This window comes from Xenopus laevis, chromosome 2L, assembly GCF_017654675.1.
Source record: "Xenopus laevis strain J_2021 chromosome 2L, Xenopus_laevis_v10.1, whole genome shotgun sequence".
Lineage (NCBI taxonomy): Eukaryota > Metazoa > Chordata > Amphibia > Anura > Pipidae > Xenopus > Xenopus laevis.
In genome coordinates, this window is record NC_054373.1 from 90,076,652 (window position 1) to 90,148,740 (window position 72,089).

Sequence of the window (72,089 nt, forward strand, 5' to 3'; positions counted from 1 at the left end):
ACAGGTGACCAGGGAATGTGCATTTTTTGTTTATTGTATGTTTGTGAGTGACTATCCTGGCCAGATCAGCTAAGCATCCATTGTATTTTTATTTGGCCTTGGAGTGCTCACACATATTCCCCTTTTTCATATACAGTACTAAATACTGTCACAAGCACAAGGATCAACAACAGACACTTTCTTCAGTTTAAGGCAGTTTATTTACATACAGAGGTGACCATTTCTGCAAATAAAACAAATCCAAAAAATAAATTATGTTCACTGGGTGGTACTTTAACACATTTGATGAGTTCCCTCAATAAACTGGGCCCCTTGTGGACTACCAGCAAAACATAAAATTTGTGGGTCACCCCTGTACTCATGATACTTCCTTTTGGCAGATTGCTCAGCCTCCTGGCTTTACACATTCTCACTGGTCACATCTCCCTCTGTTCTTTACAGCGACAGGTGGCACCCTCAGTCCCTATGGAAGTTCCTAACACAGACAGTTAACCTTCGTGCTCTGTGCCCTGTTCAATGGGACCCTCCTAACACTTAACTATGATTAAATACCATTCCACGGGACAGCCTTCCTGTTGAAGGTAAACATGTGAATGGATTTTCTAGCTTGCCTGTTCCTTTCAGAATAATATAGCTTCTAGGGCCAGATAGCAATATTCTTTAAGAAACCATTATGGAGACATTAAAGGGAAAACTTAACTTTTTATACATTTCTTTGGTTACTTAAGCACTATATATATATATATATATATATATATATATATATATATATATATATATATATATATATATATATATATATAACACGATGGATCAGCACACACTGTAATTTTGCGAAGCAATAGTGTTTATTTCATACAAAACACATTTTAATCCGACGTTTCGGTCCCACCTGGGGACCTTTTTCAAGGAAAAGGTCCCCAGGTGGGACCGAAACGTCGGATTAAAATGTGTTTTGTATGAAATAAACACTATTGCTTCGCAAAATTACAGTGTGTGCTGATCCATCGTGTTATATACATGCCTACCTTTGATCGTGCACTACTGGAAACATCGGTTTGAGTGCTGGTACTGTGGGACTCCATATATATATATATATATATATATATATATATATATATATATATATATATATATATATATATATATATATATATATATATATATAGATATAGATATATATATATATCTATCCTGCCTTACTGCCAGTTGATCCAGAGGAAGGCAAAAACAACCCCATCCGAAGTCTCTCCAATTTGCCTCAGAGGGGGAATAAATTTATTCCTGACTCCAAAATTGCAATCGGAGGACCAGTCCCTAGATTAACTTGTACTATGAGCTATCTTCAATAGCCCTGTATTCACTCACTTGCTAAACACCATCCAACCCCTTCTTATACCTATCTAATCAGCATGTTCCACTGATTCAGGGAGACAATTCCACATCTTCACAGCTCTCACTGTAAAAAAAACCCCTTCCCAATATTTAGGCGGAACCGCTTTTCTTCTTGGTGACCTCGTGTCAGCTGGAAATACCTACTGGTAAATAAAGTATTAGAGAGATTATTATATGATCCTCTTATATATTTATACATAGTTATCATATCACCCCTTAAGCGTCTCTTCTCCAGCATGAACATCCCCAATTTGTCCAGTCTTTCCTCATAGCTAAGATTTTCCCTTTACCAGCTTAGTTGCCCTTCTCTGTCCCCTCTCTAATACAATAATGTCCTGTTTGAGTGATGGAGACCAAAACTGTAGGGCATATTCTAGATGGGGCCTTACCAGTGCTCTATACAGTGGGACCCCCTCCTCCCGTGACTCTCTGCCCCATTTAATACAACTCAAGACCTTATTTGCCCTTGATGCTGCTGACTGGCATTGCTTGCTACAGAAAAGTTTATTATCTACAAGGACTCCAAGGTCCTTTTCCATAATGGATTTGCCTAGTGCAGTCCCATTAAGGGTATATGTGGCTTGGATATTTTTACATCCCAGGTGCATGACTTTACATTTATCAACATTGAATCTCATTTGCCACTTAGCTGCCCAGATTACCAGTTTGTCAAGATCATGTTGCAAGTGCCACATCCTGGATGGAATTAATTGGGCTGGATAATTTTGTGTCATCTGCAAACACTGATATATTACTTACAACACCCTCCCCTAAGTCATTAATGAACAAGTTAAATAAAAGTGGACCCAATACTGAGCCCTGGGGGACCCCACTAAGAACCTTACTCCAAGTAGAGAATGTCCCATTAACAACCACCCTCTGTACCCGATCCTGTAGCCAGTTTCCTATCCACGTGCAAACGACTTCATTAAGCCCAACAGACCTCAGTTTAGAAAGCAGTCGTTTGTGGGGCACAGTATCAAACGCTTTGGCAAAATCCAAATCACATCTACTGCCCCCCCACTGTCCAGTATCTTACTTACCACATCATAAAAAGCAATCAGATTTGTCTGACATGACCTGTCCTCCATAAAGCCATGCAGATTGCTGCTCATAATGACAGTCACTAGGACATGAATGTGATCCCTTAACAAGCCATCAAATAATTTGCCCACCACAGATGTCAAGCTTACTGGCCTATAATTGCCAGGCTGAGATCGTAATCCCTTTTTAAATATTGGAATAACATCAGCTTTTCTCCAATCCATAGGCACCATACCAGATGACTCTGAGAATATCAGAAAGCTCCCTTAGAACCTGGGGGGGGTGTGTCTTTGTGAAATTTATTTTTATTACATTGTATAAGTCATTGTATCATGTGTATTTCCTGTGTGCTAAAATAAAGTAGTATAATGGTAAAAAAAACATCCATAAGAAATTTTTTAAGAGTGAAACAGATTTTTAATAAATATAACGTGTGTACATATATACACAAATATATATTTATGTATATTTATATATATACTGTATATATATATATATATATATACAGTATATATACAGAAATTTGTAATATGCAATATCACATATAATCATATTCATGATTATGCAATAACTATTCATTTTAAATACAAAAAAGACTATTTATGATTACATTTTTTCACAGTTTTCAACAGGATGAAATGGTACCAGATAGTAACATTTTTATATGGGCAGAATAACTCATTTGCAATAGGAGTGCAATGAATATGGCTTAACTTCCTTTTAGCTACAAAACATACCAACCGAAAATGACATTTTTAAAGGAGAACTAACCCATAAACAATATGGAAAAAAAACTACATTTTCTATAGTGAACTTATTGCAGGAGGCTAAAGTTTCAGCTTGTCAATAGCAGCAATGATCCAGGACTTCAAACTTGTCACAGGGGGTCACCATCTTGGAAAGTGTCTGTGACACTCACATGCTCAGTGGGCTCTGATTGGCTGTTGAGAAGCTAAGCTTAGGGGTCATCACTAATTATCCAGCAGCAGAAAATGAGGTTCCCCTGCAATATAAGCTGATGCTACAGGTTTGCTGATTATTCAATTCTGATGCTAACTGCACTGGTTTCTGTGCTGCCATGTAGTAATTATCTGTATTAATTACTAATCAGCCTTATATTGTGACATTTCTATTCTATGTGTACTGTATATTGTGAGTGGCTCCCTAAGCTCAGTAAGTGACAGCAGCACAGAGCATGTGCAGTGAATCAGCAGAAAAGAAGATGGGGAGCTACTGGGGCATCTTTGGAGACACAGATCTTTACTGCTAAAGGGCTGTGGTTGCCTTGGGCTGGTACAGAAGCACAAAACATAATGTACAACATTTCTGCCTACTTCTTTAGTTAGGCTTAGTTATCCTTTAACGAGAGTGCTTTGTCAAATATTGCTGCAACAATATCTATGACAGCAAAGCCCATTCCATGTGTTGCAGTGTTGAACATCTCTGATTCTGCCTTAATTTCTTCTTTGATAGAAGAGAGTTGTTTCCTGTATAATACAAATACAGATTCAAACAGATGCAGAATGAGGATTAACACATCACATATTATATTATATTTTATTAAATTAAATCGGGATGAAAAAATGAAAAGTACACAATGATGGTAGTGTACAATGGCAAAAACATGGTTAAAGTGATGACACAAAAAACTCTTCAAAATATTAATGTACATTTAGGGGGTTGTTTATTAAAGTTTGAACAGTAAAATATTGTAATATTTGAGTTCTTTTTCACTAAAATATTTAGAGGAAAAAAAACTTTTTTGAATTTATCAAGCTTTATTATACCATGATGCTGCAAAAAGACAGAATTTCAAAATCTTGCATGTTAGACCTGCCGAGGGCCTGTATAAGTAGATGAGAGAGGTACCTTCCCCAAAATGAAGTTATCGGGGTGTTCAACAGGAAAACAACATTATTAATAATAAAAATTTGACATAGGAATAGAATACTCCAAACAAGTTACTGTAACATATCTGACGGAAAATGGAGAGCCTCAATCCAGGGAGGGAAGCCCTGTGTCCCTCAAGCGACTGAAGAGAAAGAGAAATCTCCTTTTCTCCCGGTCTGGCTTGATGCACCTTTCTGGCGAAGCGAGTGTCAGAGGCCGTAAAGGTATCGAAATGGTAAAATTTTGCAAAAGAATTAAACCGAAGTCCACGTGGCTGCCTTACACAGCTGTTCGGCTGATGCCTGATTTCTGAACGCCCAGGACGTACTCATCCCTCCGGTAGAATGGGCTGTGTAGGCTCATTGAATAGCTTGCTTGATCCAACGGGAGATAGTAGGTTTAGAAGCCCGAGAACCCTTTTGAGGTTCGGAAGGCAGAATGAACAGAGCATTGGTCTTGCAAATGTCCTTATCTCTGTGGATATAGAATTTCAACACTCTGACGGGATCCAGAGCATGTAGGGCCACCTCCTTGGGATTTGACGGCAAAGGACAGAAGGTAGGATTTGTTATTTCTTGATTCAAATGAAAATCCAAGACCACCTTAGGAAGGAAGGAGGGAATGGTTCTGAGAACCACTCTGTCGTGATTAAAAACTAGGAAGGGTGGCTTGCAGGATAATGCATTTAGCTCTGAAACCTGTCTTGCTGAGGCAATTGCTAGAAGGAATACTGTCTTCCAAGTAAGCCATTGAAGGAGCACTGACCCCAGTGGTTCGAAAGGTGGATGTTGAAGTGCCCCAAACACTAGCGTGAGGTCCCAGATAGGAGTTGGTGGGCGTATTGGGGGGGCTATATGTGCAACCCCTTGCATGAAAGTCTTTACATCAGGTAACAAGGCTAGGTGCTTCTGAAAGAGAACTGAAAGAGCGGAGGTCTGGGACTTCAGAGAACCTAGAGACATACCCATGGATAATCCCTCATGGAGAAACTCGAGTATGTTGGGAACCAAAAATGTCCTGAAGGTCTTCATATTACGGGTGCACCATTGACGGTAGGTAGCCCAGACTCGATGATAAGTCTTGGCGGAGACTGGCTTTCTCGCTGCACACATATGGGCAAATTTACAAAATTCGAGTGAAGAATTCGAATGGTTAAAATTCGAATTTCGAATGCAACTTTTTGAAAATTCGACCATCGAATTTGAAAACTCGACCATCGAATAGTGATCGTTCGATCGATTCGAACGATTCGAGTAATTCGAACGTTCGAATTTAAAATCATTCGACCATTCGATAGTCGAAGTACTTCCCCTTTAAAAATCGTTCGACCATTTAATTCGCCAGATAAAACCTACCGAATTGCATTGTAAGCCTATGGGGACCTTCCATAGTCTTTTGGGAAAAGTTTTTTGATCGAACGGTTTTCATTTGATCGAATTCCCAAAATCGCTCGATTCGAACGATTTTGGCGTTTGATCGAATGAAAATCGTTCGATCGATCGATTTCCATTCGATCGTTCCATCGATCGAATAGCGCTAAAATAGTTCGAATTCGCTAGTCGAATTCGAACGAGCGCTATTCCCCCCTCGACGGTCGAATTTCGAGTGTTTAGACCACTCGAAATTCGACCCTTAGTAAATCTGCCCCTTTAAGTTAATTAAATTTTCCTTCTTTTAATAACTATCACAAAATTAAATATTGTTATGAGGGAGTCCTTTTATAAAGTAATTTGATTCAAGTGTATGTCTTATACGGATAGCGCAACAGCAAATGCTCTATAAGCTACAAGTATATTATTAGGGGCCGATTTACTAAATTCGGGTGAATGAAGTGAAGGGAAAAAAATTTCACTGGTCGAATGATTGATTTTTTTTTTTGGGCACTTCGACCATTGAATGGGTTAATATTCGATCAAATCAAATGATTCGAATGGAAAAATCATTCGACAGTCGAAGTACTGTCATTTTAAAAAATCATTCGACTGCCTTGTTCGCCAGATTAAACCTACCGAATTGCTATAAAAGCCTATGGAAATGTCCCATAGGCTTTTTTTAAAAGTTTTTGGTCGAATGAAAAATCATTCGATTCGAATGGTCGAACGATTTTAGCGTTGATCTAATGATTTTTCATTCGATCGATCGAATGGGGGTATTCCGCCTATTCCCTGGTCGAATTTCGAGGAATATTTCCCCTTGAAATTCGACCCTTAGTAAATCTGCCCCTTAATGTCACTTTATTGCTCACCTTTCTATTTAGGCCCTCTCCAGTGCATTTTCTTGTCTCTTATTTGAATCCGTGCATGGTTGCTAGGGTAATTTTGACCCTAGCAACCAGATTTCTGAAACTGCAAACTGGAGAGCTGCTACCACACATCAGGGTACTTAGCACATTGGCCATTCCCAATGTTAGCTAAATACAGTTGCTTATTAAAAGAATGTCTAACCACTTGATGGCACTGTTCAGAAAATGCAAGATGTTCATAGTAATTTCCTCTTGTAACTAATTGGTGGTGCCAGTAAATGATTACCGTAGCAATTTATATTCTTACCAAAAGGCCTGGACTGGCAATCTGTGGGTTCTGGCAAATGCCAGAGGGACTGCTGTATGGTTCAATAGAAAGGTACCATATAGTGGGCTGGTAGGGGGCTGTTTGGGCTGGTGGGGGCTGTTTGGGCCTCTGTGTACTTGGAATGGCAGGGCCTATTTTGACTCCCAGTCCAGGCCTGCTTACCAACACTACTATAATCATGATTTATCCTTCATATGTATATTTATTAGTCCAGGGTTTTGCTCATGTGCAGAAGGAGCAAAGTTTACTTAAATGTTAACCAGTGTATTATTAAAGTCACTCCTGTTTAAGAGCAGGGGAATTTTCCAGATGTTCTGCAAAAAGGGCTCTTTTTTGAGATAACATTAACAGTATAGTGTTGTAACCTATTAGGGCTATTCCACACGGGGAGATTCTTCTGCGTTTTGGGTCGCGGTTACAACACTATACTGTTAATGTTATCTCAAAAAAGAGCCCTTTTTGCAGAACATCTGGAAAATTCCCCTGCTCTTAAACAGGAGTGCCTCGTGAGGCTTTTTCAGGCGACTGTTGAAAAGCGCGTCGCCTCGTGTGGTTAGCACAGGCGTTTTTACGTAGGCGCCCATACAAACTATCGCCGGTGACCGTCGCGGCTACTGTCGCTGCGTTTTCACGCCGCGACCCGAAACGCCGAAGAATCTCCCCGTGTGGAATAGCCCTTAATATAAAAATCACATTAAAATGCATACCACTTTTCAAATATTATATAAGCCTATTAAAAGTTACCTTCCAGTAAACTTGATAAATGTACTTTTATATAGTATAAAAAAATTGTAAGTGGTAGGTGTTACTGGGCCCAAGAGCAAATTGAATTTAGGGTCTAAAACATGTGTAAGTTGATCTATTCTACCAATACATATTCAGTGAAATGCCTATGAAATGAATGGAAAATATTAAATTGTGCATAACATTAGTGCATAACATTAGTAAATAAATCAATATAAACTCACAAAGCCTTGTCTTTTTTGAAGCCTTCCTAGTGGCATATTTTCTTTTCACTGGTGCCATGCTTCACCAACTTAACAAACAACAAAGATGAAATAAGTCATCAGTTCTCTTTTAATTAGGAAGAATATACATCATGTTATTTAAAGAAATATTTAGAGGTCATATTGTAAAAGCAAATACAATTGCAGTGATTATGACCACTCTGACAACAGTCCATATACTATAACACCATCCTGAGAGGCAGCCAGCACATGGCAAAATATGCAACATAGCTGAATGTGTTTAACTACAGGAATAAAGATAATAATCAGCATAAAAATTATAATATTTCTTTTTTTGGCCTACCTTATAGGGTTTTTAGAATTCTGAGAAACTTTCTCAGCAGGATCCCTCCTTGTTCTCTTTTATCAAATTATCTAATCATCAAAGAGGAAGCTCTCATCTGATCACACAGCACATCATTAGAGGGAGGAGCTAATGATATCACACAATTTTTGGCAACTTAACTGAAGCAACAGTAGAAGGGACTGACCAATCATTCTATGGAGGTTTGGCCAACATGGATACTAGGTTTTATCTGCCTACCAGGCAGAAAATAAAGATCATCCTGGGAGGCAGAGAGTACATTAATATTTTAGCATAAATAAACACAATATAATCACTTGTACAGCACATTTATTGCACACATATACAAACAGTATAGTTGGGAAGTAGATATGTTTTGAGCTAGAAAGACAATTTGCAGCTCTCTGCCCTCAGAGCCTCCATGTTACATTAAGATGTCGGTTCAACTCACTACTCACTAATCACAAATCCGTGCACCCACATTACCACCTGTTCTGTGCAGTCTCCTACATAAAACTTCTCAGTGAAATTCTGCTTCTCAGCAGGAATCTTCTCTCTTTTTAAATCACTTTCCCTCCAGACTTCAGCAGCCATGATACAGGAGGAGCAGATCACACAGCACAGCACCAAAGGGAGGAGCAGATGACATCACACACTCCATATGTGGCAGCTTCATTGAAAGTAATGCTAGAGTGTACTGACCAATCAGCTGGGGGAGGTGTGTTTAGCCTAGGAGGAGGGTGTGGCTGAGTTGTTATCTGCCTGGGAGATAGGGCTGACTTGAAGGCACTCTTCGTTCCCTATTTTACTCCTCTGCCAAAATGGCATGCACCCTAGTTTGGCGTGCATCCTATTGATTTGCCTTAACTCTGCTGCAGTAACTAATTGGCTCTTTGGGAGCTCTGGAGCTACCCCTGGTTAGGATGTGGTGATAGCTGCAGGGTTTCCTGATTTGGAACAGAACTCAGGATGGACTGAGCAGCACCACAAAAACAAAACAAACAATTAGGTCAACACTCACATTTTTCTTTTGCTTTATTTAATGTACTGTTTTATTTCTTGCCCAAGTACTAATCAAACTGCGTTAGTAATATTTAATTTTGGTGATTTTGTTGCATTTTTAGTTTTGCATTGCTTTTGATTCTTGATTGTTCCTATTGGAGCTAGAGTTTTGACCACCAAGGCTATGGAGTCTGAGTCAAAAGATTTATGTACCAACTCCTCGGTTTTTTAAAGGAACAGTAACACCAAAAACTGAAAGGGTATCAAAGTACTGGCATGTTTGCTTCAGAAAGACTATTATAGTTTATATAAAGAAGCTGCTGTGTAGCTCTTTAAGCTGAAAAAAAGGAGAAAAGGCACAGGTTACATAGCACATAACATATACGTTCTGTCCAATACAATGGTGTTCTACATTATTTATGTAACCTGTGCAAATGCACAGCTTTTACCAGTGCATGCTAACAGTATATGATATGTTAATTACTTTAAAATGCTTTCTTTTTTGTGTTACTGTTCCTTTAATGAAATTAAATCAAATGTGAAAAACTGGCCGTACAAAATTTTGGGTAGCCTTGTAATTTTTCTAATTTGAATGCATGTAACTGCTCCATACTGATTATTGACAACACCAAATTGGTTGGATTAGCTCGTTAAGTCTTGAACTTCATAGACAGGTGTGTAATCATGAGAAAGGGTATTTAAGGTGGCCAATTGCAAGTTGTGCTTCTGTTTGACTCTCCTCTGAAGAGTGACAGCATGGGATCCTCAAAGCAACTCTCAAAAGATCTGAAAACAAAGATTGTTCAGCTACAAAAAGCTATCTCAGAGGTTTAAACTGTAAGGAATGGAATCAGGAAATGGAAGGCCATTGGCACAGTTGCTGTAAAACCCAGGTCTGGCAGGCTAGGAAAATACAGGAGCGCCATATGTGGAGGATTGTGCGAATGGCTTCAGACAACCCAAAGATCACCTCCAAAGACCTGCAAGAAAAGATGGTGTATCTGTACATCGTTCTACAATTTGCACAAAGAACATCTGTATGGCAGGGTGATGAGAAAGAAGCCCTTTCTGCACTCACGCCACAAACAGAGTCACTTGTTGTATGCAAAAGCTCATTTAGACAAGCCACAGTCATTTTGGAACAATTTGCTTTGGACTGATGAGACAAAAATTTAGTTATTTGGTCACAACAAAAAGTGCTTTGCATGGCGGAAGAAGAACACCGCATTCCAAGAAAAACACCTGCTACCTACTGTCAAATTTGGTGGAGGTTCCATCATGCTGTGGGACTGTGTGACTAGTTCAGGGACTCGGGCCCTTGATAAAGTTGAGGGTCGGGTGAATTCAACCCAATAATCAACAAATTCTTCAGGATAATGTTCAAGCATCAGTCACAAATTTGAAGTTACGCAGGGGTTGGATACTCCAACAAGAAAATTACCCTAAACACACTTAGAAATCTACAAAGGCATTTGTGCAGAGGGAGAAGTATAATATTCTGGAATGGCCGTCACAGTCCTCCGACTTGGATATCATTGAAAATCTATGGGATGATTTAAAACAGGCTGTCCATGCTCAGCAGCCATCAAATTTAACTGAACTGGAGAGATTTTGTATGGTCAAAAATACCACAATCCAGAATCCAGACACTCATCAAAGGCTATTGGAGGTGTCTAGAGACTGTTACATTTGCAAAAGGAGGCTCAATTAAGTATTGATGTAATATCTCTGTTGGGGTGCCCAAATTATTGCACCTGTCTTATTTTGTTATGATGCATATTGCATATTTTCTGTTAATCCAATAAACTTTATGTCACTGCTGAAATACTACTGTTTCCATAAGGCATGTTATATATTAAAAGCACAACCAATGATAAACAAAACTCCAAAGAAATAGTCATATGACTGTATATTAATTGAACCTGGCATATAGCTGTATAATAGCTGTTAAATACAATCCAAAATTAACTAAAGTATTGTACTTAGAAACAGAATTGCTTCTGCCATATCCTCCTTCTAAGAAGCTCTTAAATCTGATTTGATTATTTTCAGTGCTTGTTTTTAAACTTATTAGCAGTCTGAACATTTTTGGCGACTGACTCCAGACACCCAGAATTGCTTCCTCTGTTGACCACTGATCTCGCTACTGGGTTCTTTGTTTTAATTACTTTGAATGGTGTTATTGGATTTAAAGATATTTTATTGCATTCTGAATTGTTTTTGATCACTTGCTTTTATAGAAAAATGTTATCCACATGACACATTGTTTGGAGATATTTACCCATTTTGAACTCAAATGTATGCGTAGTTTCCCGTGCAGTGCTTTGAAAATTGAGTATTGTACTGCTATGGGTTCATGTAATTTTATTACACTTCCCTACAGCATTGTTTTGGGTTTATTTCTTCCCTAGAGGTCATATTTCATCTGGGGATTCCCTACACAAAGATCTTTCTAATACTGAAAAGTCCATAAAGGACTGTAGGAAATTAAAGCCAAGAGAACAAGTGTCGTTCCTGTATTGGTTGTTGAATGCTGAGTGGGGCATGTATACTGCTCACACACAGATTGTATTTCACTGGTTTTGAAGAACAGAGTAAATCTTTAAGATTCTGCAATTTTATAGGAAGTAAATGAAAAAAATTCAAAGGGACAATTATCTAATTCAAAGAAATGTTATTTTTTTTTCACCAGGAGACTGTGATATTATTACAGCCCTGCTACATACAAATATAATACAACAGCATTTTACAACAAATTGCCAGAGACTCTGCAGGAGGTGTGACAGTGGGTCAGAACCAATCATGAGCAGTGTCTTGGCAACCTTGACAACATTGTAACAAAAGTACTCAAACTAACAGAATGTCAAAGCAATGCAACCCTGCAGTTGAACTATAAACTACTGGTAGTATAGTCTCTTTGTAGGCAGAAGAATATAAGGGCATGCACGCTCCAGAAGTGTTCACCACTTTTCAACTGGCCAAACAATATGTAAGCAACAGTCTGTGTTTGGGCGCTGCAGACTTCCTTCCCCAAGGTAAACTTGTGTCAGTATGCAAGGGTACTTAAGGGTATATTTCAATGTTAAACACTAAAACACTGGTAAAAGTTATTTTTGTCTAGTCCTCATCTAAACCTTCAATTCAATTTTCTGATTCCATACATATAATTGAATTTATCTTTGTATGCTGTTGCAACACTTCACAAATGTATTAAAAGGGATTTTTCCAATTTGGAATGTCACTGGAAGGTGCTTCTTATAATCCTAAAGTGCTCCTCAAGGTAGCCTGGTATTAAGTCCAGAGCAATTTTACCATATTAAAGAATGGTATTGGTTGGGGCAGCCCTTGAAAAAGTTGCAAGTTGTAGTTATTCCACTGGTCCACTGGCTGGGACCCAAATGGGCTCACCATTCAAAAATGATCCACATCTAAACGTACCTTCTGGAACTGACCTATGTTAACCACCATTTCAGATGAGTAAAGGTGGCCATAGACGTAACAATTACGATCTTTCTTGGAAAAGGTCTTTCCAAGAAAGACCGTTCGTAGAGCTGCATTGTCAGATATACAGGTAGAAACAATATATTCTTTTATTTTTATATATATATATATATATATATATATATATATATATATATATATATATATATATATATATATATATATATATATATATATATATACTACCTGAATCTGACGATTCAGCCGATATTTGGGTTCCTTCAAAGGCACCCAATCAAAATTTTCCACCCAGCCGATTGACGAGCTGACCGATAGCCAAGTCTTCTGCAGATATCTGTCTACTCTTTTCCCACCATACAGGCACCGAATATCGTACGAAAAATGTTTTCGTACAATATTATCTGTGCGTCTATGGCCACCATAAGAAAGTCTTTTGGATATTACACAGCTACACAGTGGTGTGAAGTAGCTACTTGACATAGGTTAAAGCATAAGTATGTTTAAGATAAAATAATGGCATTCAGCAGTATTTCACTGATCACTTTCAGCCTATATTCAGATAATATTATTATTATAATTATGGCACTGGCTGAGACCCAAATAGGCTCACTATGAGTGGCTAACATTACCCTGGAAAAAAGAAATGTTATCTTTTGAAGATTGTCCTGTGTCAACCACCAATCCAGATAAGTAAGCATGTCTGCCACCAGGTGACATTCCAGAAAACCTCAACATAAAAAGATCTGATTAATTTCACATTCATATAGAAACACCTGCCATAAACCCCAGCACGGTCAAATACTGGTAAACCTGAACTACTAGGCTAGAACAAACCTCAAACTCAACACATTAGCTTCTGAATTTAATCTTCCAAGATGGATGTCCATTCAAACAGTTATGGAAATGGAATGTCCTTTCCTTGTCCTTTGGTTAAACATTTCTGAAAAAAGGAGTACATGGTTTTGTGGGTGCGTGTGCCACAGTGATGGTTCAAGAAATGCATTTTAGGGGTAATTATCTTCTATAATAATACACCATTGCATTGTGGGAAAACGTGTCACTTTCTTCTTCTTCTAAAGTTTCCTGACAGGGCAACTTCAGAAAAAAAGAAGCATCAAGTTTGTTTTCCCACTGGAGATTTACAATTAGCTGGAAGGCATTTCATGGAGATTAGTCACCCGCAGTAGCGAAGATTTGTTGCTTGGCGACTAATCTCCCCGCGTGCCACCATCCCAAAACATAGATTTAAACATTTACCCAAACATATTCCCTGAATTGTTCAGCTAATAAAATAAATACTGTAATAGATTAGGTATATACAGCGACTTTACAAATATATCACAAATAACTTCTTTTGTTTGATTAACAAGACTCAGGGGCATATTTATCAAGGGTCGAATTTCGAATTTGAAAAACTTCGAAATTCGAATTCACAACTGAAATTAAGTCAAAGTTTTTTTTTGTCCGAAAAGGTAAATTTTCGATCGAATAGGTCCTTATTTGGCTGAATTTGAAACGTACGAATCGAAGTAATAGCGAATTCGATTGAATTCGAATCAAAGTTTTTCTCAAAAAAAAGTCCACCAATTGACTCTAAATAGATTCGGGGAGGTCCCCCATAGGCTAAAACAGCAATTCGGCAGGTTTGTGACGGCGGATGGTAGAAGTCGAATTTTTAAAGAGACAGTACATGATAAAATTCGATATTTGAAGTTTTTTCAAATTTAGATTGAATTTGGACCATTCCCTAGTCGAAGTACACAAAAAATAGCTTGAAGTTCGAATTTGAAAATTCATCTCAATATTTTTGATAAATCTGCCCCTCAATATTTGCTTTCATTTCTTTTGTGGAGTGTAGATATATACGTCACTGACTCCTCAAGATTAACCTAAACCTGTGATTAAGATATTATGTAAGCACAAAGGGTTTTATGACGTTTATGTCTTTATAAGACAGATCTGTGCGTGAGACCCTCAATTTAACGTTCAATAAACATGGAATAAGCAAAATAAAACGAAAAAGGTGACTTTCGTTTGCACAAAACTTCTTTCTTGTTTGGGTGAAATTGTGAGAAAGTCTCTGACAGCAGCAGGTACTGCTCGCAACCAAGTATAGAAGGAGGCGGTGCAAACAGAGGAAACCAGATTAGGAGCTGTCCTACCGCGATTTACGATAACTCGTCACGCCCACAAGGAGGATACGTAATGCGTCTGCGCGTTTACGTGTAGTCGTGACGTGAGAGTCTCGCGTGAGGGGACGTGTGGCATTGGGATTGCCTGATAGACTAGGAACCTGCTAGGCGGCTGCAGTTTACAGCTTTTCGGTATGTATAAGTAGCGCTCCGCGACTTCGGGCTGTGTTGGGAAAGACGATACGGTTGAGCAGTAAACACGTGGATTAGCGTCCCCCCTTGCTGTCGGTGAGCTGATGACTTCGGAAGGGTGGGCGGGAGCTAAGCATGCATGTTCTTTTACCCTACCCAGCTTTCAGTACTACTCGTTGAAGTCCGAGTAAAGCCTTAAGTAGGGGGAAAAAAAACAAGATTTCACCGAGAGAGCGTGTGCTTGTGTCACTGATTGGATGGCTTCCTCCTGTATAAATGTGACGTGAGAGGTGGATTAGAAAATGTCTGCTGGGCCTAATCCAGACATGTGTGTGAGCATTTTCTATGTGTTCAGGTAGTTCTCACAAGTGACGGTCGGCTCTCTATATAAACCTTTTTAATAGCATTAATAGACACTTTTATTCCATTTAATATAAGGTTATATGTTCTATTTCCCTTCTAACTATCCTAAACACCTCATGTGTGGAAGTATGATGATTCCTTGCCCCAATACCAACTTAAATCAATTACTTTATTTGGCTGTTGGCATACACTTAGACTCTCAGGGACAATTTGAGCCTACCCATCATAATGAGCTTTAGGCAGGCTTGGAATGTTGCAGAAACCTGGATTTGTTCCTTGTGTCTCATGAAGGTATTTGTTAAGAATGTTGCTGGTGTACCATGTGTATTCCAGAACTACAAACTGCAAAGTCAGCATGCCATCTACTGCTCTACGATCATGATAGAAACCAAAACACAGAGTCTTCAGAAACCATATCCGCTTATTGATATAAAGTTTATGATCTAGGTTATAAGTCAGACTTCAGGGTGACTGTGTACCTTCTTGTGTTCATCAGTATATGTATGTATGAGTATATATATCTATATATATATATCTATATCTATATCTATATATATATATATATATATATATATATATATATATATATATATATATATATCTCGAACAACCAATTTATTGCTTCATTACATTTATGACTGTAATGAAACCATACATTTCCAGTAAACTACCAGTATGAGACAGAAATAAGACATAGTCTGTCATTCACAAGCAGATCCATTTTAGCTGGTCAGAAAGAACTGTTTGTGTTGGCAACCAGTAGTCACTGTTTAATATAGTTTGATGAAGGTCTGATGCTGACTAATTAGTTGGAAGCATGTGTTGAGACTTGTACGGGAGGTTCCAATCCTGTTATTATGAATTGGGCAATGTCAATAAGTGATCTTCGGCCATTATATAAATTAGAAAATTGCAAAATTTGAATTAAGCAATTTATTGGGTATATAACAAACTACTTATTTGAGGTTTAGGGAGATGTTATAAAAAATGGCTTGGTCCCAAGGTAACATGAAGCAAATGTTCCATATCTTTGGGGTAGCATAATATGACTTGTTGGATACTGATAATTATGATATCCGACCACTATATAAATATGCTTTTGGTGAGTTGATTTTGTGTTGTTTATGTGGAGGCATAAGGAGGTGTTCTGTTGCCTTTTGGCTAATAACCTTTCTTGACTTCTACTTCGACATGGAAGATTGACTGTTTAGATGTGTGTGTCAATAAGTAGAGCAAGTGTTTATTTCAGCACATTTGTGGGTTTTACAAGAAAGCTGTCTGCCAGGTGTTTGTTTTTCCTTTGTCTGCATGTTTTCTCCAACACTTGAAAAGCCTAAAATATCTCATGAAACTGATCCTTGTGTGTTGTTTGTATGTAGTAGGAACCTTGGATTGGAAGCTTTACTAGGCAGTGAGTGATGTAGATGTTCACAACTTGAATGAAATGTAATAGTTCTGCCGCATACCTTTAATTAACTTGAACTGCAACGGTGGTGCTGGTCCTCCGTTGACCTGGCCGGGTCCCTTTGCAGCAATCGTTTGGTAACAGATCCGCACATGGCATAATAAAAGGGGCCAACACCCCGACAGCATAATCTCGTATGTGTGGATCTAATACCAAACAACTGCTGATGTAGATGTTCAACACTCTCAAGTGCTCATAAAATGTTTTGGCACTATACAAATATAGATTTAGAAATAACTGTGTAGGCATGGGTAATGTCATCACTGGGTGAATGTTTCATCTGCCCTTTTGTAATGATTTCTATCTCTGGATATTTAATGAAAAGCATTAAATAACGCAGTATAGTATTTGGGAATGTTGGTCTATATAGTTTGCATGCTATATGGAGCAGAATCTGTTGTGTGCATGGCACAGTTTTGGCTATGAGTGTTATTACAGTATTGAAATAGCTGTCCATGAATGATACTTGTTGGGAACTCTTGGTGCTTAATGTTCTCAACTGCCTGTTTTTTTAAATTCTTTGGTAAGGTAGTTCTTTTAATGTATATTTTTGTACAAGATCTAGTAGCTTTCTTGTTTAGATGTAGTTTTTAATCATACCAGACCTAGAAGCTGTTTTGGTAATGGCCATTTATTCTCAATATACAGTAGCCTTTTCGTGTGAACCAGTATGGATTACAAAACGTTCTCCTGTTAAATTTAGATGTGAAGCATGTGTTTTCTGGCTAATTATAGCTAGCTACAGTATATTCATTACAAGGTAAGAATAGCTTTAAATTATATTAAGTTGTGGCTGGGCGTACTTATACTGCAGTTAGTACAACAGTAGTTCTGTGATCTTCCACCCTCCGGACACATTTGCCCCCTCCCATTCTCTGTAGGCTGGGTCTGCCTGACTCTCAGTGACTCAGATTGTACCTGAGAACATTGTGACCTTCTATACTGGAAGTGACAAAAGCACCGTCATTAGTTTCTTGCTTTTCAGTATTTGATCAATAGCCTCGAGATGACTTTGATCACCATGTATTACTCATCCTCCCACTCTATCTTAACAAAGAAAAAATATGGACATTTATTTTTTTGTGACTCGCGTGTTATTTCCTTTCTTTTCTGTATACAGTAGACATGCTCATTTGGCTTTCTATGTACCTTATAAAATGATTTAGAATTCTATATATTCCTGTGTATATGAAATGATGGTCTTGCATTACTACCTGCTCCCTGGGGAATCTCTGTGATGACACATCTCATAAATAAAATGTATGTGTTTTGTGTTGGTACACAGCTGTCTGTAATGCTTCTATTGAATCCTGCTGGTAGGACTGTTAAAACCAAAGTGATCTTAGCTACAGATTTTTATTCATTTTTTTTTTTTAAATCAGTTTTGTGACATTGTAACACAATGTTAGGATGTCTCTTCTAAAACTGGACTCTTCTGCAATATATGATCTGAGTATTGGCAGACTTGCTACAGTTGCCTAATGACAGGAAACCAGGTGCAGCTTCCTTTCAATGCAGGGGACATTTACCATAAAGTAGTAAAATGTCTCTGACTCTTACCATGTTATAACGACTTTTTGCATTGATATTGTAGTTTCCTTTTTATATTTCTAAATGTGTTCTGGGAAGTGCAAGTGACCCGATAGTTCTGGACTTTGTGCCTAGTGTTAGAACTCAACCTTGCTTGACCCCTTGCCATATCACATGTAACTTGGTAGATTGAACGGAGCCTAAATGGGGGTTTACACAATGCACAGGAAAGGCTTTTTGTTTATCTGTGCAAATTTGTGTTATTTTAACACATTTAGGAAATGCATTTTCCGTTTTAGAACCCAGTAACTTCTGTGTGGTAATTTGCGGAAGTGATATTATGGATGTTCTTAAAATGAATACGCCATGCTTTCCTGCACAGATCAGGTTTTAAACCAGTGTTTCTTAACCTTAGGTCACCAAATGCTTCTGGACTTCATTTCCCATCATGCTTTGAACCTTGATATGTTGGAATACGTTGCTAGTAATAGTCTAACAAGACATAAGTTCGAAAATATGAAACACTGAAAATTGTTGTCAGTGCTTTTATTTTTTGCATCTTGTATGGATTTACAATCTCTTTATGCTAACAGCGCTTTGCATACACTTTTTGCCAATTACCTTTGCTGGTACAGCAGCAGTATTTGGCATTTATTTGCTTTTGATGTACCCTGAAAAAATTCAGTTGGATTGGATAATTTTTATCTACAGCAGTGATCCCAAACCAGTGGCTCATGAGCAACATGTTTCTTCCAGCTGTGTCAAACGGGTGCTTATTTTTGAATTCCTGGCTTGGAGGCAAGTTTTTGTTGTAACACCCTGTGTTCTGCCAAACAGAGCCTCCAGTAGGCTGACGTAGGGGCTTCCAAATGGCCAGTCACTTTTTATGCTCTCGTTCTTCTGCAATTTAGGTTGGCCTGTCGAATCATATTTCATATTCCCTCTGCTCCCGAGGCTTTTATCCTCCCCATTGGATTTTATAAAGTTTTCAAAAACTTAGAAAGGCAGGCAAGTCTAGTGCTTTCAGTGAATTGATTGTGTGATGCCCTTAATGCTACTGATAAGTTATTTTTACAACTAGATGGTCAAATCCATGACAGTTTGCTCTAGGATATGTTTTTGTGTGGTAGGAATGACAAGCATTAAACTTTTTTTTACATTAAAAAAAAAAACTTTAAAGGAGAAGGAAAGCTATGGAGACTTTTATTGCTAATAGATTAGCTGCAATAGTGCAAGCTAGAATGCTATATTTATTCTGTAGAATGTTTTACCATACCTAAAAAAGCTCAAGAAGCTCTCTGTTTGTTTAGGATAGCAGCTGCAGTATTAGCTTGGTGTGACATCACTTCCTGCCCGAGTCTCTCCCTGCTCACTTATAGCTCTGGGCTCAGATTACAGCAGAGAAGCGGGGGGGCAGCAAACTGAGCATGCTCACGCCCTGGGTAGGTTGGTTTATGCTGAAGGCAGGAAGGACTCAGAGCAGCACTACTTTGAGGGTTTACTGGTATATTTAGGTGGACATTTCTGACAAGGCTTACTTAGTTTTAACCTCTCCTTCTCCTTTAAAGGACAGTTAAAGTCTAACATTAAATACATCTTCTTTAAGAGGCATACCTTTTCTACTATTAGTCTTTGCTTCAAGTTTGGGGTATGTTCAAGCATTCGTGAGATCTGTATCGTTGCTCCAGAAAAAAAATGCAGAGTAAGAAAAGAAAAACTTAGCAATCCTGTTCACCATGGAGCATTCTGTTAAATGATTTGGTAATTCATGAAATACTTTCCTTGTACGTGAGGTTAATGTACTGTGGAATATGTTGGCCTTATATGAATAAAGGATAATAACGACGTGTTCCTAGAGGAAGACATGGCTTGCTCTATTTTGCTCCCATTTGATGAAATATGACATAGAACTTGCACTCTCCATTCAGCTGATGCCACTAATGTATAAGTATACCACCTGCAGCAGCCATTTAGGGAAAAAAGTGTTGGTGAAATGCCTCATGCACATTTAAAGCTGGCCATAGATGCAAAGATCCGATCGAGGTTCGAGGATTCAAACTCGGATCTTTGCATCTATGGCCAGCTTAAGGGCTCATGAGCTGGAGATTCCAGTCTGAGCCAGTTTATAACACATACAACAAATTGGACCAAAGTTATGGAATGGTACATTTTTTTTCTGACTGTATGGGGGTTCATAAAAAAGTAATTTCTTCTCCAGTGAAAAGCCAACAATTTTCCAGTCTACTCTTGACATCATGCATGTAGTGTAACTATGTGTGTCTAGAAGTGGTATCTGCATACTTATAGATTGTAGCTGTTTTAGCCTAAAATATTTGTTGACTCCAATATCCATTTGTATATGAAGTTTTGTTATTGTAGTTCTGGCATTGTAAAGATTTGTTTTGTTCTTTTCATCCATAATGGTTGGCGTTGTTCGTTTGCTGACGATAGAAAGAATGTGTTGCTTTGGGCAACAAGCGATAATTGGTAGTGGGTGTACATCAAAATGTCAAGTACACATACCCTCAAAAATAATAATTTTTATAGTTTACCTTATAATCTTACACAGGAGTTGATCAGGACGTACATGGTTATTGTATTTTGTTGACTTGCTGCTTCTGACATTCTACACTGTGTACGTGGTAAATATTTGCAATCCTTTTTTTTATTTGTTTTCATTTGGGGTTTTAAGTGGGCAAGATATATGCTGTCTTTTCAAGCCGAGCGACAATTCAGGTTGAAACTAAATTTAAAAGCAGTTGTGTTATTGTCATGTGTAAAGGCAGATAACGCCTCTCTGAAAGCCGGCAACAAGATCTCTCTAATGGGTGGTTCCCTGTGGGGGAAGTTTCTTAGAAGTGCTGCTTGACATTTGTGACACCAAATATTGCTTGACCGCTTTCAGAACCTGCCACCCCTTGTTTTCCTGATAGTTCTGTTACAAGGGTTTCTGATGTGGAATGGGAACAGGTACAAAATAAGAGCTATCTTGTATTTTATTATGGAGGACTTGATTGCATATTTAATTTCTATACTGGACTATAAAAGCAATTACACTTTTATTGCTTGCCTGAACCATTTACCTCAGGAATGGCTGTGCTGTGATCTAACTAGGTGAATGCACTAACCTTTTCCACACTTTCAGCATTTTTGTAACCCCTTCAGCTGCTGCTGCCTGTACCAGTCAAGCCAGTGCAGCAAATTGCCCTTGTCCAACTTCATGTTTTGGGAGAGGTCTGAGGTGAGTGGAGGAAGATGGGGGCGGGGGCCGAAGCAATCCTGCATATTCGTTTCTCTGCCAGGAATTCCTGGCCCAGCTTCACTCACATGTCGTTGTTGGAATTAAACACGCGGAAACCTGATCATTCAGGTACAGGCTGCCTTTGCCAAAGAATGAGGTGACTGTCCCTTCTCTTCAGTTAGGCACAGCGTGATCTGGAGTTTGTTTTATTGGAAGACTTGTGGCTGCCAAACTGGGCACCGCATGTACAACTGTGAAGGTAATACATCCAGATAAAGCTTGTCAGGAAGATTAGCAGGACTTTGCTGCCATAAATCTCTCCCAGTAATGTACTCTGTATACCCTGATTTAACCCCTGGCTCCACTTTGTATTCTTTTGAAAGCTTTCACTGTTTGCATAAACCCTGCTTGTAAATAATTTCTATTTGTTTGTTGCCTGTAATGAATTTTGATTATTTATTTTTTATATCCGTTTTATTGGCTGTTAATCTAGTATGCTATGTGCACATTGCCATTTTGCATTAAAGTGGGATGTGAGTATTATCCCACCTAATCAGATGCTCAAGGTCGCACAGACCTATAGTGAGTGTTGTTTGACCTATGCTTGCTACAAACCATAATAAACTTGTTGCAATATAAAGTAAATTAGTCTGTATGCTGCCCGATTCTTCTGGGTACATGTCCGTAAGCACACAGGACAAATGGATGCATACTGTGCACGAGTGGCTAGATTCTCTTCTGTAGGTCTAACAGAAAGTACAGAAGAGCTTGCTTCTCTACACTTCCTCATCTAGTGATGCCCAATGCACCCACCAAAAAGCTCAATCAGGACATGACTCCCTGGATGACATGCATGTCTAGATAGTCAGGCAGCAACTTTAAAATTGACTGTGGTTGGCTGAAACTTCACTGCAGGAGTCCAACCCAAATCTGCTTACTGAAGTCAATGCAACTGACTCTGGCTAGGTTTTATTGCTCTTATATTCAAAATATCAGAACCTACAGCAGATTATAACCCCACTTGAAGCAGTGATCTAAATACCTTCTGTGGATTGCTCCTCATTTATGTGAGTGAGATGTGACATGAGTTGCACTGCAAGTAAGCTTATCGCCACCACTGTTACAAGTAGAGTGCATGAAAACATGCCTTATGCCCTTACTACTAGGTCCATGGCAGATAAGCCATTTTGGGTGTTGCTACTTGTGGCATGTATTTCAAAGACCTAGCCATAGACTGCTTAATTTTTACTGGCACAGTGTTTGTGATTAACAGTGTATTGATCCCTGCCACAAGTATTGATGATCAAACTCGACATGTGCCATGGCACTTCATGTAAAGGAAGTTTAACAAATAGAAATATATTCGTTCTAATGCGTCCGTGTTATTTAACCTTGAGTGCTGCTATTTTGGTTTCCAACTAGCTGGAGTGCAGCATGTTTTTTGATAATTATCATCTTTTACAAATATGGTTTCCTGATGCAGTCCAGATAGGTGCATTGTGATTGTGATTGCAACATGTAGTAGACAATTGTACCATAACCGTAGTAGTGATCAAAATGTGTGTTGTAGCCTTAAGCCTAAGGCACATGGTATATTTTTCGCAAACATTTTTGACTAGAACGAAACACTGACATTTTAACTTTATTGCTAAAATGTACAAGGTTCAGGTAGATTACTTTCAAGTAAATGAGAAACTGTGTGGTTTGCAACTTGTACCAATTTCCAGTAAATGGACACTAATGGTTTTTTTATATACCTCGAATGAACTCACAACTCAAATGGTTTCTTATTTAAGAAAAAACACAAATTGAAAAAAAACTCGAATCAGCTTTTTCGGGGTTTAACAACACGAAAACTCAAATTGATCGAGTTCTCGTCAGGAAAAAACTTGAATTGCTCGAATTGATAGTTTTCTGGCAAAACCCTTCGAAAGAGTATCATGAAGGCTACAAACATCGGCAAATGGTCCAAGGAATCTCTGCCAATGACTGACAGGGTTTAGATGGTGTATTTTTGGATTTAAGCTTTTTCCAGGGTCGGGGTATAATACATTTCGATACATTTTGTGTTTTTTTTAAAAAACAAATTGAAAAATGTGTTTGGGTTTTTTTTACCCAACCAAAAAAACATCCTTAAAAACTCTAATATTGGTGGAAAATGCAACTGGACCCTTAAATGATCAGTAACATCAAAACATTTTTAAAAACAATTTGTATACTACGAAAAAAAAGCACAAACATATATATTTTTTTAAATTATCTTTAAAATCAGAGTTTTTATTTAGAAATAACTTACCGAATCTCCACTTGCATTCCCCTTAGAAAAGGCGATGGGGTGGTCCATTGCACACCGCTTGATTTCTCCTCCCTGCCTTCCTTATAGGAGATAGCCAGGGATTAGAAATTGAGTGCCGCACGATGAATTGGCGCCTTTTCTGAAGAGGAGCGCAAATGGAGATTCAGTAAATTATTTCTAAATAAAAACTTTGTGATTTTAAAGTTTAATATGTGTTGGTGCTTTTTTTTCGTAGTATTGAAACATATTTTTGATGTTTCTGATCCTTTAATAAATCTGCCCCAGTAAATAAGCTCAAATCAGGCTACTAGCCTTTTGCCGGTAGAGTGATTTTAAGTGTTGTACGATATAACTTGACAAAAGGCAATAATCTGTGTCTTGCTGTTACAAAGTGTACCTCCGGCAGGGAGACGAGGCACTTTATATAATCAGGCTTGGACAAAGATTTGGTTTCAATCCTACGCTATTCTTGGAAGCAGGTTGTTGTGCATGGTGATCAGCACATCGTAATGTTTTGCAGAAACAACATTGAATGCTATTTATGGCTTATCTATATGATATACAGAGGGCCTTGTGTGGAGTTTCTTTGTGTCAGACCAAACAAAACAACTATTGAAATTAATGCTCTTCATTTTGCTAAAAATTCCATTGTATTTTGCAACCGTGCAGTGATTTCTAAAATTTCTAAATTATTTTGGCTTTTTACTATTTGGCATAAATATGGCCAAAAATGTGAAGTTTTTCAAATTGGTCCTAAAACTAGATAATGAGAACCCAATGAAATAAACCGTAACACCAATAAATGAACAGGTTTTAAAGTATATATGTATACAAACAAGCTTCTGTGTAGCATTGGAGGCAATAGAAATAGGGCAAATAGGATTAAATAGCAGAGAACAGATAAGCTCTGTAGAACACCATTATAATATACAGAACTTCTTTGCTATCGGCTCTGTAACCTGAGACTTTTCTTCTTTGAAATGCTGCCCCCATTGCTACCCAGCAGCCTATTTATATTATCTGCAGTAGTGTTTCTGAAGCAAACACACCAGTTTTACCAGTGCAGATCAACACTACATTATCTTAGCACTTTCATTTTTGGTGTGTTTCTTTTCCTTTAAACAAATGATCTAAAAACCTACATTACATATTTTGCATATTTGTTTGTGGCGAGAGAATGTGAACCTTTGCTTTCAGTAACTGGTGTGCCTGCCTTGAGCTGCAGTAACTGCAGCCAAACACTGTTCATCAGTTTTACCCCATTCCTCCTTATAGAACAGCTTCAACTCAGGGGTGTTTGTGGGCTTCCTTAGGGCAAGGCCAGACATGGCGTTTTTCATGCTTTTTCAGCACATAGGTTTCTTTTCCAAACATGCACTTCAGATTGTTCTCGTTCCCCATAATTCTGCTGGCTGGAAATATAAAATAGAAAAGCTATTTAGAAATAGAAAAACTATTTACAGGCAAAATGCAGCAGGAATGATTGGCAATACACAACATAATTACGTCACCGGCTGTAAAAACGTATATGCGTCATTTATCGCGCAAGAATTTGGACACCATATTTAAGTATTTACATAAAGTGTGGTTTCAAACTTGCAGATCTCATAGTCTATTGATTTGGTAGTTTCTTGACATATTGGCGTTTTTGCTAAAAAAAAAATGCCAATACTGGCATCCTGTGGTGGATTTCAGCTTGCAAGCGCCCTGTGAGAATAGTGAGTTTTCCATTAGTTTCAGTGGTAGTGCAGTTATGCATATTTACGCACGGAGCTTTTTAAAAGCGCAAAGTAAAAATGCAACGTCTAGCCTTGCCCTTAAATGAATTGCCGTCTTCACGTCCTTCCACAACATTTCATTCCCGGGGTGGTAACAATGTTGTTGAATTGCCTCCATTTGTACACAGTCTGCATGACCGTGGACTGGTGTAACTTTTACAGCCTGGTCATCAGAGTTATCTTTATTTGAGCAACGACACGTTCACAGACCTGTGTAAGATAACATATGGATAGTGAAGACCCAGACTTTTTTTATTTTATTTTTTTAATTTTTTAAAGAACATTGCAAGCTTTAAACAGGAATGTTACTATAAAACACGAGAATTCTACCTCTATGCCTTAATAGACCCTAGTGTTGCTCAGGTTTTCTAGGGACCAAATACTGTAGCAACCATGCATTGATTTGATTAAGAGAATGAAATATGTTGGGGTCAGTTTCCCCCATTGAAAGCTGGAAAGAGTCAGAATAGGAAGGCAAATAATTCAAAAACGAAATCTTGCCGAATCGCCCAGTGTGACCTAAGGGAAGACAGGAGATTAGTCACCTGAAGAAGCAGAGATTTAGAGCGCCAGCCATTGGTACTAGGTAGATGCATACGTTCTGAATGCATCTGGTCTTTAATGTAGTGTGAGGAGTGATTGATGGTTTATGTTTTGGATCATTGCACTGAAGCTGCTATATGTTTGTGTCTTGGAATTGCTTTGGATCAGTGCTAGGGTAGTGCACAATGAAGTCTTTGTTACATGGGGAATGACCATGTCCTGGTAAAGCTCTGGACATGGTCACTTCCAAAATTTGCTTTATGACCTTGTGTCAAAACAACTACATTTCCAGGTGAAATCCTTGGAGAGTATGACCAGCTAATGCATCATTTTATCCAGCAGGATCCATGTGTAGACCTGAGGGCTAAACCGTCTGATCTGTCCAATTCCAAAGCAAAACACTGATTGAGATACAATTGCCTCTACCAAAAAAGGCAGAGACCTCACAAAATTGGCTGTATGAGCTCAGTAACTGCTACTTAGTGACACTACCTCTTTTTTAATTTACTTTTTTAACTGTAGGTTTCAGAGGAAGCTGCTAAAGTATATTGGTTACATTAGAATTAACTGAAGTACTGAAGCTGTAATCTAAGAAACTGTAGTGAGGACCTATCTTTGTAGACCACCAGTGTCTAGAGCACTGTAGTCTAGCCTTGAGATTGAGATGCTGCTAGACTGTAACTAAAATAATTGAAATTTTTAAAAAAAATTCTGCTTTTTAATAAAACAGCACCTTGTACTTGATCCAAACTAAGATATAATTAATCCTTATTGAAATCAAAACCAGCCCATTGGGTTTGTTTATTGTTCACGTGATTTTCTAGTAGACTTAAGGTATAAGGGTCTAAATTATGGAAAAATATGTTATTCAGAAAACCCCAGGTCCCAAGAATTCTGGATAAAGGGTCCCATAACTGTATATTGGAAGCTGTAGTCCAGCAACATATCTGCTCCCAATGTTGAACAGCACAAATCAACATCACATCAAAATTTAATGAATTATTAATTTAGACATAAGTTGCAGCTTTTCATATCCCGCAGCTTTGGGGGGACTTTTTCATATCGACTCTGGGTTCACAGGAAAATAGCTTTTGTTGCTGATGAAATTTGCTGGCTGAAATTATATACTTGAAAAAAGTTTAAATTTACAAGCTAAGCTTTCTTAACCTACTTACTCATACTAATTTGCAGTGTTTCTCTGTCTCACAGGTTTCCTCTTGGAGTGAACATTGCATATTTATGGCGATTCGGCGCGTAAGAACAGAATACTGCCAGGCTCAGCACAGCATTGGCACAGACAAGTGAGCTGAGAAGTTTGTCTGTGCCTCTTTGAGCCCACTTTCCAATCATCAGCCTTTTGCCAGCTGCAGTAAAGCCTATGGGAGTTACTAATTACTTTCTTACCTTGCAACCACCTTGCTTTTGCAAATTAATTTTTCCTTTTGTGAAGGGAAGAATTTTACAAAGTGGGGACTAAGGGCGGAGGCCAACTCTGCAGTTAATTTTTCTCCCCCCCAAATGAGTGCCTCCTTGCCATAAAGACCATTGGTGATTTTTTTTAAAATACCCCCTTTTTTCCTTTCCATAAGTTATGTAAGAAATTCTCATTGGATGCTCTACTGCATCCCTCACAAAGTGCTTGACTGCATTCAAAACATCGCTGGGACTTTTGCAATAAGTTTTTTTTTTTTTTTTTTTCTTCCTGCAAAATAAATATCTTTTTTTCTTTATAAAAAATTTTCATATTTTTTGCTGTGAATTTTTTCAGGATTTTTTCCCAAGAAATATCCTTATTTTTTTAATCTGATCAAAATGAACCGTCCGGCTCCTGTAGAAATCTCTCATGAGTGCATGCGTTTTCTAATTACACATAATCCAACCAATGCCACACTCAACAAGTTTACTGAGGTAAGAACCTACATGCAGCAGCATCTGGACAAGTTGTGTATATGAATGCGTTATATTCAGAATTAGAAGATTTTTTTTTTTCTGAATTGTCCACTTCATTGTTAGCTGAATATATATTGATTTACAGGAATTTGGGGCTAGTGGTAACCACCACTATAATACAGGTATGGAATCTGTTATCCAGAAACCCATTATCCAGAAAGCTCAGAATTTCTGTCTCTGATAGACTCCATTTTATCCAAATAATTCAAATTATGAAAAATTATTTCCCTTTTCTCTAATATTTAAACAGTAGCTTGTAATTGATCCAAACTAGGATATTGTTAACTCTCATTGGATGTAAAATCATTCTATTGGGTTTATTTAATGTACATGATTTTCTAGTAGATTTAAAGTATGAAGATGTAAAGTATGAAGATTCAAATTACGGGAAGATCCATTATCCGGAAACCCCCAGGTCCCAAGCATTCTGGATAATAGGTCTCATACCTGTATTTTAAAAATATGATACCCCAATAATTGTGTAAAAAAAGTTTGAATCTGTCACCACATATTCCAACTAATTAAAATGTGTTTTCCTGAAGTGTGAAAAAAATCTCCATGTTCAGCTTGGAATACAGCCGTTATAGGCTGTCCGATACAGAGCAAATGTTATCGGGGACAGCTCTGCATCCTACTTACAAATTCATATTTGACAGTCTGTATTGAGCAGTACATGTTAGTTGCCATGTTCTTGAACATCTATAACATGCATCCTTTTAAATGTTGTGATGGTTAAATAAAATTAAAATAAAGTTTTAAAAAATTTGCACCCTAGTTTAGTGGGTCCATTAAAAAGCAGGGACAAACAAAATGCAGCTCTTGGAAAATCCCTTGATTGGACAGAAGATCCTTGTCTGGTCTGCTGTTTATGTCTTGCTTTAGCTCAAGTAGCAGTGGGAGCCTTTGTCTCTTCAGTTTATCACTGCTTTGCTTTGCGGAGTCCTGCAGCGGGTCGGGTACCCGTGGGTTACCCCAAAAACCTGCGGGTTGCGGGTGGAAGTTCCGGGTATGGGTATAGACGCAAGGCTGCGGGTCGTCTCAGCGATTTTTACTCCTTTTTTTTTTTTTTTGATCACGCCTACTTCTGATGATGTCCCTTCTGGTTTACAATGACCGCACTTCCTGTTTTACTCCTTTTTTTTCTGATCACGTCTACTTCCAATGATGTCACTTCCAGATTATAAAAACAGCACTTCCTGATTCTTGATGGTCAGTGGGTCCAGGTTGCGGATAAGGTACTTGCGGTTCGGGTAGCGGGTCCAAGAGGGTAAGAATGCGGGTACGGGTTGGGTACGGGTTCCAAAAAATGGACCCCCGCAGGACTCCACACCTTGTAAGTGTGTACTTTACCTGTTCTTTGTTTAGGACCTGCAGTGCTTCAGGTATAGGATCTCTAATCCCAGAAAACCAATATCCAGGGAGCTTCAATGGGAAGGCAATCTCCTATAGAGTTATTTTAGAGGAAATCATTCAATATATGATTTCATTTTTCTCTGTACTGTACTAATACAACAGTACCTTGTATTTGATCCCAACAAAGGTAACTTAGATCTATATTGGTAGCAAAACAATAATTTTGGGGATATTTAAGTTTAAAGTATTGGTAGACTTAAGGTATGGTGATCCAAATTATGGATGAACCCAGGTTCAGATTTTGATTTTGATCACCACAGCTTAAAATTGATGTTATCAAAATGCCCCATGTACAGTAGCCAATTCTTTTAAAATCCAGTTCTACTTTTGATTTACGTTTTATCCTTTTTTTGTTCTTGAGTTGATTTTACTTTATAATTGTAATCACATTTTTGTTTACAGAGAAGTACACTTAAGCAAGTCCGTTATTGCTTTTATAGCACATTTCATTTTTTTTGTTCCTTTGGTTTAATTTAAATGCTGTCTCCATCCTGCTTTTTTTTTCCACAGGAGCTGAAGAAATATGGAGTTACCACACTTGTGAGAGTATGTGATGCAACATATGATAAAGCTCCAGTAGAAAAGGAAGGGATACAGGTTTTAGTAAGTATACTGCTAGCCTACTGACCTAAAACAGCATTGTATCACAAAGAATATGTGCTCTGGTGATAATAATAATGAAAATTAATCACATTTGCTCACAGTGTTGTACTGGTGCTTTTGCAATTTAAAGGAACAGTAACATCAGCAAAAATAGTGTTTTAACGTAATAAATTATAATGCAGTGTTTTCCCTGCACTGGTAAAACTCCTGTGTTTACTTCAGAAAACCTACTATTGTTTATATAAATAAGCTGCTGTGTAGCAATGGGGGTAGCCACTCAAAGGAGAAAAGGCCCAGGTTACACAGCAGATATCAGATAATCTCGGTAGAACAGAATGGTTATCTGTTAACCACTATTTATCCTGTGCCATATAGCCTTTTTTTTATTTCCACCATTGCTACACAGCAGCTTGTTTATATGAACTAGTTTTTTTGAAGCAAACCTATCTGTTTTACCAGTGCAGGGCAGCAGTACATGATACTTTCATTACTTTAAAACACTTTAATTTTTTGGTGTTACTGTTCCTTTAAGTATTTCTTTTTCAATTTTATTTTCGCCCAGTGGAGTTACTCTTGAAGATCCTGCTTTAGCTTGTGTGTCTTTTAGCCATGAGCTCTTTTTAAGGCTAATGTTATGTAGGGGGAGAGAAGCCACTGTGCTCAATTATGTCTCACAACATTGGTGCAAAAACATGAACCTATGCTTTTTTGCACTGATATCTGCTGTGTGACTGTATGCAGGCAAGAGCTGTGTTTGTGAGTGTGCAGACACACAACTGAAGGCAGGGACTGATGTGGATGGTTTATAACCTCTGTAAAAAGTTATGGAATATAGTAGCGCAATAGATATAATGGATAATATGTATACAACGTCGACATATACTACTCTGCATTTTGCTCTTTGCAAAATTTTACCACTCCACTAGCAGAGGGAAAGTGCTGCCTCCCTTCAGCTCAACACAGTTTTTTGGTTCATATAGACCTGTCAGTGATTTGACTGTGCCTTAGGGGGATAATTATCAAAGGTAGTGTTTTTGAGGTTTTTACTTCCTCGAATAAACTGTCAACTCAAATGTTTGCTTATTTATGAAAAAAAATTAATCTAAAATAACTTGAATAAATGCAATGAGAAGGGGGGACTCTAATACTCGAATTGATCTAGTTATTGGCGAAAAAAACTCAAATTGGTCATTTTCGTGCACAAACCACGGAATAAAATCCAAAAATCATGAATTCTAAAAACACCTTCAAATGGTTTGAGACCTCTGCCATTGACTTCTACATGATCTTGACTGGTATTAGCTGGAGTATTTTCAGATCCAAGTTTTTTGCAGCTTCGGGGGAATAATAAATCTTGAAAAATCTGAGGTTTTTTCCCCTGAAACTACCTAAGAAAAACTCGACTTTTGATTAATAACTGCCTAGCATTAGCTCAATTCAGATTGCAAGTAAAAACAAGTTTACTTCACTCATATTTAGTTTATATCCCCTATCACATCTAGGAAAGTTTTTGTTATTGTTTTTTTATTTTTGTGTTTTATGTGCTTTGTTCAGCCAGAAAGTTTTAAAAAGTTTGTTACTGTCTACTTGCAGCTGGCTGAATAAAAGCTTAACTAGTTGGTTGCTATGGGTTTGTGCTCGGGTCGATTCCTAAATGTTTTTTTTGCTCTTATTTTCTCTCTTTTGACTTTTTTCAGGATTGGCCCTTTGATGATGGAGCGCCACCACCAACACAGATAGTTGATGATTGGCTAAACCTCTTGAAAACCAAATTCCGTGAGGAAGCTGGATGCTGCATTGCTGTTCACTGTGTGGCCGGACTTGGGAGGTATGTACTTGCCATCTACTTGAAATACCCATCCCCTTGTTATATGTTTGAAGTATTTAAGCATAGAAGTGCTTTAATTTAAAGGAGACTTTGTGTAAAAATTAAGAATGTACCAGTGCGTTATACTCATTTAGATATAGAAGAATTGTGCTCCCTGAATTCCCAGGCTGTGCATTGGAGCCGCAGCACTCTGCTCAATGCACTGTATAACAGTGACCATTCAGCAGCTAGCAGGACCTGATAGGGAACTGGCACCTGTCTTTGCTTGTGTGACTGCAGTGCTGTGATTGGCTGTCCCCCTCCTAATGTGCTTCTGGCAGGGACTGTTAGGACACGCCCACCCATCATTTAAAACAGTAACAGGGGCCAGAGAACATCTATAGGGAGCTTTAATAAAGGGGCTATTGTTAAAGATAATATTAATTTTTTTGCACCATGTAAAAGCAACACCATATATTACTCACAATTGTCTACAAAATTAGGGTTTTTTCATTTATCCTATGTCCTTTAAAAGCTCAATCATAGTACATGCAGATGAGCTGTAAAAACTGAAACAAACAACCTTGCAGCAAAGTAGTTTGTGCCTTCTGTAGTTTTAAATGTAGTAAAGTAAATCTTTATATACGCCTGACCTGCCGAGTTATGTCTGCTTCAAATTATACACCCTAATTCATACAACAATCTTGGAGTAAGCATCCACAATCAAATTATTTTGCCGCAAAAGGGGCAAATACACCTTACACAATAGTGTTGCTGAACTATAACAAGGGTTGCCAAGAAACATAGCATGCTGCTAGCTGTAGACTGAGAGCACAAACTCTGATTTAGGAAAATAATACTATTTAGTAGGGATGTAGCGAACTGTTCTGCGGCGAACTTGTTCGCGCGAACATCGGCTGTTCGCGTCCGCCGCAAGTTCGCGAACGTCGCGCGACGTTCGCCAATAGGCGTTCGCGTCAAAATCGTTCGATCATTCGATCGCTAAAATCGAACGATTGTCGTTCGATTCGAACGAAAATCGTTCGATCGAACGATTAAAAATCCTACGATCGTTCGAATCGAACGATTTTCGGATGTTCGAAGTTCGCGAACAGTTCGCAAACTGTTCGCATTTTTTGCCGGTGTTCGCGAACGGCGTTCGCGAACACATACTCGGCGGTTCGCTACATCCCTACTATTTAGGACAGAAAATGTTCCTAGTGAGCACTATGCTGCTTACTCCAGGAGAGAGCTCTCGGTACATGCAGCCATGTTTGATCAGACATGTGCATAGTGAGTGAGTCTCCTGGCTCCTATGCGTCATAAGATCAGGGGATTCCTTACCAAAGAAACTGTTGATGTGTCTATTTTTAAAATTGCACATGATTGTTTTTTTTTTTTCCTTTGCTATTAGGGATGCACCGAATACATTATAATTCGGCCGAATCCTTTGTGAAAGATTTGACCATTTTTGATTTCCTTGTTTGTGTGATGAAAAGTCGCGTGATTTTCTTTTTTTTTTTCTTTGGATTCAGCCAGGCACTTTGATTCGGCTGAATCTTGGCAGAATCCCAAACCGAATCCTGGATTTGGTGCATCCCTATTTGTTATATTCTATGGAAGCTGTATAGTCTTGCACGGAATCCTCTTACCATTTTACAGAGTGGACTCCTGAGAATGGGCAGTTTGCACAATATCCTGTTAATAATTTTACTAAAAGTTTGTTTTTTTGCTGACATTGGGATGCATTAGAAGCCTGCAGGTGCAACAGCTTTTTGGCATGAACTATTCATGTGTTTCACTACAACCTATATTTTATGGCTATTCAGGCACTCTTATGACAGTCCAGCAGGTGCATCATGTACCCAAGTTTGCTGCAGGGTGTTATATACAGAGTCAGATTACTGAGGGCTGGTTTGGATACCAGAAATGTGCTGTTATAGGCCAACTGCCTGGGAGCATGATCAGCATCCCTGTAGCATACTCTCTACAGCAAAACCTTAGTAAAGGCTTTGGATGTAATTTTAAATGTGTGTACCTGTATCAAGTACTTTGCATGTGTATGCTCATTTCTGAGAGAGCTGGAATATCAAAAGTTTGCTTAGCAAAGTGACAAAGTTTTTAATTTATTCAATGCCATATAACCTGGCCACTTCAATTTTGCAATAGACAACAAGCAGCTTGCTCTGAAAGGAATACATCCATATATGTAGGTATAACCAGAATGGAGCATCTTATGAGCTGGAAGCTAAGCAGGATAATGACAATGAAGACCCTGGCAATGCTGCTTAAGAGAGCATGCCAAGTGAATCTCTCCTATCAGAATTCTGTGCAAATGGGGACTTTCAGCACAGCTTCAATGTAGGGTTTTTAACCCTTGGATTGATAGACTGTCAAATCTAAGCAAAAGGAAACTTTTTCACTGCTATTTTCATAGAAATATAATTTAGAAGTTCTTAATAGTATGCTTGTGCTACAAACCATGTCATTTTGTATCCTGTTTTCATATTTATTTTCTCATTATTTTACTTCTCTTTAAAAAAAAAAAAAATTTCCCATCTCTTGTTTTCTGTAACTTTGTTCCTTCCACGTCTTCCATAATTTTTTTCTGCCCTACTTTTTTGATTTCATTTTGGGTACTGTATTCTTTATATGATATATGGCATACAGAATACATACAAGAATAAATTGTTGCAGTTTTAATGGTTTAATGGTTCAGGTGATGTCTGAAGGAGACATAATGTCGAATAAATGCTTAACTCATTTCTGCATGATTTTCTTTCAGAGCTCCTGTGCTGGTTGCTCTGGCACTGATTGAATGTGGCATGAAATATGAAGATGCGGTTCAGTTTATCAGGCAGTAAGTGAGCTTGTTAATGTTTTTACTTTCTTTCTCTCTCTCTCTCTCCTATGTTTCCTCCAGGGACCTCCTTGCCTGGTAAACAAGAAGCAAGTTAAACACTGTTTTCTTCTGGCTAGTCTTCTTAAAGGGGTGGTTCACTTTTAAATTAATGAATGTTAAAGTACGCCAGTTCTAAGCAACGTTTTAATTGGTCTTCATTATTTTATTTTTATAGTTTTTTAAATGATTTGCCTTTTTCTTGTGGCTCTTTCCAGCTTTCAGATGGGGGTCACTGACCCCATTTAAAAGGTCACTGACCCCATTTAAAAAACAAATGCTCTGATAGGCTACAACTTTGTTATTGCTACTTTTTTTTTTTATTACTCATCTTTCTATTCATATTCCAGTCTCTAATTCAAATCAATGCATGGTTGCTAGGATAATTTGGACCCTAGAAACCAGACTGATGAAATGGCAAACTGGAGATGTTTCATAAAAATCTAAATAACTTAAAAAACACACGGAATAAAAAACGAAGACCAATTGCAAATTGTCTCAAAATATCACTCTCTACATCATGTTAAAAGTTCATTTAAAGGTGAACAACCCCTTTAAATCAAGGCATAAAGAAGCTTTTGCATAAATTGGCAATATTCATATACATTTCTGCCGAATTTTATATATTACTGATTTCATTTACTTCCCTTTTCTGTCCCATTTATGGTGTGGCCATTTTCCTTATACATGCACTTAAAAGTATTATTGGCCACAAGGTTTTTTTGTTTTAATCAATTTTGTGCCGTTTGTACCAGTATGAACAGCTCTTATGGGCTTGCCACATAAACTAAAGGTGATTCAGTTATTGAGTTCAGCGGCGAATGACTGGTTCTATAAGTGTGTGGACCAACTTCAGATACAGGGGCAACTGTTTTGGTGTAGCATTGTTGCCTTATAACTGAAGTCTTGTCAGTTTCCCGGCTGATCATGTAATTTGCTATTTTCAGGAAACGAAGAGGAGCATTTAATTCCAAGCAATTGCTCTACCTGGAAAAGTACCGGCCTAAAATGCGCCTTCGGTTCAAGGATGCCAATAATCCTTGCTGTATGCAGTAGTGCAGTGTGGAAACCACTGGCTTTCATCAGATCCTTGTTACCAGTTAAAATGGATATGTTATGGTGGAAATCTTGAACCAGAAAGCAAGATCGTTTTTTTTTGTTTTTTTTTACCTCCGTCCCATTGGAAAAGAAAACCTGCAAACAAAAGTGTAACAGAAAGCAAAAAATAGTGAAATTAAAACACATTTCAGTGAAGGACTTTTTTTTTTTGTTCAACTTCTCCCCCAATTTTTTGTCTTTGACAGCTGCACAAATGCAAGGTTAAATAGTTTTTTTTTTTTTTTCTGTGTGACGTAACAAAACTTGAGTAAGATGTGTATAGGGCTGAATAACCAAGCCCAGGTGTGAATCCTAGCACTTCCAGATTGCCAAACATGTGGAGCAATACAGGCAGGGGCATGGTAAGCAAATAAACTGACTAAAGTGTAACTGAATAATGTTTATCTAGAGAAGGCACAGTAACCTATGTATTCTGTACTCCTCTGCAGGACCCTAGCAATAGACTGTATGGATGAGAATTAATACATCCTTAACCAGAAATGTGAGCTAAAGCAAGTAGCCCACATCCTTACCTATGGTTCATGGACAGATATACAAGATTTAGCTAAAATTAAATGATTTATGGATTTTTATATTTCTTCCCCTAAATCCTCCCAACATAACCTGAAATATATGTTAAAAGACAGATTGCATAAAGAAAATACTGCATTTCTCAGGATAATTAATGCCCATTTTCAGCACAGCAACTATTTTTATTCTGAAATAAAACTATTGCTGTTCCGCCTTAAGCCAAATCTAATGGTCAGTGGCCACAAAATGATGCAGTTTTGGATATGAATTAAATAACTGTGTCACTACAAATAGAATCTGCTATTGATACTTTTTTTTTCCAATAGTCTTGGTAACAGCAATGCCATAAGTGTGCATGAAAATAGATAGAACTAAATTAGATATAAACCGTTCCATCTGAAAAAATGTGTTCTTTAAGCATATCTAAGCATTGCCCCTACCCCAAGATAATCTGAAAGGAGTCAGGAGAACAGAACTCTCAACTGCCACAGGGTTATTGTAAGAATCATAAATTGTTGCTTGTGCGTAATCCGAGCTGCTGTGTGCATATCCTCTGGACAAATGGAGGAGGATGTAAGACATTTATTTGTTAGAGAACCCATCAATTGTACTGGTGAGAGCTGTAGTTTAGGGAAAGATAAATACACTTGTTAAAGTGGACCTGTCACCCAGACACAAAAATCTATATAATAAAAGTCCTTTTCAAATTAAAGATGAAATCCAATTTCTATTTTTTATTAAAGCATTCATAGCTGCTGTAAGCTCATTTAAAAATCTCAGATGTCAATCAAATATTGTCTGCCCCTCCTCTATGCCATGGGCATAGAGGCGGGGCAGACAATTACTTACACTTTCCATTCAGCACTTCCTTGATGTCACTGCTCTCCACACATTCCCCCGTTCTCTTTACCATTTAATTGTGTAGCCAGGGCATGGGGATGGACATCGGGTCCCCTATTCTGGTGCACAAACAAAATTCTGAGATGATGCAAGGCTTGTCTTAATAACAAAATGGCTGCTGCCTGCTTGCTATCATTTTGAATTCCCAGACTGAAGGAAACAAGATTCAAATCATTTAAACAGTGGAATTAAAGTTCATTTTGCTTGACTAATGTGATAATATAGGATTTTGAATAATTTTTTTGGGTGACGGGTCCCCTTTAATGTCTATTTGCTTTGTGGGGGGTCTTGTTAATGTTCTAGCTGCAGGATGGAATACATTATCAACTCTTTTCTTGAAATTCTTGACCTCCAGAATCTTATTTTGCTGTTTACATTCAGCCTTTAAAATATTCTAACGTTTTACTTGCCTATAGTTCCCCAGTATGAATTAAAATGTAAACTGTAATGTTCTCCTGAACACGCTGACAGGTAAAGGTTGTGCAGGCAATACAAACAAAGCATTGTTTTGATATCCGTAGCCAAATCTCAAGCAGCCTAACCGTGCCCACTGGGAGCTGTGCATTTAGGGCAGAAAAGCAACTTTCCATATTAAATCTGCAATGCCAAAACAAAAAATCATGGTGTCCTCATCCTTTGGCATGTGTGTGCTAAACTCTGACTCTTTTATACAAGGTCCGATTACTGTTTTTTCAGTTTTTAATGAGCTGGTGGAAACTTGTGCCTATATGGTCTTTCCTCCCCTTTGCAGTAAAATTATGTTCAGGGGGATGAACGACTCTCACAGACTATAACTTATTAATTTAATGTTCAAGCATTGAAAGATATATAATTTTGTTTTCTTGGAGGACACGCTGAGCTGTGCAGATGTACACATTTGTGTACATCAATACAACAGAAAAAAAATCTCATGAAACATATTCAATAAAATATTTTACAAATACTATTCTTTAATGTATTGTTTTTGCCTGAGGAAGGAAAGATTGGTGCTTCTGGGTGTTTATGCTTCTGTCTGTGGGTATACATATGGAGCTGTAATATTTAATATAACCTGAAACCTTGCAAACCACAACTGGCAAAATGCTGGCATCACCATGCTATTGTCAAAATAACTGCCGTACACACAACAGCGGCATAATGCCTAGGTTGAAAGACTCCTAAATATGTAAACTAAGAAAACATTACAATTTTTTTATAAAATATTTAAAAGACCATTACAGGTAGATTTTATTTATAATGGCTACATTTGCTATTAATAGGGATCGAAACGGATAGTTTAAAAATTCAGTGCTTGAGTTTGCAGCACACAATGTTTATGAATATTCCCAATCTGAGGTCACTCTTAATAAAGCAAGTGTAATTGATTTGTTCAGATAGTGTGCTTGTGCTTTACAGAGAATACACGTAAGATGTAAATGACTGATATTTTGACAGAAATTTTCTTTCTCATTATTAGGAGTCCCTTACCCTTACAGTGCTCCCGAGCATTACACCTTTCAGCCAGTATGAATGCCCTTCCTCTGGACTTCGAAATGAGCGTGTAGAGCAGGGGTCTCCAAAGTTTTTTTTTTTTTGTTTTTTTTTAATTATCTATGAGCAACATTCAAATGTAAAAATAGGGAGCAGCAAAATTATGAAAAAATCCTGGGAATGCCAATTAAGTGCTTTTTGCTAGCCCTATGTGGACTAGCCGGCTACAGGAAGCTCTGTTTGGCAGTACATCTGGTTTTTAAGCAACCAAAACTTGCCTCCAAGCCAGGAAATCAAAATTAAGCACCTGCTTTGAGGCCACTGAGAGCAACATCCAATGGGTTAGTGACATGTTGCTCTCGAGCCACTTTTTGGGGATTACTGGTATAGAATGTAGTAGAGGCAATTATGGCAATTATACAGATATATAGTTTTACGCAATGTGTCCCACACAAGTATGGTGATCCCATTATGCAATAGCATACTGACCCCACCTTCCAGCAATGTATATATAGGAATAGTTCAGTGTAAAAATAAAAACTGGTTAAATAGGCTGTGCAAAATAAAAAATGTTTCTAATATAGTTAGCCAAAAATGTAATGTAAAAACTGGAGTGACTGAATGTGTAAGATAATAGCTCTGTAACTCTGAGCTAGTCAGCGACTTGAAGGGGGGCCACATGGGACATAACTGTTCAGTGAGTTTGCAATTGATCCTCCGCATTCAGCTCAGATTCAAAAGCAAACATTGAGGACCCACGTGCCCCCCCCTCAAGTCACTGATCTGTGGAAACCATAGAGCTGCAAAGCAGGAAGTAGTGTTATGTTATATATTTAGTCACTCCAGCCTTTATACATTACATTTTTGGCTAACTATATTGGAAACATTACCCAGTTTTTATTTTTATACTGAATGATTCCTTTAAAATACCATAGGGTATATTTATCAAAAAGTGAAGTTAGAGGTCGCCACAGTCCTCTATAGTGAAATTCCGCTACTCTACGTTCATTTCTATGGGATTTTTAAAAGCGTATATCGATGGGTGAAAGTTCATCCTTTGATAAATATGCCTTTCAAAATCCCATAGAAATGAATGAAGAGTGGTGGAATTTCACTATAGAGGACTGTGTCGATCTCTAACTTTACTTTTTGATATACTGTATATACCCCCATATGTTGAAGAAACACTTTGCCCCTCTCTCTATGTTATCCAGAAAGCTCTGAATTACAGAGAATCCAAATTTTTAAAAATGATTTCTGTTTTCTCTGTAATAATAAAACAGTACCTAATACTTGATCCAAACGAAGATCTAAATAATCCTTATGGGAAGCAAAACCAACCTGTTGGGTTTATTGTTTACATGATTTACTTGTAGACTTGAGGTACGAAGAACCTAATTTTGTTAATATCTGTTATTCGTAAAACCCCAGGCCAAGCATTCTGGATAACAGGTCCCATACATGTATTGTGCAATGTTATATATATTCTCCCAACCAATAAAATGCTGACCATCTTCTAATCATGTCCTACCTACAGGCTTATAACCAAATCCCTTTACATTTAAAGTCTATACACTGTTATAATAACAGAGGGGAAAATAAATAAAATGACCATAGGTGCCCCAAATAACTCTCCATCCCGCAAATATAGTTCAGTTTAAGGGACTGCAATCCCATTTTAAAACTTTGCATAGTTAAGTTTCTGGTGACAGCCATAGTTGCATTCAGAGGTAGTAACATAAGTTATGAACGGCAAGACCACTGTTGAATAAAAAAATGCCCTACTGGACACATATGGAGGCGGATCTCATTGCTTAGAACTTTCTCTTGTAATGCAAAAAAAGAGCTAGGGTGCCCCTTTAAATGTATATTTTTAAAAATACATAGCGTTTTAGTTAGTCCGACTATATACAGCATTTGTTGATACTATGTCCTTGAAAAATATTAACCTTAGGGGATACTATGACTGAAATATAATGACGCTCATAAAGCTGACAGTAAAGAGTTGTGGCTTAAAAAGATGCAACAATAACTGGGTTGGATTACAATGTGTGTTTATAAATCCTTCATTGTAGCTGATAAACCACCATCTGGATGTGGTAAACAGAGTGAATACCAAATGAAGGTTCTTCACATGTGCGTTCAGAATATTTTGTACTTTCTGTTGAGTAGACAACCGTTCAGTTTAGAGATGAGTGTTAAGATGGCCATACATGTAGAGATCCGCTGGTTACGGTGACCTTGCCAATCGAGTGGATCTTTCCCCAATATACCCACCTTGAGATGACTGATATCCAGCTGATCGGATCTTGTGGCCTAGGGCCCAATGATCTGATCATAACTTTAAGCATATAGGCGTTCGGATCAAAGACTGCATCAACAAACTGATGCGACCCTCGATCCAACGGGTTTTTAAAACCCTGCCTGATCGACATCTGCCTGACTTTTTGGCCCTAGACACTGGGCCACTACCCCATAGCAACCAATAAGATGTTTGCTTTTAAACAGGTGACCAGTAAATTCTAACTGCTGATTTGTTGCTATGGATTACTGCTCCTGGACAAACTAAAGGTACCCATACACTGACAGATTTAGTCTGCAAATTTGGGCTCTTTGCGGCCAATGTTTGGATTGAAGTCCTATATCTTCCACCTAAGGCCTCTTACAGACGAGCGTTTTTACCTGCACTCCCCTGCGTTCTGTTTTTCTGCGTTCAGCTGCAGGGGAGCGCAGGAATAGACGTATTAAATTTTTTCCAATGGGGCTGTACTCACACAGGTGCGTGTAGGCGCCGAACGCAGGTTGAGACTCAACATGCTGCATTTTTCCTGCGTTCGACGCCTACACGCGCCTGTGTGAGTACAGCCCCATTGGAAAAAATGTAATGCATCTATTCCTGCGCTCCCTTGCGGCTGAACGCAGAAAAACGGAATGCAGGGGAGCGCAGGTAAAAACGCTCGTCTGTAAGAGCCCTTAGGTTGTGACCTCTCCAAACGAGCAGATCTTATAGTGTATGGCCACCTTTAGTGCCTTTTATTACATAACCCCCAAAGGGTTTTGTGTGCCCTATTGCTCTAAACAAGTGAATGCCGTTAATGTTTGTTGAGATTTATTCCTATATGTAACATGTTAATATGAAAATTAGGATACAGCTTGGTTTTTGGTGCATCCCCATTTCTTATAGCTGGGACTGAAGTTCTATGTGTGTTTTATCTGTTTTAGCTGCACACAATGCAGTCACAAACATTATGCACAGCAAGACTCTGCTTTTTGATTGCACTATTAGTACTAGGTTATTGTGGTGAAAGTACCTGTCCTGCTGACATCCTCTCTTGATATTGGGAAACATTTTTCTGTATTGCTTACTAAGTAACAGAAGAGTTGATTGTTTCTAAAATAGTCTCCCAGCGGCAAGGATAAAGGTTAATACATCCAGCTGAGAACAGCATATCAAGAACAATTCACCTAATTATTCCCCATAGGGCCTTTAAACTGAAGTTTATTGGTTAACAACAAAACGTTTCTTTATAAAATAGTAGATCTATATCGGTAGATCTTGGTCTGATATAAAATGTTACAGCAGCATGGAGTCTTTGAAAAGGAAATATCATTCAGCAATGTATAATATAGACAGTGGAATAAGTAATGTAGCCTGGACCTGGGTGCAGGATGTGACCTCTCCAGTCCATAATGAATGCAGCTGCCAGGCTCATACACACTACATGGATGTTTTCGGCGCGATCCGAGGTACTGCGACAAAACACCTATGACTATAAGGTAAGGGATAGAAATGTTGGATAAAGTCGCAGTGTTGATCCAACGCGGTACGACTGTCGAATGCAGACACAGCGTGCATTGTCTGCATCCAACAGTCGTGTCGCATCCATGCTGCGACTTCATCCAACATTTCCATCTCGTGCCTATTTCTGTCGCATGCGACTTGTTGCAGGCGTTTTGTCGCAGCGCGTTGGAGTGTGCAGAAAACTTTCATGTAGTCCTACCCTTAGTCACCATTCGAAAGTTAGCTAAAAAAAACAGATCAACTACCAGGATTAAATTTTATTGTTATTTTTAACTGCCTATCTTTCTGGCCCTCTCTTTGTTAACATTGACTTTCCACTGACTTCCAAACTGCTTTCTGGTTGCAAGGGGAATGAAGTCCAACTCAACTGAAATTCCAATGAATAAAGACTAATTGCAAAACTCTTTTAAAATCTCTACAGTATGTAAACTATATTGAAAGTTCATTTTAAGGCAAACCATTGCTTTAATACAAAAAAAGAGCTCAGGTATGGGATCCGTTATTCTGAAACCCGTTATCCAGAAAGCTCCAAATAAAGGCCATCTCCCATAGATTCCATTTTAACCCAATTTTTTAAATATAATGAAACAAAATCTTGTACTTGATCCAAACTAAGATATAATTAATCCTTATTGGAAGCAAAACCAGCCTATTGGGGTTATTAAATGTTTACATGATTTTCTAGCAGACTTAAAGGGATCCTGTCATCGGAAAACATGTTTTTTTTTCAAAACGCCTCAGTTCATAGAGCTACTCCAGCAGAATTCTGCACTGAAATCCATTTCTTAAAAGAGCAAACAGATTTTTTTATATTCAATTTTGAAATCTGACATGGGGCTAGACATTTTGTCAATTTCCCAGCTGCCCCTGGTCATGTGACTTGTGCCTGCACTTTAGGAGAGAAATGCTTTCTGGCAGGCTGCTGTTTTTCCTTCTCAATGTAACTGAATGTGTCTCAGTGAAACATGGGTTTTTACTATTGAGTGTTGTTCTTAGATCTACCAGGCAGCTGTTATCATGTGTTGGGGAGCTGCTATCTGGTTACCTTCCCATTGTTCTTTTGTTTGGCTGCTAAGGGGAAAAAGGGAGGGGGGTGATATCACTCTAACTTGCAGTACAGCAGTAAAGAGTGATTGAAGTTTATCAGAGCACAAGTCACATGACTTGGGGCAGCTGGGAAATTGACAAAATGTCTAGCCATGACAGTATCCCTTTAAGGAATGAAGATCCAAATCACAGAAAGATCTGTTATCTGGAAAACCCCAGGTCCCAAGCATTCTGGATAACAGGTCCCATACCTGCATTACTGTTAACGAGGGGCAAATGCAGTTTTTAGTTGGTAAATGTCTTAATGTGATTTTTATAATGTGATATTTAGACTGACAGTTTTTAAACCTTAAAGGTCTCAATCTTTCTTTGGCAAACATTTTCTGTAGACTTTCTTGTGTGTGACACTCATGGAAAGATGGCTTGAACTTGCAGCTGAAATCCTAGCTCTTTCAAAGCTACAATGACAAAAGCCACATTTTCTCAGGTTCTATGCAGTTGTCTGGTTATTGTGAAAGCATTGAGAGAAGGCATGATCAGAGCCTAAGGCAGATCTTCTGGGGGACATGCTGGGTGAAACCGTGTAACAACAGCTTCTGAATTATCCTTGTCACAGAACAAAGCCTCATCAGGTTGAGCACGTGCTAGAAACAGAGAGTGGATAGCAAGCCAGACAGCAGCCACAATAGAGAAAGCAGAGCTGCATGGACAAAAGAGAATGCAGGCGTACATGAGAACAAATTGTTTTGCCTATGTGTGTACCAGAGAAGATGAATCATAAGTAGAAGTTCTGTCTTGAAATTTTTGGTACACACACATTTTGGGACCTGTTATCCAGAATGCTTGGGATCTGGGGTTTTTCAGAAAACGGGTCTTTCCATAATTTGGATCTGCATACCTTAAGTCTTCTAGAAAATCATGTAAACATTATATAAACCCAATAGGTTGGATTTGCTTCCAATAATGATGAATTATATCTTAGTTTGGATCAAGTACGAGCTACTGTTTTATTATTACCAAGAAAAAGAAAATCAATTTTAAAAATTTGGTTTATTTGGATAAAATGGAGTCTAAAAGTACGAGACAGCCTTTCTGTAATTCGGAGCTTTCTAGATAACGGATCCCATACCTGTATTAGTTGCCTCATTCTGGCGCATAAACAAGATTTTGGCGTGATGCAAAGCTTGTTTTAAAGGACCAGTAACATAAAAAAAAATGTTTACAACTTTGTTAGTATACATAGAAAAAAACCACCAAGATAAATGAAACTTTAAAATCGCAAAGCCTTTATTAAAAAATAACTTACCGAAACTCCACTTCCACTCCTCTTCAGAAAAGGCGACAGGGCGACGATCCATTTCACGGCACTCGATTTCTCCTCCCTGTCTATCTCCTATAAGGAAGGTGCGGGGGGGGGGGAAATCGAGCGCCGCACAATGGATCGCGCATTCTCTTTCTAAAGAGGAGCACAAGCAGAGTTTCGGCCAGTTATTTCCTAATAAAGACATTGCGATTTTAATGTTTCATTTGTCTTGGTTTTTTTTCAATGTATACTAATGATTTTTTAAAAAAAAAAAAAATATTTTATGTTACTGGTCCTTTAGTAACAGTGTTCACAAAATGGCATCTGCCTGCTTGATATGATTGTGAAGTCCAAGACTAAAAGAAACACGATTTAAGTAATTTATATAGTATAAGTGAAGTTTATTTTGCTTCACTGACATAAAAAAGGATTTGGAATTTTTTCTTGGGGCAACAGGTCCCCTTTAACAAAACAAAAAAAGTTCAAAAAATGTACAAATTAGACAAATAGCAAAACACAGTAGTACAGCTGAATACAACAATATAACAATATATATACCTCATTAAGATTCACATTACCTGGCAGCTCAGAATCCAGTGCGTCAGAATGTAATAATCAGCTCTGTAGCATCAGTTTCTATGACTGACGATCCTCATTTTCTGCTTGATGATTTCCAAGATCCCCAAAGCTTAGTTTCTCAACAACTGCCGAGGTCACACTGAGCATGTGCAGTGCTACTGAAACCCAAAACATGGCCTAACAAGTTCCAAGATGGCGAGCTCTAGTGTGCAACTTTGAAGACCTCTATTATAACGTGTATAGAGCTGCTGAACCTTTGAATTAGTACAGTACATTCATTATGTCAAATACAGCATTTCCAACCATATTTATTTTTAGGCTTTCGTTTGCACAATCACAAAGTCACAATCACAAAGTCACAATCACAAAGTCACAATCACAAAGTCACAATCACAAAGTCACAATGACTCGGGTGCCAGATGTTAGGCATTATTAAAAATATAATTTGAAAATGTTGCCTTTAGCTGTGAAGTTTTGCATTTAGGCAAGTCCTTTAAAGCTTAATACTGTATTTTAACAATCAGTTAACTAAATATATGACATTATGATGAATAAAATATTTATTCTCATGAGAATTTTAAAGATATTTAGATAAATTAGCTTCTAATCTCTGTGCCAGTTTGTTTCAAAGGGGATGCACGCACTAATTGCATCTAAATATATTTTTGTCACATCTAATTAAATATATTTTAATAAAATACATTTCCAGTTAAACTCCTGTGTGTATTTATATGCTGCATGTTTACTTGTGGGTTCGTCCATGTCACCTGGAGGGATCTGAATGTTAGGCAGACTGTATGAATCAACTTTATGATAACAGCCTCCCTTCTGTGTGCCGCAAGTATAACCCTTTTATTTTCTTCCCCACATGCTTACAGGGACTTATATGGCAAAGTCAATCTGCTAAAAGCTGGCTGTTGTAAGTCAGAGCTAAATAATACAGCCTGCCTAGTAGTGGAGAGGTTTAGGTGCTTTCAGAGAAAAAATGTCATGTCAAATGTTAGGTATTTAAAGTATTATATAACATTAAATTAGATATAAGCATTTTTTTTATATATTTATACCAGGGCCTCCATCAAAAATCACAGAGCTTCGTCCAACAAAATCTTCTGGGCTCCGCCCAACACCAGAGGCCCTGCCCCAGTCCCCATGCAACCCCACACCACAGAAAAAAGCCACACAAACGTGAACGCTAAAACATTGGACGCTAAGAACTTAATTGGTAGTCAGGGGCCCCCCATCAAAGTTAAAAAAAAAATCTTCATTGGTAGCCAGGGCCCCCCTTTGAAGGTAAAAAAAAAACATGGTGGCCAGGGCCCCCCAAAAAAATTTAAAAATATCTTTGGTGGTCAGAAATTTAAAAAAAAAAACAGCGGTGGCCAGGCCTCCCCTTACAAGTTAAAAAAAACATTGGTGGTCAGGGGGTCCATAGAAAGTTTAAAAAAAATGGTGGCCAGGTCCCCCATTACAAGTTAAAAATACAGATTTTAGCATTCACGTCTGTGTGGCCTTTTATACTGTGATGTGAGGGGGTCTAGGGTGGGGCTGGGGAGGCTGGCACATGGAGATTACTGAGAAGGAGAAATTGAGGTTGCTTTCTTCTGACATATCCACAATACTCCTTTTTTTTGCTTAATTTTTAAAGCCTAAATATATGTCAGATGAAGAAGCTTTTAAGTGTTTTTTCCCCTTTGTGTATGTTAGAATTAAATCATTTTCAAAGTGACTGGAGATTTGCATCCTCTGCTCTGTAGGATTTACCTTTCAAAGCTGTGCTCCCAAGAGATATAGCGAGGATTGTTCTAATTTTTAAACCTTATCAAGGACAAGGGCATGCAGAGGGAACAAGGACACCCTGCTGAATTTCCCTGGCTAATTAATTCAAGTCTTGTTAAATTCCTCTACAATGGAGCTTGAGCAGATGCTGCTTTAATTGTGGAAATAAGTAGGATTTTATTTCATTTTTTAAGTGCTGTAAAAACTCTGTTTCTTTTATAGCTCTGTGTAATGGATTTTGGATGGTGCTGATGTGGATGCAGCTGTGCACATTCTGCTCCATGTATCATTTCTATACTGAACAAAAGCTTAGCTCAGCCGTCAGGACCACCAATACATTTCTGTATGATGACAAGGAGTAGGACAAAGGCAAATATAGCTATTATGGCACAGTCTTCTGAATTAGTAAAATCCTCAGGTTACATAGTTGATCTGGGTTGAAAAATAACAGAAGTCCATCACATTCATCCCTTTACAATAAACCTATGTATAATAAATATGCCGGTATGGGACCTTATTTCCAGAATGCTCAGGACCTGGGGTTTTACAGATAATGGATCCTTCTGTTATTATGATCATTATACCTTGTCTACTAGAAAATTATTTAAACATTAAATAAACAAAACAGACTGGGTTTGCTTTCAATAAGGATTAATTATATCTTAGTTTGGATCAAGTACAAGATACTGTTTTATCTGTTTCAGAGAAAAAGGAAATCCTTTCTAAAGATTTGGATTATTTGGATAAAATGGAGTCTATGGGAAACAGCCTTTCTGTAATTCAGAGCTTTCTTGATAATGGGTTTCCCGATAACAGACATATGCGTATATAAACCTTTTTCTTTTTTTGACACCTGTTGTCTGTTGTTGCTCAAAATCCTGAGTGCCATCATTTTGTACTTTGTATCTACTCCTCATGCATGAGCACCCAGGTGGCAATTTTTTTTATATATATATTTATATCCAGAAGAATCCGCAATCACAGGTCTTACTAATTAAAATGTAAGTTTTATTTTTAAGACACGGTCAGACGTTTCAGCTGACCCGCAGCCTTGAGAAGGCCGTGGGTTGACCGAAACGTCAGACTGTGTTTTAAAAATAAAACATAAATTTAAATTAGTAAGACCTGTGAGTGCGGATTCTTCTGGATATATTTAATTTATTTTGCTGTCTCAGCACCCAGGCATATTTACTGCAGTTATCGAGAGTGAAATATATACATATATACATATATATATATATATATATATATATATATATATATATATATATATATATATATATATATATATATATATATATATATATATATATATATATATATATATATAATACGCACACAGACATACATATATAGGCCTATTTATACACTCACATATATAGCCTATATATACTTATACTAAGTATCCAGAGGCGGGCCAAACAGGCCGGGCGCCCTAGGCAGCCCAGCCCACCTGCTCGCCCCTTCCTCTCTCCCGTTTCCGGCGCACAAGCGCAGTAACAGGTTCCCGGCGCGCATGCGCAGTAAGCGCGTTCCCGGCGCATGCGCAGTAAAGTCATTCACGTTCCCTTCAGCGTGCGGCACTTACTGCGAACAGATTTCCAGGTGGGTTCGGTCTAGGGGTAGGCAGAAGAGGTAGCTGCCCAGCGCCCCCCAATCATTGCGCCCTAGGCAGCTGCCTCTTCTGCCTACCCCTAGTTCCGGCCCTGTAAGTATCACAATATCCTTGGAAATTATGCTTGTTAAAGAACTCATCTAGTGATAGATTATTGCAACTGCAAACAGTTTTACAGTTTTACAATACAGGCATTACTCTGTAATCAAATGGGGTGGTTCACCTACAGGTTCAATTTTAGTATGTTCTTGACAACTTTTACACCATACCACAGCATAAGGGCAGAGACACACGCTGCAATTCGGGGAAATTAGAAGCCCGGCGACAAATCTCCTCTTCTTCGGGGTGACTTATCTCTCCGAACTGCCTCCCCTGCCTTCCCCCCGACTCGAATAAAAATCACCGGGGCGACTAATCTCCCTGAATCACATTGTGTGTCTCTGCCCTAAAAGCATATCAATTATTAATCAAAATTAAAAAAAAGTAGTTCCCTCCCTAAGGGGCAGATTTACTAAGGGTCGAATTTCGAAGTTTAAAAAACTTCGAAATTCGACCCTAGAATTGAAATCCTTCGACTTAAACTATATTGTTGGGGAGTTGGAGGGGCCCCTCCTGTGCACAAAGTTACAAGGTCCCATCAAGCTGTATAATCCTAGGCCAGTGTATGATGGGTTCATTGATTGCCACAGATGAAGACTGACATTTCCTAGTTGGTGTGGCTATTAGAGGGTATAGCAGGTTAACTATGTGCAGGTAATTGTAACTATGTGTGCTATCTACTCTTTTAGCTCTGCAATTAAGTTTTGTAACAAGGTGTCTGAATGGAGCAAGTATGATAAATACGATTAGGTAGGTATTCTGGTTTGTGATTTGACAAACCTATCTCTATGCAAGATCTATTATCCACAATACTCGATATCTGGATTTTTTTTTTTTTCGGAAAGGATTCTTTCCATAATTTGTATCACCAGACCCTATGCCTGCCAAAAATCACATAAACATTAAATAAAAGCAAAAGGATTCTTTTTGCTTGCAATATGGATGTGTGCAACTTAGTTACCATCAAGTACAATGTACTGTTTTATTATTAAAGAGAAAAAGCAAATCATTTTTAAAAATCAGAATTATTTGGTTAAAGTGGACTATGAGATGGGATGAAATAAACCAAAGGCACCGCTCGAAACTCACACTCCCATTTCTGCTCTCATATAGATGGCCGGGTGCTCAGTCCACAGTGTCCCCATTGTCTGCACATATTCAAAAACCAGGCTTGAAGCCTATGATTAAGGCATTTACTCCCGAAACGCGTAAGGCGATTGATATCTGCAGGAATAAACCAGCCTTTTACCTGAGTGCCGTCCTATCTTTGGTTTTTGAATATGAGATGGGATGGCCTTCCTATAATTCAAAGCTTTTTGGATAACGGGCTTCAGAACAACAGATGCTATACCTGTTCTAGCAAGTAGAGGAAATAGAATCTGTTCATTGTAACAGAAAAACATTCCCCCCCACCGAAGGTGCAGGAAGGAATCTTTTTCTTTTTAAAGAAAGCCCTCTGCCTGCGCTAGGCCACTTGCTCATGGAGGGAAATATTATCTGTGCTGCCCTGTGGTGCGGGGCCCTATTGGGCCCAATTGGTCCAATAGGCCTAAGGCCGGCCCTGGATATCTGGCCGTAAGTCGGCCAGATGTTGATTGGACAGGACTAAAAATCCTGTTGTGATCTGATCGATTGGCCCTAGGACCCACAATCGTCCTAGGCATATTGGGGAGAGATGGCCACCTCTACTCTTATGTTTTATAATTAAAGGGATACTGTCATGGGAAAAAAAAACATTTTTTCAAAATGAACCAGTTAATAGTGCTGTTCCAGCAGAATTCTGCACTGAAATCCATTTCTCAAAAGAGCAAACAGATTTTTTTATATTTAATTTTGAAATCTGACATGGGGCTAGACATTTTGTCAATTTCCCAGCTGCCCCTGGTCATGTGGCTTGTGCCTGCACGTTAGGAGAGAAATGCTTTCTGGCAGGCTGCTCTTTTTCCATCTCAATGTAACTGAATGTGTCTCAGTGGGACATGGGTTTTTACTATTGAGTGTTGTTCTTAGATCTACCAGGTAGCTGTTATCTTGTTTTAGGGAGCTGTTATCTGGTTACCTTCCCATTGTTCTTTTGTATGGCTGCTGGGGGGGGGGGAAAGGGAGGGGGGTGATATCACTCCAACTTGCAGTACATCAGTAAAGAGTGATTAAAGTTTATCACAGCACAGGTCACATGACTTGGGGCAGCTGGGAAATTGGCAATATGTCTAGCACCATGTCAGATTTCAAAATTGAATATAAAAAAAATCTGTTTGCTCTTTTGAGAAATGGATTTCAGTGCAGAATTCTGCTGGAGCAGCACTATTAACTGATTCATTTTGAAAAATATTTTTTTCCCATGACAGTATCCCTTTAACAATTCTTCACTAAGGTTTTTGACATGGACAGTGGGAGTTCAGTACATTCATTGCCTGCAGTTTTGGAGTGACACTTCTAAAATGTTTAGACGTATGTAAAATGTTGAGTCAGGTCCATGGTCACATTATATGGTTTACAGTGGGCTTTAAACAGTTTACTATAAACAGACCAGGTCCTGTTAAAAAACAATTAACACAACCTAGTGCAAATTTAATCTAAAAATGCATTTTACATAAGTGGCTTAGTTACTTCATAGCAACTCCAAAAGAAATTCACAGTAGAAATTATTCTGTTACATAATGAACAGAACTGAAGTATAGAGAGAAAACACAAACGCTGCGCCGCATGGGTGGAGCTTGCAGACGTCACGTGGTAGGGCGCGGTGCAGAAAAGCGGGACCTTGTGGAGCTTTAAAGAAGGAGGATTTCTAAGGTAAGGAATAGAGTCAGCGGTGTGGGTTGTTAACATTTTACCGTTTGCGGAGAGACCGTGGAAGGTAGGATATTATTGGGTGTGTTATGTCTGTATATTGTATCACTTGCTGCATTTGGTGGCAATACAAAAGGATAGCGACCAGGGCCATTGTCTGCATCAATAAAGAGTTTACGAACTACTTCAGGTGTTTGATAGCGTTTGGTTCTCTCGGTGCAGGATTATCTATTCTGCCTGTGAGTATCATGAACCGTTTGGAATCACTTGTACAGCGACATCTAGTGACTGATTTACATGATAACAAATCGCTCTGGAATTTGGTTTGATCTTTTGCCTGCAGCTCTAAACGTGACAAAAAAAAAGTTACCTGTAAACTCCTCAGATAGATCTGAATATAAAATGGAATCTAATATTTGCACTAAACCGTGTAGTTCATGAAACTATGTAAACGTTCAGTACATTCTATAGTAAGTATTGGACCAGGTAGGGTAAATAGCTGCTTATGAATTGCAAAGTTCCTGAAATGTCGAACACAAAGACAATTTTATTCATAAATTTTAGTTTACCCTACAGACCTGCAAAGTACCAGGAGTTTTTTACTATTTACTAACACTGACCAATGTGCAATAACCGATCACATCATAAATGTACTTATTAGGGAAAATGTACAAATTGCAGGAAAGGGTGCAACTTGTGGCCTGAACTTTTCTGAATTGGCGCAGGCCTCCAAAATGGAACAAAGTATCCTGCACATGTCCTATAAATACAGTGTTGGCTGTGTGCGGCATCATTATATTTGGGATGGGTGGTGGGAGGCACCCACTAAAACTTGTACATCATTCAGTGCTAGTAGGGGTACAGACCACTGCCAAGCCCTGTACTTATCACAGCCAGGGTTGGACTGGGCTGACAGATACCCAGGCCCGGATTTGTGGAGTGGCCACCAAGGCCAGGGCCTAGGGCGGCACGATTTTAGGCGGCCCAACCACACCCATGTTGGTTCAGAAACACTGGGGATGCACAGGAGATACAATAGATTTTTAAATTTCCCGTGCGCAAATCCCCATTGCTCCGGTCCTGATGATGAAATTTGCACAAATAAAGGGGAGGGGACATGGACGATAAACGGCAGCAGGCCTAGGGGCACCCGCTGTGTAAATATTTTTGATTGTGCCCATGTTTACTCTTTGCAAGTGCTAATCAGAGAACATAAGTCTGAATTTATTTTTATGCATTTATCATTCATATACATGTATAGAAATGAAATTATTTGATCTAAACATGCCCATAAAGTGTACCATAGTCTAAGCAGACTGGGCACTGTATAAAGCCTCCTATATGTACAAATTGGTAGAAGGCACTGTTTATTCATTGTCACAATTCCATTGCAGGTTGAGGAAAACATGAAGGAAATGATTCAGACCTCCGAGACAGTCTACCCACCTGAGTCTGGAAAAAGAAGCCCCATGGGACTATTTGAAAAATTCCAGATAGCATCATCTGATGAGTGTGCCAGTGACCCTTATCTTCATGTAGAACTTGGTCCTCGTGGGGAATCTCCATCCAAAAGCAAGAGCGATGATCCAAAGGAGAGCAGCATGTCATGGGAAATGCCAATGGAAGCAGCCGAGCAAGGAAAAACACTGCACTGGGTAGTGAATTCCAACACAGTCTACCCTTTTATTCAAGTAAGTTAAAGTCAGTAGAATGTGAAATACTTTAATACAATTTCACTATATTACTAACATGATATTTCCATTACTCTGGAGATCATGCTATAGATACTGCAGTGACAATTTTATGGCTTCAGATTCAGTGCAGTAGTAGCAGTCTGGGGCATGGAAAAGCATCTGGGCTCTGCCAGAGTTTACAAGAATGACTGCTATAGAATGAAAAGCAGCCCATTATAAGTGGTGCTATAATTATAGAACATAACTTTTCAATACATGAATAAATATAATATGTCAACATGAAAATGGTTATATCAAGGGCAGTAAAACATCTATGGAATGTCATTGTACACCAAAAACGTGGTACGGTTCAAGCCCATCAAATTCAACACACTTCATAATCGGTGACAAAATACTAATTACATTTTTGTTTGCTGATTTTGCACACCAGACCTGAATGTGCTATTGGCAGATGTCATTGTATTCAATGGCAATAGGTGTCACTACCGTAGTGGCATTTTCTCTTTCGTGCTGGTGAAAAAAATGCCAAGGGTGAAATTAGCCAACCAGAGTTCTTTCCTGTTATTGTGTAGGGCACAACATTAAAGGGAATAGATAACATCTGAAAATCACCCTCATCATGTAGGCATTGATAAATATAAATACTATATGGTGCCTGATTACCTTTACCGCCTTTATTGGAGCTCCCCATAGATCTTTTTTAGTTCCTGTCTGCGTGACAAATGAATGCTGAACCATTAGCACAGTTGGATGTAGGTAGCCAATTAAAACAGGGAAAGATAAACTGCAGTGCATTGTCAGGTCTGGCCAGCTGCAGAATGTCAGGCATCCTACAGTGCAAGCTGCTCAGCATGGGAGAGCAGCATTCCCACTTGTTCAGCGTGAGGTCTGAACATATGTTTAGCCTATTGTTTAATTAAATAAATCATCTATAGTTTTAATAAGTTCTAGACCGAAACAGGGCAAACAGAAATTGAAGCTACTCCATGTTTATAACTTCTTGGTTCGTGCAAGGTAGTTAACTAGAATATTGGTACACAAATAATCCCCCGGCATAATGGACTCCTGCTGATCTGTTAAACAGTTAAAGAGGCGAATGAAGGGGGTTGTTTATACAGAGATCATTATCTCTAGTTAATCTAACTCAGCTAATTTTAGGTGAAGTATTGGGTGAAAGAAAATAAATGCTCCATTATTTCTTTATAATAACAAATGTGGATTTTTTAAAAATGAAAATAATTAGCAATATGTAATTGCAGCATTATTTTAAGTTTGCTTATGTTGTAAAAAGTTGTGTGTACAGGTACATATAGAACACAAAGCTATTTTTTAAAGGCACATTCACTTTTAGAGAGGCATCAGGGCTCGGAATATCCTCTTTAACCCCTGTGTGACTGAGCATCAACTGACCACTGTAAAATGGCGTTACAAGACACCATTTCTAGCAGAACGATATTCCTACATCAGGCACAATGATTAAAAGAGAATTTGTTATGACAAAAGTAATCTAAGATATCCATAGAATTTAATCTAATAGCCAGTGGTGTAATAATATTAATGTGCTGGACATAGGGTTGCCTCAGGCCCGCCTCTGACCCTCCGCAGTCCTGCCCCCCACTCCCCCTTCATCCTGCCCATCACCTCTTTAAGCTTGCTTCCAAATAACATTTTTGGTCCGCACCAGCAACTACATCACAGCCCCAATTTCATCATAACCCCATGCCAATTTTATCATAGCCCTGTCCCATTACATCATTGATTCACTACATCATTGATTCACCCCTCGCAGTCCCGACCCCCATTGCTATGTGCCTGTAAGGATCTGGGCTGGCAAAAAAAACAATAAGCTGGTTTTGCTTCCAATAAGGATTAATTATAATTTAGTTGGGATCAAGTACAAGGTACTGTTTTATTATTACAGAGAAAAAGCAAATCATTTTGATTATTTGGATAAAATGGAGTCTATGGGAGGTGGCCTTTCCATAATTTAGAGCTTTCTGAATAAGGGATCCCATAACTGTACTACATTTCCTATGGAACTGCATTTACATAATAAATAAAGAAGCACTTAGCACATTCCCCAGAGCCCCTGGAATGCTTGCTTAATTGCCCAGCCTTCTCTAACTACCATCTACTCCCACTGGCACAGTCTGATTCTGATTGATACAATGCTTTGTGCTTCAATCCAATGCAAACCCGCTTGGAAAATGTTGATAATGCAAGATAATTTGTCTCCTATAACAGATTTCCGTAGCCCTATTTAACGTCCTTTTTTTTATTCATTGCTCACTGGGCACAGTGTCATTTAAAATTATCTACTCTCCTATCTGTCAGATTAAGCCTATTGTCCTCCGATCGCAACCATTTCGGTAAAGGTGAAAAAAATAATTGCAAGTTAGGGAGAATAATAGAAGCACGTTAGGTTTCGGGTTATTCATAGGAAATCTGCTGGAGAAAAATAAGTGATTTATGAATTGTTCAGAAATATAATAGAGAAAGAGAGAGGGAGAGAGATTTATGGGATAATGTATTCTCTATATAAAATAGTCAGATCAGATCATTAACTCTGTAAGGCAGAGATTTGTGTAACTGATGTTTTCTAGAGGGAAGTGAGAGCCCTGAACATGGTGACTCCTCAGCTAATATTATCTATTTTTATCCGGACCCTGCAGATATACAATGTGCACTTTTATCTATGCCCCCTGCCCTCTGATTATGAGGGCCCAAAGCCCAACACTGTATCTAGTTGCTTGTGTTTTCATTTTGTTTGTGTTTCTTTCTTTCATCAGTAAGGTTCTATACCTTTATTGTAGTGTTATGCATTTTGCTACAACCCCCTAGGTAAAATATGGAATATGGAGGAATAAAGAGATTCTATGAAGGCATGTATGGTCATGCTTTAATATTCCTTTTCTGTTTGTGCTCCAGGAGGATGACAAAAGTTTCTCTTTCCATCCCAGAGGTGTGAAAATTGTGTTGTATGTATGTATTTCAATCTGCTTTACTGTGTTTCATAATATATTCAGTTCATGCATTTTTCTTGCAAAGAACAATGTCAGGGTTATGTTAATGTTTGCAATTATAGACTCAAAGAGACTCAAAGATTTACAATTTGCTGACCCACAACTGTGAATCCGCGAACCATAATTTAACATTCACTTTTAATTAAATGTTATTAAAGCATCAATCCCCTCCCCACAAATTAAAATGGAAGTAATTATCTGTCTTTTTCTTATAATAAACCATTTCTCTTTATTTTATTCATCACCTGCCATTGCCCATTAATCTTTGCTCCAGTGTAAGGTAACAAGAGCATTTCTGCCTGTTTTATGTGTATTAGTTAAAGTTAACACTGAGTTTTTTTTTTATATTTCTTTCTTTTACTTATTAACAAGGATCACCTTTTTGCTTTTAAAGCATTACATAAAAGGGTTGATTTTTTTTTGATAATGAAAGAAAATGTATTTCTAAATGTATTTTGAAGCAACATTGCAATATAAATCTATATGAATAGAATGTTTTAAGTTATTTATAAGTGTAATTGCAAGCATTGTTGTTTATCTCTTTCTGTCCTCCTTGGGGTCTTATAGATGCAATGTTTGTTTTAGGTGTCAGAACCAGAAATGTAGTGAATATAAACATCCAGATAAATACTGCATTCAATAACAAATACAAGTTACAAATAAGGGCATGTAAAGGCAAAAACATAAAATCCGATTTTCACTTTCTTCAATGAAAAAGAAACCTATCTCCAATATAATTTAATTAAAAAATGTGTACCGTTTTTATAAGAAACCTGACTGTATGCATTGAAATTCTCCCTTCATTTACTGCTGTGGATAGGAATTGTCAGACGGTCCCTAACTGCTGGGCAGGGAAACAATTATACTTATGAACAGCAGGGGGAGCCTTACTTTCCAGCCATGCAGAACTCAAGCAGCTTTGTTTTTTTCCCTGTAGAACAGTCGGCGACTGTGTAGAGATTTGTATTGGATTTTATTTTTGCCTTTACATCCACTTTTTCAAACTCCAGCTGCAGGGACAATTATCATGGAGCCAGAATTAAACAGATAAACTGGGATTCTATTTGGAGGATTATTTTGCTGCAGCCACTGGCTCTGCTGAGTTGGAGAAAGTTTGTATTAAACAATACAAAAACTATAAAATCCACATTATATTACATGACAACACAGGACTTAGTGCAGTCTGCCTATTCTGATTATTAATCAATCTTGCTGTATTGGCTTCTGGCAGCCATTATTTGATTTGTGCAGTTTTGATTATTTATGTTGATCCCTAAGCAGCCCAGATCACACTGAGCATGTGTCTTGGTCTTGCAAAGATGTTTAGCAAAGTTACAAGATTGTGACCCCCTGTGGCCAACTTTTAAAGCATAACTCATTTGTTTGATTAGGCTTGTGGTGCAGTAAGTTCATGTTTAGTATACAAAATACAGCATTTCTAGCCTTATTCTATTCTAGACTTCACTTTCCGTTTAATTTTAAATGCATAAGACCACCATTTTAAAGGGAGGGGGCGTGGGGGTGTTACAACCGCATAGATGCTTGGGGTGCAGAATAACTGCAAAACTTCCAACAGAATAACTCTACTAAAGTGCAAAAATACAAAAAGGGGATAAAAATGTGTAAATACAGTGGAAATGCTACTGATTTGGCCAAATTAGCTACAAGCAAACAAAAGAGAGAGGGGATTGAGCAATGCCAAACTATCAAGCAGAAATGGTAGAACATTTGTAGTGAAAAACTTTTCATGAAACCTTTTCATATCTACAAGTTCTGCTGTCTTTGTGCTGTGTGAATTCATACAGCTCACCTGATTAAGTTGACCTGTGACCCGTGTATATAAAACTTCAATATAACAGTACAAGAAGCAATATAAGGAAACACACCCATTGGTATGTTCAAGTGGCCTAATAAATTGCCCCAAACCCATAGCTGGGATTGAAGAAAAGAACAGTAAGCACTCCTTATGAAACTTCTAGGGATGAAATCCAGTTTTATTTCATCATGTTAAAACAAAAACATCCGTGTTATTTCAGACTGATGAAATAAGACTTGATTTCATTTCTACGAATGTCAGAAGCCGGACCGGAACTAGGGGCAGGCAGAAGAGGCACATGTCTAGGGTGCAATGAAGTGAGGGTGTCAAGACAAGGGTCCAGACCAGAAGTAGGCGAAAGAAGAGGTAAGTTCTTTAGCCTACTCCTGGTCCGGACCCTTGTTCTCCCACCGGCACTTATCTCCAGTCAGCATCGGACGCAAAGTGCCCTCTGGTCCCCCACTCCCTGAGCCGCAACATCCCCCTGAACCCCGTGCCTACATTCTTTTTTGTTCAGCTGTGCTAGGGGCCTGGGAGCGAAGTCTGAAGCCACTTCCGGCTTCTGTGCAAGGACTGGCCGACACTGTCTCCAGAGCTCCTCTGTGTGTGCTCCCCCCCACTTGCACATCGCCACGTTTGTGCATGCGCCGGGTAGGGTTGCCATCTGGCCAGTATTTTACCGGCCTGGCCATTAAAAAGGATGGTTGAGGGAGAAAAGATAAATAAATATAAAATAAATAAATATTTTTTTACAGAAAAGATGGCAACCCTAGCTCTGGGGGGTTGCCAGGTTGCCTTAGGCGTGTGGTCGGCTTGGCCCGGGTAGGGTTGCCAACTTTTCATAAAATTTCCACCGGCTGGTGGTGGGGGCGGGAACAAAAGGGGCAGGCTGTGATATAAAAGGGGCGAGTCATGATGTAAACATGGTGGGCTGTGATGTAAAGGGGGTGGGGCCACAGCACGCGATGGCCAGAAGGCAGAGAAAAGGTAAGTTTTGAGTGGATTGGGGGCGGACGAAGGGCTTTTGTTAGGGGTATTACAAGTTTACCGGCAGCTACATTGCTGGTTAATTTGTAATAACGGCCCTGGCCTTGGCAGGTGTTTTACCGGCTGGGCCGGTAAAATACCACCCGGGTGGCAACCCTTGACCTGGGCCTGGTCAGAAGGAGTGCTTGCCATACTTTTCTAATGAAGCAGCAATTAACTTTAGCAAGTTCAGCCCTCAAGCACTTGTACAACCAGGATGTGACTACTGATCTCTTCAAGGCTCAGTGGCATTGGATGGTCTCTGTGAGATTAGCCTCACAGATATTCTCTATATATCCGTGCACAACAGTAACGGGTGAGGGGACATTTGTATAAAATCTTTCTGCAGCACATATATATGACTGGGGAAGGATTGCTGATTGAACAGTAGTATACTTTACACCTGCCCTTGCTGGATATGTAGTATTATAAGGGAGTTGGTAACTCTATCCCACACTGTTGAACTGTCTCTCTCTCTCTTTCTGTGTTATGGTATATGAATTGTGATTACAGTTTTAACAAGTGCAACATATGGTTTTATGAATTAAAGCAGCAGTTCAGTGTAAAAAATAAACTGGGTACATAGATAAGCTGTGTGAAATAAAAAATGTTATTCTAATATTGTTAGTTAGTCAAAAATGTAATGTATAAAGGCTGGAGTGATTGGATGTCTAACATAATAGCCAGAGCACTACTTCCTGCCACATGTGACGCAACTGTTCAATTTGTTTGCTTTTCATCCATAGCACATAGGTAAGATCCAAAAGCAAACTGACTAGTTTTGTCCCATATAGCCCCCCTTCACTGATTGGTTACTGACTTACTGGTAACAGGTAAGAGAGCTGAAAGGTGGAATTAGTGTTTTGGCTATTATGTTAGACATCCATTCATTTCAGCCTTTATACAGTGAATTTTTGACTAACTATATTGAAAATATTTTTATTTTGCGCAGCCTATCTATTTCATACTTCCCAACTGTACCGTTTTTCGCAGGACAGTCCTGATTTTGACAGCTGAACCCGCAGTCCCAAATTGAAATGTCCCGACTTTCTCTTTGATCTCCCGCACTAAAAAGATACTACGTTTCTAAAACTTGGCTTTTGGCATAGAGTCCAGAATACGTGGCAGGTGCACTTAGATACTTATGAAACAATTTCTAGACAATTCTGTCTAGTGTTGACAACTGTCCAATTTAAGATAAGCAGATCTCTTGGGGAAACTGACTTGCAGTTTAAAGGGCAATTCACCTTCATTGGCAAAGCTATAATAGCACAAAAAAAACTTGGAAATGTGTTCAAACTTTAATAACCTGCCAAATTTTGTAAAATTAACATTTGGTAAATAGGGGATTTGGCCACAAAATATTTTTCTCTCTTTCTGTTACCAAATTGTTGGGAGGAATGCTATTTACCCAGTTTAATTTTTACCCTGAGCAGTTTGACTGGTCAGACAATTTTTAATGTGAATAAAGATTGGAAAACAATAATAAATCTTAACACTGATACATACATTGTCTGGTGTATGATATTCCTGTGGATAGAATCAAGCCCAGATCTTCCTCTTCAGCATCCCTAAGCCACCAGGTCGTAGCACCTGCCCGCCTTCCTTTGTGTGCACCCCCCCCTTGCGCAGGCGCATGTGCATGCCGCCCCTGATGTTTGCCACCCTAGGCCTAGGTCTTTGTGGCCCTGCCACTAATTCAGGCTTGAATAGAATTGATTTAGGTGGTTAAGACCCCCACCTGTTGGTGTTGAGATTATTTAAGTATAATATAAAACAGATTGGTTAAAAAGTCTCCCCCCTCGGATTTTTTGGTTACCTGAAAAATACAAACATTTTTTGCCACCCCTTGTGAAACGTAAAATCGGAATTGTAGTGCAATTAATTACCAGTTTACAATTTCACTCCCTTCCTTTCTTGTCAGCTGAAGTCCATAATGCAGAGGGAATTATCCGCTCGTTTGGGGATGTCGCCAAATGAGCGGATCTCTCCAGATTTGAAGTGGGCAATATTGGGCTGATCCGATCGTGGGCGCTAAGGCCCAACGATCGGATCATAATGCGATTGGAACGCAGGACTGCATACATGCACAGATGCGGCTGCGATCCGACGGGATTTTTTAACCTGCCCGACCAAGATCTGGCCGACTTTCCGTCAGATGGCCCCACACACAGGCCAATAAGCTGCCGACTTGGTCCAAACATGGATTAGTTCCAGTTTCACTGTTTTCCATATTTAGCACACAAAAAAAGCCCAATTCACTGAATTGATGTTAAAAACAGGTGTGTACTGTTCCTATGAACTGGATGCATCTTTGACAAATAGCAAACTAAATAATCCATAGGAATCTCCAGTGTCCAACCTTTTTTATTTTTCATACTTAAAACAACTGGCAAAAATTATGTTCAGCACAAGCTATAGTCATTGAACTCATATTCAGCAAGGGGGTATATACTTTAAGTTTATGCGAGGAGCTTACTAATAAAATTATTATTCTTTTTCTCTGTTATGGAAGAAATTTTAAGGCAGATATGGGAAGAACAATGAATAGACCATTCATATAACTCATTCAGTAGCAAGAAAAAGGCAACCTAGCCTTACTTATTTTTGTAACAGGACTTAAGCATTCAATCAGCATTCTGTCTGTCAGCTCAGACCTGTTATATTTACATTATTTCCTACAGGAGGATTAACATCTAGCGAGATTATAGTAACCTTTTACTGCTTTCCATGATTGCATCAACAAGTATTTTAACCTTCTTCCTGACTTTTTAATGCTTTATAAATTGACAATTCCACCAAATGCATCAACTAATACATGTTAAAGCTTGGTAAGAGCATCATAAAATGGGCCAAAAGTCTGGATAATTTTATCCTCAAGAGTAGGGAATAAATATACAGTATGCAAAAAGTATACAATATTACAAAAGCATGTGTGATCATATTGTTTTAGATTATGGGTTAAAGTTTCAGGTTTCTCAGTTTTCCCATTTTCTCTCTATCATGTTGCAGAAAGAAGATTCCCCTTGTAGGCTCTTAGGATCATGGATGGAAGGTTATGGAGACATACAGAAGCTAGAGGAACTGGAAGATCCTTTTGAAGATGGAGATGCTTGTCCCTCTGAAAATGAAGGAACAAGTCAAACAAACGTATGCTAGGGATAAAACCATATTGTACAGCAAGGGAAATAAACTTGTAATGTTTAGATTATTTTGCCACATCCAGAAGCAGTGTACATCATTCTATATAAGGAACTAAAAGTGCTTCAGTGCTAGGGCATCTTTGAGGCTTTTGCGGTGCAGCATCTATGTCATTCATCTTCCTTTTAAATTGGAATTTTCTCAGTAGTGGGGTACCATAATATACTGTATAGTAGATAATGTGCCTGTGTGTTTTTTCCTGCAGTATCACACATATTTGTGAAAGCTCTTTTTTTTGTGACACATCACAAAACAACACAGAAGTAAGGACATCCTTATAAAATAAGTAAAGTCCACTGCTGTGGTTTGGTTTCTCTGAGGAAAAAGGAGTCATTAGAGATTAGATCAGGCTACTAAATCACCCTGTTAACAAATTGATGAATAGTTGGCTCATACACTGTATACAGTGTTATACTGTATCAGTAACACATTTATATTAAAATTGTGGCTGATGATAAGACTACTTTTTTTTTTACAGAAAGCAATAGTGGGATGTAAGAATAAGTTACTGTGACCTTGTTAAGGGTTTGTTCACCTTACAATTAACTTTTAGCATGATGTAGAGAGTTATATTCTGCAACAATCTACAATTGGTTATTTTGTATTATTTGTGGATTTTGATTTACTTGGCTTTTTGTTTAGCACATCTCTAGTTTGGAATTTCAGCAGCTATCTAGTTGTTAGGGTCCAATATAACCTAACTACCAGGCTGTGGTTTTTAGTGAAAGATTGGAATATAAATAGGAGAGGTTTTGAATAGAAAGACAAGTAATCAAAAAGTAACAAGGATTTTGGACCATCACAAAGCAATACATTATTGGCTGCTGGGGTCAGTGACCCACATTTGAAAGCTGTAAAGAATCAAGAAGAAGGCAAATAATTTAGAAACCATAAAAAATAAAATGAAGACCAATTGAAAATTTGCTAAGAAATTGCCATTCCATAACATGACGACATAAATGACAACATAACTTTAGTGCTAACATGGCTAAGCCTTAACTAGGCAGATAGAATAATTCAGCAGTCCAGATTTATATCATTGCTTCTACCTAGTGGAAGTCACTCAGTTCCTATTTGGACTCCCTAAGATACACAAAGAAGAAGCCCAACTAAGGCCAATTGTCAGCAGCATCAATTCTGTGACTTATAGCATCGCTAAATACATGATAAACATCTTAACTCCCTTAGTTGGTAGCATTGTACAACACATTCAAAACTCCATGCACTTTGTCAAGAGAGTGCATGAGATGACACTTGAGACAATGGAGTCCTATGATGTGACATCACTATTAACATGGGTACCCACTGACGCATTCGAAACAGTGAGAAAATGGCTGAAACAAGACATTACCCTTTGACCCACTACAAAGTTGAACCCAGAACAAGTTTGTTCCTTGCTGGACCTATCTCTTAATACCACTTACTTCAAGCTTAAGAAAGTTTTTTATAGACAAAAAACATGGCTGTGCTATGCATTTGTCTGTTTATCCAATTGTTTAAAACACTGGAACACTCTCAATGGAAAAGCACTAAGACAGCGTTGTTGAACACTTGTGTCACAATTAAAGCAAGTTAGGATCCAGCCTTCGTTAAACACATAAACTCGGCGGACAAAACCATGACGTTCCCTAGGGAAAATGTGAAAGACAGCAACTTGACTTTTTTGGAATGTGCAATAATTATCAGATTATGGGAGGCTGGATATTGAAGTATATCCAGCACTCTCTGGACAATAAACTGGGGGTTATAGGAACTTTACACCATTGAGCTGAAACTGTAGCAAACAATGTCATGGCTAAAGATAAGAAATACAATCATCTCATACATAGCAGGCGAAGCAACACAGTCATCCCATATGTGGCTGGAACATCAAAAAATACTTTGAAAATTATCAACCAATATTACATTTCTGTGTTTTTAAAACCAATCAACACTCCAAGACAGACATTGGTACATCAAATCACATGAAAACTATATGCTGTGCAGTGTAGCGAAGAGTCCACTGATTTATACATTGGGGAGAATAAACAACCACTCAGGAGAATGGCCCAACATAGGAGGGCTAACTCCTCAGGACAAGACATAGCAGTCTATATACATTTAAAGGAGAATGGACACTCCTTTGAGGACAGCAATGTGCATATTTTGTAGACTAGTCTGAAATCAATGTCCAGGACATTCATTAGTGAACAAATGCCTGGCTCAGTCTAGCTCAGTAACTACTAACTGTGTGAAAAATGGATACATTATACTTCCTATACATATTTTTGAAGACAAAAGCAATGGATGGCTGCAAGCCAACTCTGATCTCGCTCTCATTGAACTGTTTTATTTTGCAAGTAATACAGTTCTCTGATATTTGTAACACTAATATTAATGGGGCATGGCATCCTACTTGATAGGATTGCACATTTATTCGCAAGGATGTTCAATTTTCTTTAATTAGTGCTTGTCAGGTGTCGTGTTTTACTGATAGCTAGAATGGCACAAACCTCTTTAACAAGTAGATTACATTTTTTCTTATTTGATGAGTTTTTGCAATTTTCTCTTGCTTTTAAAGGGCATGGAACATTTTATAATTTAAAAATAAATCTTATTTTACAGTGTATATAAGGATGCTTGGTGTGTGGGGGTGTGTGGATGATTTTGGTGGGGGATTACGTTCCTCTCTATCTGAATAATTTCATATGCTACATCCATATTCTCTATAATAATTTAAGAAAGGCTGCCAATTTTTTTAGTTGTTGCTTTAATTTGAATATGCAAATGAGGGTTCTGATGCAGCTTTATATGGGGCATTCAAACCCAGCTTTTGTCTTGGCTAATTATAAAACATATCAGTTGCATTTTGTGATTATTCAGTTAGCCCTGGTTTTGTGTAGCTGCCAATGGCAACTCTTCCCCAGTGATATCTGCAACCAGATTTTGCTTTCATTTTTCGAATTGAATTTTTTTTATACTGGTAACTGCACTGGTGCAATTTAGCAAATATGTCAGTATATTGGCCCTTAATCTCTAGCTGTTGGTCAGCAGCATTACTTGTGTATGGCCCTCTCAGCATGAATCTCTGAGACAGTCACTGATGTCAAGAGATCTATTGATTGATATATCATTGTAATAATTTGGGGTGTGATTGTTTTTTTTAAGTTAAGGATAATATAGATTGATTTCCAATAATTAAGAACAAACTTAGAGACTTCCTGCCAGTAAATAGAATCTCATTATTTAATTCATTTATTTTTGTTTTCTAGGAAGATTATAAGAAACATCTCTCCTCTATACCAAGTGATAGTGGCGGATGTTTGGGACCATATGCATCTGTCAAAAAGAGGGCAATAGACCATGTGCAGGTGATGGCTAGTCAATCAAGTGAGTGACACTGGCTGACTGCCTTTGCAAAGCTTGTAGATGCATCTAAATTAAATTAGATTTCTTTTCAATTCATTTTTAAAAAAGAAATGTTTGCTCATACTCTGTACCTGTATGCATACTTATGTTTATTTGTGTGGGGTCTTGTCATATTGAAGAAGCAAAATAATGTCCCTTACTGTTTATTCAGAGAACACTTGGGGTTTTTCTGCTCTCTGCACTTCATGTCAGATAGAAAAACAGGAAGGACAGGATGTGAGTGGTTCTGATTTATTAAAAGACAAATATCTGTCATAAGCCATGAAACTCTCCCAATGACACTTCCAATGACTGTGGCATATTCTGCAACTTTAAAAGAACCACCTGTGTCAAATCTGTCTGGCAGAACCACATTAGATTCTTTATGATGCTTTCAAATAAAAAAAAAAATGTTGTCAGCAGCTCTTGCAACCAGGAGCACCTCAATAAGACAACCGCAGATATCTTAAAAGTCAGATATTAAGCCAACTGTATTAAAATGAGACAGATATTCTCTGCTGAAGACCTAGGTTGCTGTGGATTTGTAAATAAATTGAAAACATATTGAGGATGATTTAACAACATTAGGCAAGGTTGCACCTAGACAATAATCCAGGGCAACCAATCACTGATTTTTTTCACCTTTCTGAAGATCATTGAAAGAAATCAGTTATTGGTTGCCATGGGTAACTGCCCAGGTCCAGATTTGCCCAGCACTGATAAACAAGCCTCACTATGTAGCATTATTAGCTCAATTTAATAATTTGTTCTTCTTTAAACTGATACTGTAATGGGGTTTTTTTTTTCAAAATGCATCAGTTAATAGTGCTGCACTGCACTGAAATCCATTTTTCAAAAGAGCAAAGAGATTTTTTTATATTTAATTTTGAAATCTGGCATGGGGCTAGACATATTGTCAGTTTCCCGGGTGCCACCAGTTATGTGACTTGTGCTCTGATAAACTTCAGTCACTCTTAACTGCTGTACTGCAAGTACCCCCATCCTTTTCTCCCCAGCAGCCTAACAACAGAACAAAGGGAAGGTAACCAGATAGCAGCACCGTAAGACAAGATAACAGCTGCCTGGTAGATCTAGTAATTAAGTTTTATATTGTAGAGTGAATTATTTGCAGTGTAAACAGTGTAATTTAGAAATAAAAACGACATCATAAAAAAATCATGACAGAATCCCTTTAATCTTTAAATATTAGTACATATTAGGTATAGTGATCCACATACCTGAAAAACTACAAATGCTAATGGAAAAGAAAGACTAGTTAGAGGCTGTGCGGAGTATCTGATAAAGTTGTATTTGTTGAACTTCCCAATTCTGAAGACTTCTGCTTCCTATAGTTAAATCCAGAACAGAGGCAGTAAGTCTTGCACCATTAAAAAATATCTATGGGAGTTTACTGACACCTTTGTGATTTTACAGAGATTTGAATTCCCTCAGATGAAATGACAGCTGAATATTTTAAGGTTAGATAATGTAGCCATGCAGGCTGAACAACATAGCTCATAGTTTTAAAAGTCTCTGGCTTGAACAGTTGTTAGTAGTTTTTCTTAAATTTGACTAATTGTATATGTTCCTGTGATCAGTAGGCAAAGCTCTATTTAAAAATTTATGTCATGGTGCATGAACCATTTCAGGAAAAATCTGATGTAATGCAATTGCCTAGTGTAAGTGTGCCTGGAAACTATTTTAAAATGCTGACAGCGACCAACTAAGCAAGTTGAATATGCAATAAAAACATTTCTACACTAATAGTGAATATTAAGCATGTCTCTCAATATTTCATAATCTATTTATCAGCATATCCAAAGAGGAAGAAAACTAGAAAGACCCATATAACAAAGAAAAATCATACCCCTGCTCCAGTGGCCACAGGTACCTCGGAAATTTTTCGAACATTAGCAGTGCAGGCACTGTGTGATGTGCTTTTTAAAAGGTAATTTCTATTTAGAATCAAGGTGCTCTTTTCAGCTTATTTGTCTCTGTGAGCAAAACTTGTTTATTTTTTGGAATTTAAGAGTTGAGGAGGTACCAGAAGTTGATGTAGAGGAGGAAACCTTGTCAAATGCTGCTAAGAATATCGAACAAGAGATTTTTGAGCTCTTTCATCGTACTGACGTGAGATACAAAAACAAATACAGGAGTATTCTTTTCAATCTGAAGGACCCCAATAATAAGGTGGGTTCAGAAAAAAAACACCTAAAATTCTGTAAGAGAAGTGCATATAATGCTTACCATAAAAATTGTATGAAAATGTAATCTTTGCCCTCCCAGTTAGCGAACCAGTCTGGTTTATGGGGTACAAATGGTAGATCATTATAACGGTCTACTGTATGCAGATCCATATGGAGAACTCTTCATCAATGGCCCCATGTAGTCCTTTCTAGGACTGTGAAACCATTCCAACAAATATTTTGCTAATCCTTGACCAGGTATTGGTTGAGCCATTTCTTTTGCCCCAATACGATGCCAAATTTTTCTGGAGTGGCTGACTTTGCTTTACCTTTGCAATACATGACTATATATATGATGGAGGAAATTGCTGATTTAGTCCATAGTGACTGACTATCTGAGCATGCATACAACTCAGGAATTTCTTACCACAGACCATCTTGCAATCCTTTCAGATAACAGAAGCCATCTATGAGATCAGTCCTTTTGATTGGACCATGCATCTCATGGGTTGATAATTTAGATGCCTTAGCACTTAGCACTGTTATATGGTGACCTTTATTGACTACTCAGTTGAAGCAAAATTCCATTAAATTCTGGGGTTGATTATTTTATTATTTACACCTAATTTAACTGATGAAGTTATTTCATATGTCTAAATTTAGGGATGTACATGCTGCGCATGATAAAGGAAAGGGTAAATGGCTGGATGTGTTTATGTGTGGGTTCTGAATTGAGGGGCAGGTTTGCAGTTCTTCCTCAGGGAGCCTGTAGTATAAACATATTTATTTTTAACAGTAAATTTGGAAAGTCAGACTGTGCAAGATAAAGGTTTCTGCATTGTATTAGACAATCTTTGATTCCGTAGTAATGGAATGGACACATTTTCCTTGCACTGCCTTTAGGTTCTCTTCCGCCGCGTTGTTTTAGGAGAGATCACTCCACAGCACCTAGCTTCTCTGAGCTCAACAGAAATGGCTGGAGATGAGCTAACCAATTGGAGGAACGAGGAAAAAAAGCATGTGAGTGACCACCTGCATTTGTTTTGTAAAGAAATGACCAGTTCTTCTCTATTTTTTTTCATTATTTATGATCCTTTTTCCAGGTCCTGGATATGATTAAAAAACAAGAGAGAGAGCATCAGCAAATTCAGATCACCAAATTAACCCACAAGGGTATCATAGAAATTGATATGAATCCAGATCAAAACTGGAGTTTGGAGGATCTTATAGTAAGTGTATATCATCTTGGTTTTGTGGTAGTAGCATTACATTGAAAGGAGGCATGTATTAAATTCAATCAGGTGGGATTTCACATTTGCATTTGACTGTTTCAGGCCACAAAGGCCTGGGCCTCGGGCGACAAAATATGAGGGCAGCATGCATGGACATGCAGCTCCCCATTGTTCTGGCGCTTGCTCGCATGCACTCGTGGGGAGGGGGGGGAAGTGCTGGCATTAGGACCTCGTGGCCCAGGGGCGCTAGGAATGCGCGGAATAGGGGTGCAGCCTAGAGGCGGTTGGAAAGGAAATCCCTCCCTGAGGGCACAATGGCAGTAGTCTGTCTATAGGAACCATTTACAATCACATAATGTAGAAATAATTGCTGGTGTGATGGAATTGCATTAATGTGTTTAAAACTTTTTTTTTTGAAAATACCTATTACAGTTTGATTTCATGTCAGCTGCTATAAAAGTTCCCCAGAAGGAGGATTTATAGCACAGTTTCCAGTGTTTAACCTCTAACCGCTACCTTCCCTAGAAAATAAGCTGTTGGCATTAAAAAACCATATATATAATTCATGGATTCTATAGCTCCGGGTTTCCCTCTCATCTATACCACACCGGCCTAGTGCTTTTATATGCTCATGGAACTCCTCGGTGACCTATACTTTCCTTATATTTTACAATAGGAGGGAACTTTATTCACTATATAATATCGGTATAGTATTTTACAGCAGGAGATACCTTATTCACTATATACATAGTGCATTCTAAAATAATTTAAGTTTAAGGGTGCACAACCTAGGCAAAATATTTTACATGATGCTAGTAAAAATCCTCTATTCTACAGCCTAATTAGCTTTGTCTTATAATGTTTCCTTGTACCAAGAAGAAAATGGAAACACAAGTGAATACATCTGGCTGTGTTAACTTTTTTTGCAATATTGTGCCAGGATAAAATGTGGTTTCTGTAATGAATTAATTGTCTTTGTGTAGGGATCTAATAGGTTGTCTGATGGGCCTGCTCTAGCAAGTGATAATAGGAATATAGATACCACTTTACAACACAAGAGTCACCTTCTGGATCTTGACTGTCTCATTTGCACTGGTAAGATATCCCACTTTATTATTTTACTTGCAGTACATCGCTGCCAAGTTCAAGAAAAGTCCTCAAGAAATGTACTACTGATGTGCTTGATCAGTGTTAACATCTAACTGAAATCTAAATCTGAGTAATTTAATCTGCAACAGCTTTAAAGGAGACGTGAACCTTAAAAATGAATGTAGCTAAAAATGCCATATTGTATATACTGAACGTATTGCACCAGCCTAAAGTTTCACTAGCAGCAATGATCCAGGACTTCAAACTTGTCACAGGGGGGTCACCATCGTGTGTCTGTTACACTCACATGTTCAGTGGACTCTGAGCAGCTGTTGAGAAGCTAAGATTAGGGGTCGTAGCAAAATGAGGTTGGTTCAGTATTAATTACTAATCAGCCTTATATTGGGACATTTCTATTCTATGTGTACTGTATATTGTGAGTTGGTCCCTAAACTCAGTAAGTGACCGCAGCACAGAACATGTGCAGTGAATCAGCATAAAAGAAGATGGGGAGCTACTGGGACATCTTTGGGGGCACAGATCTTCCCTCTTTCTTATTCATTGTATATTTTATGACTCTTAGATAATCCAGTGGTTCATATGATGTGGACTGAAGGTTCCAAAAAACCTTCATAGTAAGGATTCAATTGCATGTTTTGAAATGCTTTATTTCTTTTATAACATGTATCTGTCTCCTTCTTCATAGGGCAAGTGAATCCTACAGACCAATTGAAATTAAGCCAGCAGACATGTTCACATCTAAATACCACAAAATTGCCGCTATCTAACTGTCTAGAGGATGGGAGTGATTTCCCAAATTCTGAAAGGGAAGGCCGGAGCATGCACGAGTTATGTACTGTTGTGGATTCGACTTTTCTTCTGATAATAGTGTTTTGCTCTCAGATAAGAGTGGCAGGCAGGAGACATTAAGGGCAGGGGCACACGGGCAAATTCGAGGAGATTTAGTCGCCTGGCGACTAATCGCCTCTTCTGCGGGGCGACAATATCCCGAACTGCCTTCCCCCTGCCTTTCGCCTCCTATAATGAGAAAACGTCATCGCAATGGCACTCGCGGTGCTTTGATTTCCGAAGTCGCCTGGTGTTGCCTAATGGGGAAACTTCAGATGACTTCGGAAATTGAAGCGCTACGAGTGCATTGGCGCAGACGATTTTTCATTTTAGTAGGGGGGAAGGCAGTTCGGGAGATCGTCGCCCCGAAGAAGAGGCGATTAGTTGGCAGGCGAATAAATCTCCCCAAATCTGCCGGTGTGCCCCTGCCTTTAGTGCAAAGCTGCCTACTGATGGATTTTGATATATATTTTACAGGGATATACCATGCACATCAGAAATTACTTCAGAAGACTCAGGCTTATGGAAAGGCTACATCCAGATGTTCTCTATGAAACAGTTTAAAGTTACAGCCTATAAAGTCTGTGGATACAGCACCCACCTTTGTAAGGTAAGGGTGATGGCATACTGTATTTTTTGTCAACTGTGCTAATTCTCCTCTGGATTAGGTATCAAAACTTAAAAAAATAA

The 72,089-nt window shown here is 38.3% G+C and overlaps 2 protein-coding genes and 1 long non-coding RNA gene across 6 annotated transcripts in view; 2 read left to right on the forward strand and 1 right to left on the reverse strand.

Moving 5' to 3' along the window:
- Nucleotides 1-3,716: 3,716 nt before the first annotated feature.
- On the reverse strand, nucleotides 3,717-9,180 carry LOC121399997. Of its 2 annotated transcripts, none has more exons than XR_005965447.1 (3): nucleotides 8,669-9,180; nucleotides 7,868-7,935; nucleotides 3,717-3,926 (listed from the first exon to the last, which is right to left on the reverse strand). It is a non-coding gene; the product is annotated as an uncharacterized LOC121399997 (long non-coding RNA). The 2 variants fall into 2 exon arrangements; XR_005965448.1 differs by having other exon boundaries at nucleotides 8,700-9,175.
- Nucleotides 9,181-14,876: 5,696 nt separating this feature from the next.
- ptp4a2.L (protein tyrosine phosphatase type IVA, member 2 L homeolog) lies at nucleotides 14,877-38,361 on the forward strand. Of its 3 annotated transcripts, none has more exon segments than NM_001091979.1 (7): nucleotides 14,877-14,998; nucleotides 27,424-28,122; nucleotides 30,088-30,180; nucleotides 31,878-32,008; nucleotides 34,773-34,847; nucleotides 35,834-37,165; nucleotides 37,676-38,352. In NM_001091979.1, coding segments are annotated over 5 exon segments (504 nt in total). In that variant the 5' UTR covers nucleotides 14,877-14,998; nucleotides 27,424-28,026; the 3' UTR covers nucleotides 35,943-37,165; nucleotides 37,676-38,352.
- Nucleotides 38,362-53,294: 14,933 nt separating this feature from the next.
- Nucleotides 53,295-72,089, forward strand: part of LOC108707506 (SPOC domain-containing protein 1-like) — a 23,543-nt gene continuing 4,748 nt past the window's right edge. The window contains exons 1-10 of the mRNA XM_041582161.1: nucleotides 53,295-53,587; nucleotides 62,468-62,605; nucleotides 65,908-66,025; nucleotides 67,856-67,991; nucleotides 68,074-68,233; nucleotides 69,133-69,249; nucleotides 69,333-69,458; nucleotides 70,445-70,556; nucleotides 71,257-71,398; nucleotides 71,877-72,009. Coding sequence (XP_041438095.1) covers nucleotides 53,303-53,587; nucleotides 62,468-62,605; nucleotides 65,908-66,025; nucleotides 67,856-67,991; nucleotides 68,074-68,233; nucleotides 69,133-69,249; nucleotides 69,333-69,458; nucleotides 70,445-70,556; nucleotides 71,257-71,398; nucleotides 71,877-72,009 — 1,467 coding nt within the window. The 5' untranslated portion in view covers nucleotides 53,295-53,302. The remainder of the gene's footprint in view (nucleotides 53,588-62,467; nucleotides 62,606-65,907; nucleotides 66,026-67,855; nucleotides 67,992-68,073; nucleotides 68,234-69,132; nucleotides 69,250-69,332; nucleotides 69,459-70,444; nucleotides 70,557-71,256; nucleotides 71,399-71,876; nucleotides 72,010-72,089) is intronic.

Coding starts and splice junctions, on each gene's coding strand:
- ptp4a2.L (XM_041580974.1), top strand. CDS start 28,027: ATGAACCGTCCGGCTCCTGTAGAAATCTCTCATGAGTGCATGCGTTTT. Junction 30,181..31,877: donor AGGAAGGGATACAGGTTTTA/GTAAGTATACTG, acceptor GACTTTTTTCAG/GATTGGCCCTTTGATGATGG. Junction 32,009..34,772: donor TGTGTGGCCGGACTTGGGAG/GTATGTACTTGC, acceptor ATTTTCTTTCAG/AGCTCCTGTGCTGGTTGCTC.